The sequence below is a fragment of the Ambystoma mexicanum genome, chromosome 3p (genome assembly GCF_040938575.1).
Source record: "Ambystoma mexicanum isolate Mex_15411 chromosome 3p, UKY_AmexF1_1, whole genome shotgun sequence".
Classification (NCBI taxonomy): Eukaryota; Metazoa; Chordata; class Amphibia; order Caudata; family Ambystomatidae; genus Ambystoma; species Ambystoma mexicanum.
In genome coordinates this window covers 1,097,711,739-1,097,783,827 of record NC_090925.1, presented here as the reverse complement: position 1 = coordinate 1,097,783,827, position 72,089 = coordinate 1,097,711,739, and the positions used below count along the sequence as shown (strand labels likewise).

At 44.1% G+C, this 72,089-nt stretch overlaps 1 long non-coding RNA gene across 1 annotated transcript; it reads right to left on the bottom strand.

Moving 5' to 3' along the window:
- Positions 1–32,990: 32,990 nt before the first annotated feature.
- LOC138581264 (uncharacterized) lies at positions 32,991–64,612 on the bottom strand. Its single transcript, XR_011304487.1, has 2 exons — positions 64,549–64,612; positions 32,991–33,187 (listed from the first exon to the last, which is right to left on the bottom strand). It is a non-coding gene; the product is annotated as an uncharacterized lncRNA (long non-coding RNA).
- Positions 64,613–72,089: the final 7,477 nt, after the last annotated feature.

The window sequence follows — 72,089 nt, the reverse complement described above, 5'->3', positions numbered from 1 at the left end:
ATTTAACAATAGCTCCAAAAATAAACACATCGACCCCAATTGTCTCTAAGGGTCTCTATGCACATATCAAAACCTCTCCAAAGACTATTCAAGATAATATAGAGCATGACTCGTTCTTACCTCCTAAGATGTCTGAAGTAACAGACGACTTTCAAGACCAACCAAACAGACTACCTACGACGATGTTGGAGCTACAAAACTCGCTAGTCGCTGTACTTTCTGTAGCTATGATTCCTTTTTTAAAATTACAAGAAGCAATGGTAGATTCTACCAAAGATCAAGCCACTCTACTGGCAATGATTATGACTAAGCAAACGTATTTAGAAAGTTTTATTGGAACTATCCATGAACGTTTAAATCATGAGGCGGAAACATCGAGGATATGGCAAAGCCGACTCGCCGAAGTCGCAAGATCAGATCGTGCCGAGAAACAAAATTTAATGGAGACTGTTTCCTCCATCACAAAAAGAATGCTAGATGAAAAAATAAAGAAACAATCGCTAGTGCTGCCCTCTCCTGCAAGTCTAGCAAAACAATCTCAAACTATTGATAGCACTGTACAAACTGACGTTCCAAAAACAGAACAACGACACGATTTTGAAGTACAACCAATCAATAGCGGTACACTAGATCCAAATCATATGATGCCTACTCCTAACTCTGAACCGCCGGCATGTATTCCTTTTGACATCTTTGATTTGACTAAACGAGGCTCAGTGGGAATATCACCTCTTCCAAAAACAAACAAAAAGAAACTCACAAAAAAAATACAAACGGGGTCACGGGCCTTTTTAAGAAAAATGCAAATTGTACAAAAGTCCGTGCAAGAAAACACAATCAATACCGGAAGAGAAAAACAAAAAAAGTTTAAATCTAGCAGCCTGTCAGCTGTTGCTGCCTCTACGTCAAGTGATACTGGACCAACCTCATCCAATAAAGATGTGGACAAATTGCATTCGGAACCACTAGATGCACTACTGGCCGTTATAAATCAAGACGCCCCTAATAAAATCATTGCATCAGTAATCGATGGCGAGAATAACTCTGATGACGTTACAACTCTTGAAGTTGTGACACATAAGACATTCAGCTCTATAGATCCACAAGATGAGATCTTTCTTGTGCTGGACGAATGTAAAGAATCTTCCTTTGATTCTGTGGACTCGAGTTACACCTCTAGGCACTCCTCTATTATTTCTTTAGAATACTCAGAAGTGTCCGAGGATGACTCAGGGTCACAGTCAGAAGTGAACCAGAAATCAAGTGACAACATGTCTCGTTCAGCTCAACCGGACCCTCCACTGATTAGACCGACCTTTCTTAATTGGAAAACAAGGTCTCTTGCTTTCAGAATTTCTCTAGCTTCCTGCGCAGCAAGTAATGATGAGGCTGTAATATTGAATAGAGCAAATGTATTACGCCTCCTAAATGCTATTCCACAAACGGCGGATATTAAATCGCGAGATATAGAAGTAATTCTATTTCCTAATAAAAACAAAATGGATTCTGTACAGATAGATTTTTATTCCGAAAAACTTATGAATCGTGTATTGTCTACTACAAAACAATTGGAAATCCTGGGATTTGAAGCTAAAAAAATTACTGTATCAAGCCTTTTGGCTTTGAACAAATACACTCACAAACTTGCGATAATGGACTCCTATCGTTATAATAAAACAATTGTGTACAACAAAACCACAAAATATAATGAGGAAAATTCATTATTTGATCGAAATGAATTTACAAAGAAACGCGGGATAGGGAGAGATCTAGAACGGTCCCTTGACACAAATGTACTATATAACGATCATCGGTCCACGACCAAGAAAACATACTTATAACAATCAACAAGAAATCCAACACAACTGAGCGTGATTTCACTATGCTCGTGGAACACTCGAGGCCATAAACATCTTTTTAATGAAGGATCATCTGTGCTTTCTGAAACTGAGATAATATGTTTACAAGAAACCTGGCTGAAAGAGGAGGTAGTCTGCGAAGGGTTCATTACATTATCAAACCTTGCAATCTCCTCTCAACTTGGACGTCCAGCCTCAGGTATGATGATCCTAGTGAAAATCAATCCATTTTGGAAAATTATAATGAGAAAGAACATCCATCCTTGGGCTCAGTTTGTGACCATTCTTATTTCAACCTTATTTACAGACCAAGATCAATGTAAGGATAATAACTATATCACTATATTTAACATATACTGGAATCCGTCAGCAATGAACGACCATAAATTCCTGGAATCCATACTGGACGAAATTGATAATATTGTCTTACTCAACCATAGAACGGTCTTTTTAATTGTAGGGGATTTCAATTTCCACTTATTTGACAAACAAGGCCAAAAACTGGACAGAAATGCATTATCAGAGAGAGCAAAAAAATGGGTAAAAGAATTATCGATCCGTAACATCACATTAATCGACCCTGCTGTGGACAACAAAGGAATCCCGATTCCAACATGGTCCCGTAACAACACAAATTCTATTATTGATTACATTTTTTCATCAGAAGGTTTGAGAACTCTAATAACTTCGATTGAAAATCTTCCTCAACCTTCCAGCGATCACCAACAAATAAGAATCACTTGGGATTCAGCAACATTAAAATATCCACGAATAATTTTGCCACCTCTCGAGATTAATAATGCTCTTAATAGAATTCGTATTAAAAATCATCAAATACCTGAGTTACTGTCAACTTTTAAAGATTCTACACTTCATGATCATGCAAAACTTAACTATAGTTGGATTCTCGAGAAATACCATCATCCATCACATAAAAAAAACCATCCTATTGTCTGTCATAAGCATCAATTCAATCTTGAAATTGCCCAGAAGAAAAAGAAGCTTCAAAAACAAATTAGACAATTAAAAAAATTGAAAGAACCTGACTTTGAGACCAAAATAAAAAAAGAAAAACAAAAATATTCTAATTCAATTAAAACAATTAAAGCTCTAACTAAACAGAATGACGCTGAAGCAATTTTAGCGGCTCTAAAAGACAAAAACTCAAGGAACTTTTGGACTCTGCTGAATCCTGCTTCTAAAGTAACCGCTATGACCCAAGAAGTCGAAGCTCAAGAATGGATAAAGCATTTTACATCCTTGTATAACACCTATCCAAATGCGTCTCTAACTAATGAAATGCAAAACAAAGAACCTTGGAATCTCAACTGGGATGTGGAGGATATAAGAATTACCATCATGGAGTTGAATCCTTCCAGAGCACCGGGACCCGACGGTCTATCTAATGCTACCCTTAAAGCAAACCCGCATGAATGGGCATCCTTCTTTTTTCTTCTCCTCCAACTGATAGAAAAAACGAAACAAATTCCGCAAAGTTGGACTTTTGCCGTTTTGATTCCCATCTACAAAAATGGAGACCGCAAATCCCCTGCAAATTACAGACCCATAGCCCTGTTAGATCCCTTGGGCAAATTATTCGCAGGATACCTTGTTAACAAACTCACCAATTGGGCAATGGAAAATGACAAACGAGACCAAAGACAAACTGGCTTTATCAAGAAAGTTGGAACAAATGTGAACTTATTACTCCTGAACCTGATTAAACATGAGGCGATACAAAAAAAACATCAAATATATGTAATCTTCATAGATTTAAAAATGGCCTTTGATTCGGTGAACAGGTCAAAGCTATGGTCCAAACTGACAGCCTGGGGTTGCCCAGACTCTATCTTGCACCCCATCATGCAACTCTATTCAAATACTTCTGTTAGAGTTCGCTTAACGAACGACGGTACAGTTACTTCTCCTATTCAAACCTCCAATGGCCTGAAACAAGGATGCCCTTTGGCTGCCTGCTTGTATAATTTGTATACATTTGATTTTAGCAAACAAATCCAAAACTCGGTAGCAAATCCTCCTAAAATCAACAACGAAACTGTTCAGACTTTAATTTATGCTGATGACATCATCATTCTGGATAAGACTATAGCGGGCTTACAAAAATCTCTAGATAAAACCCAAGAATTCATGCAGGAGAACGATCTAGTGATTAATTGCAACAAAACAAGGACGATGAGACTCGCCCCGCAGAAAACCGATAAACCCAGCCTAAAAATATTCTTAGATGGGAATGAGATCGCCATGACAACCTCGATGAAATACTTGGGCGCGATGATCAACTCCTCTGCAAATGAACAGGAATGGAAAAATTACTTAGAGGACAAAGCCAGATCTCTGGCCAGACAAGGCTGCTTCTTCCATAGGAAGTACGGCACATATTCTTTTAAACCAATAATAGCCTTCTACAAACAAAAAGTAATTCCTGTTCTATCGTATGCTTCTGAATCCCTCATCAACTATGAATCCATTAATTGGACTAGATATGAAGCACTGTTTTGGAGAAAAACCTTATCCCTTCCAAGATCTTTTCCTATGGCTAGAATACGATTCGAACTAGCTCTCCAATCCATTCAATCCATCGTTCTATGGAAGCAAATGGACCTTCTTAGAAAAATAATCACAAAAGATAAGATCCCGTCATTGGAAATATTGAGAGAAAAAAAAACCGCTTTCCACATCACAGCACTTACAAAATGGAGCTCTAAAATTAAAATGGAAATGCAAGCTGGCGATATATCTGAGGAAATGTTAATTAATAGACCTCAATATGCCAAACGCAAAATTCAGACGAACGACTGGATCCAAACCATCGGTGATCAAGACCAATACAAAAGACATCTAAAATGCCAAATAGAATCAAGAGCCTTACACGAATTACCTGCTTATCTAAACATCTTTCCGGATTGCTATATCCGTGACCTGTTCTTCCGATTTAGGCTGAATATCCTACCAACACAAGAGTATCAAGCTATGATTGATAAAACAAACAGAATAACACCATACTGCCGTTTTTGCAAAATTGCAACCAACAAAGAAACTTTATTTCATTTGGTTATGGTCTGCACGGCCTTGATAGACCAAAGATCACTACACAGAGACTATTTTGGTATATCAAATAAACAACTAACAACCAGTGAAAGATGGGACAATCTGTTAAGAGGTCAAGATCAAAAGTTAATTTTAACAATTATTAAATTCTGGATAGCTATTAACAAATGACATTTGAAACGCACGAAGGAAGCAGAAACAAGGATTATATGAGATTCCTATTTTATAATGTCACTTTGTCTAGTTTCTTTTGTTGTATTTTATTTTTTATGAAGAAATGAAAAGTTTGTAAAATCAAACAAAACATTTTAATAAAAAAAAAAAAAAAAAGAACTTCTGACTATAGTCCATGAGGTTGTGAGCTCAAGGGAGCTATTGGAATTTAATTAATTATTTTTATTTTTTTATTTGATTTATATCATCTCACAATGGTTGTGAGGCTTTATATTCACTTGTGTAATGTCTTTGAAGTCATTTAAACAGTAAGTTTGCCATCAGCTAGTCCCACGATTGATGACATGCTGGGGCATGATAAGTGCTTAAACTATGCATTTGCTGAAAGTGTTTTAATATAAAACAATCCCACAATGATTGAGAAGGTATCTTTCACTTGTTGAATGTGTTTGAAATCCCTTACACTGTACATTTTACATCAGCCAGTCCAGAGATTGGTGGCATGCTGTGGCACGCTGTGGCATGTGCCACATGTCACATTCGGCTCCTACCCGTCCCCTTCTCCCAGAATGTGAACAGCAGTTGCGGTTCTAGGTGGCATGTTGGGCGTTCTCTGCCTCCAAGTGCATACGGGAACAGGAAGCTCTTCCTACTTCCTGGTTTCTGTTTGCATCCAGCGTGGCACCAGTGACAGATCCGAGAACCAGGTAAGAAAAACATTTGTAAGGTAAGAAAAACATTTGTAAGTGTGTGTGCACGTGCCCGCGAGGTTGCTGCATGTTTATGTATGTTAATGTTTATCTATGCGTGCGTGCATGCAAGGCTGTGCATGAATGAGAGTTAAGTGTGAATGGTGTGTCTGTGTGAGTCTCACTCTCTTTTTGTGTCCTCTTCCCTGAAGGAATAGGGTCACAAAACTATGTTATGGAGCCGAGGTGAGACGATCACTTTTGAAATAAAATACTAACAGTAAAAAGGGACCAAGGGGTTGCGGGACTCCCTTTTTTTTTTTTTTTTTTTTTAACTCCGAGAAGGTACACAGACGGCACGGGCAGTGCACTATGTCAAGTTTTGTGTAGTTGAAGAAAATCATCTGTTACATTAGGAATTATTAATTTTATGGCAAGTCGTGCATTGGTATAGTGCACAGGAGCCTATATGATGTAGAATTTAATCAGATGGCAGCACGGTTTCCACCTGGTAGAGCTGATTTTTTGTATCGTAATAGGCAGTGACGAAAGGGTGCACCTTAGAGGTTTTCATAGCACGCATCTGAGTCCTTGCTAATTTGATTGGATGAACATATTAGTACCAGGAAGTTTATATGTGCCCTACAATCGAGGGTAAGATGCATGTAGTATCATCCAAATGAGAGGTTCAAGCGCCAGGTATAAAGAGACCTCTCCAGAGGGCCCAGGGATGGTGAGGTTTATGCATCCATTGACTGGTTTGCTGCTGGTGATCTACAGGGTCTGCTTCTGGAATCCGTCAGAGTGTGTGCTGTCAATTTTTCTCTTTCTGTGGCACACAGCCCCATCAGGTCTCTCTGGTGGTTGCTGCCGAGCATCGCCTGATGCTCACGATGAATGCTTTATACCTGAGATAACTGAGTGTGTATTACTTAAAGGGTGCCTCTTCCACTAAGCCTCTTCCACTTGTCCAGCTGAGGATCACCTCCACGAATTGCTGTGTTTTGGTGATAATTTATTTCCTTATGCAAGCCCTGGCAGCTCTGCACAACTTTATGAGATTCAGGGTGGGAGCCCGCCACCACACATGAGAGAGAGAGAGGGAGAGAGAGAGAGAGAGAGAGAGAGAAAGAGAGAGAGAGGGGAAGAGAGAGAGAGAGAGAGAGAGAGAGAGAGAGGTTAGTGCTCCATGTGAATGGGAATGCAGTGTGAATGTTGTGCATGAAAGTGTTAATGTTTGCAAAAGATAAGCTGTAGGGGTGAGTTAATAGGCATGAATGTGTGCTTGCGAAGCTGGAGGGCCCAAGCAGAGGCCATTGGGGCACATAGATGTTTTCTCACATATTTTACTGGCATTTGTGGGCAAAGCCAACTTGATGGGCATTTCATGTAAAAAGATTTGGGGTGGAGGGTTAATAGCACAATGGCGGGTGGAGGCAGCCTGGATATTTTCTTTCCAGGGATGCTATTTTTTACTTACATTAAGGATTAGGCCATTACAGTGTGTGCTCGTACATTGGGAGGAGGGGGCATTTGTACAGCCAGTAAGGACTTGTTTCTTTATTGTGGCATTGTACTTATATTGGTGTTAAGGGTAATGTTCTTACATGGAGGCAGAGAAGTATATCTGTTCACATCATGAAGATGTTTTCTTACTGAGGTATGGATGTTTTACTGGTGTTAATGGCAAAGTCAACATCAGTGCTATTATATTGGGTGTGTTGGGCATTTATGCAGTCAGCAAGGTGATATTGATTATTATTGTATTGCATTATTTACTGGCATTAAGGGCAAAGCCATTGTGCAGCCAAGCAAGGACATTGTTCCTTACTGTGATATTGCATGTTTTACTGGACCTAAGGGCAAAATCAATGTGATGAATGGTCTTACATTGTGCTGGAGGAGTACTAAATCATTAACTCAAAGATTGCTTTGAAAAAACACTAGCACACACTTTGAGTGCAAAGTTTGATGGGAAGGCTTGATTAAAGCGACGTGAATGAGTTCCCATGAGGAGGTGTTTTAGGTGGGCAGAGGCAAGGACTGGGTTGGAATGGTCATCAGGTTGTGCTGGCAATGGGCAGTCAATGGGTGGGCAAATAACCAAACAATACCAACAGGCTGTGTGTCCCTCCTCATATAACATTCCTCCCTATCTTTACTCTAATGCAATAGTTTGGGCTTTTGTCACGAGCGACGACTAATAGCTCCTAAAAAGGACAAGAAGCGTCATGATTTTTGACAACTGAAGTTTGCATTTGTTTGATTTGCTAAATCGCATCACTACAAACATATTTACAATCGTAGCATCGTGAAGCTGCCTCCCTGCCTGACTTGCCCTCGGCTTCATCAGAATTATCTCGGCAACTTTCTCATCAGCGGGCTCGAGATTTGTGGACCAGCTGCACTTTCTGGAAATGGCTTTTAACTGTGTTTGTTAGGCACAGACGTAAGTTTGATAGGGAAATGTCACCCCGTGGTAGTTTTTCTTAGCACATGAATAGTCAATTCAGTTCTGAAAATCACTTTTACGAAAAAAGGTCCGTTGGATTTTCCAGATAAACAGCCACTCTTTTTTGCACTAAAAATGAAATTGCATGTAAAGAGCATATTGCATGCGATACATACATAAGCAATTATTTACACACACACGTACATGCTATTCTATTCATCACAACTTTAAATTCAGCAAAGGCCTCATATTTAGACAGGTGAAGGTCAAACAGGATCAGCATTACCTATTCTAAATGAGGCTTTTGAGGTCATTTGGTAGAAAATGCTAATTGTATGCAGTGGGTCGCTAACATTAATACTTACTTGCTGTTGGGTCTTCTGCACGCATCTTTAAACATCTACAAGGCAGAGTTCAAAGATGAAGAGTAAAAGTAGGCAAACTCTCCTTTACTCCTCTTACTCACAGTCTTGTAAAAGGAAATGCGACCTGCAATTTGCACTTTTCAGATGGCATTTACTAATGAATTCCTTTCAGCAGGTGCAAAACATAGGCGGATTCCATCGGAATCCATTCATTTTGTGTCTGTATGAAAATTAGATGCTGGCATAGAATGAGGTGCACATGCAAGATGGCGAATGAACGCGAGGAAGAGATGTTAACTCTGCATGTGCCCCATCTCTACCCCTTTTAAGAGTCACAGTTTTCATTAGTTAACCATATTTCCGGCTATTGCTTGTCATCAAATCTTCCATGTTGCCCATGAAAAAAAGGCAATCCAGGCCTGAACGATGGACCTCTCCTTATTGTCTTATTTATTCTACTGTTATCCCATGTACTGCACTGCCCACTCCTGTACCCCCCACACTTTTCCCCTTCCCCCTACCCCTGCACTTGCATGATCTCAATGTCACCTGGCCTAGTAGGATCGCTGTCTCTGCCCTCTGTTTCCCCTCACTTGCCTCGTATAGGCGCCTGATTAATGCCATATCATATCAACAGGGATGCAGCGCATCCATCTTAAATGACATGTTCATTACATTTCATAGGACATAAGTATGCCATATTACAGACATTTTGCACAAGTGCAAGTGCAATTAGCACTAGGGCAACATTTCTTTCAATGTATTTTTTTTTAGCAAGGGAAAAGGCCTTGGACCAGGGCAAATATTGCCCCGATTCAAAAATGCATTAAAAGAACATATATCTTTTTTTTTGTTGTTTTTTTTTAATTTTATTGTGCAATAGTTAGATTACAAAATTTTAGGACATACAGATAATATAACATAGAAAAAAGACTTTTCCTTTAAAAGCATAAAATATAGTGCAGCTATATTACAAAGATACGGAATTATAAAAGAATACATCAATTATTTATGATAACAAATAGTTCATCAATATAGTTAGAATCAATTGAACATAATCACAAGCATGATATGAGTTTAGAAAAACATTATGAAAGTATATCATATCAACAATCGAAATTGACATACACAGATGTAAACAATGTTTTTGAGCTTCATTTCATATTGAATAAGCCGATGAAGAAATGACAACAGACTCAGCCCCAACAATAGTCGACCAAAATTGGTCACTGCTGATGTCCTCTATGTGTGATACAAACTTGGAGTAACCTTTCACATAGTGTTTTCGTAGTATTATACAGTCGGTTAATAAATGACAACATGTCTCAATATTAAGAAGACAAACATCCTCTCTTTCTTCCATTTTTTTCCCATTTGGTAGTGTATTCCCTAGTGGGTAAAATGTTAATGCATAAATATAACAAAAAGCGTTTAAGATCAATAGAATACAGCCTTCCAAGATAGCTGCGGGGTACACTCATTTTAACAGACTGATGGGAAAACTCATATCTTTTTTTGGAATGCAATGCATCTATGTTGATTTCCATGTCCCTCTGTTTGGTCCTCTTCTTAATGATATTTTCATAATTAGACTCATTAATACAGATATCTTTGTCGAGGCCCAAAGACTCTATATGGGTTGAGGAAGAATGTTTTAGATTAGTAACACACCCATTTGTTTCCACTTTATCAATCTTCCAACCCAACAGTTTCAACAGAGGATTAGATGATTGGTTTGCCTGCATGAGTTTAGCATAAAGATTGCCTCTCCGAATCTGCCACATAGACAGAAGTGACATCTGACCGTATTCCAGTCTGAGGACCTCGACCGGAACATCTTGAGGGATATTTATGACTAATTGAAGAATCTTAGCTTCTAAACGGTTTGGCCATATCACCTGCTCAATAGGGAACACCACAATAGCATATAATATGCTGGGGATTATTGTCGGACAGTATATTTCCAACAGCCCTTGAATATTTTAACCTCCATAGTGGATTATATAGTGACGAGCAGCAAGCCATTTCTTTCACATCTTATTCACAATAAAATCCTCATAATAGGATGAAGATGGTCTAAATTTAATTGGAAAGCCCAAATAAATAAATTCACTTACATTTTCTAATGATTGCCCTTTCAGTTTCCAGACTCTCAAGCCCTTTGCACTTCCCTTGATCCTTGATCCCAAACTCATTGTTTTAGTTTTGTTTATATTAATTATCATCGAGTTTCTGTCCACATAGTCTACAGGGGCATTCAGGGAACTCTGAAGCCCAATGGGCGTTTGGCCAAACAATATAATATTATCGGCATATGCAAGACAAGGAACGGCGATGCCATTAATTTTAGGAGGGAAGTTATGGATATTAGTAAAAACATCATAGAGATCAGCAGTATATAGATTATAGAGGATGGAAGCCAGCCTACAACCCTGCTTGAAACCTCTATTACTGTGACAATATTTTGTAAGCATACCAGCAGAGTTTAGGCGAACTGAGTGTCATGATCTCTGCTTCCAAAAGATCAGGACTTGCCCGACTCCCTTGGAAGCAGACCCATAACCCCGGTTCCGAGGGCCAGCCAGTCCCAATTGGGACCTTTTGGACCCTGTCCTGGCGCCAGTGGCACCAGGCTCATAAAGATGCCCAGTCCCAGCGCTGGAAGCGCCGGGCTCATAATGCTTGGGTGGACTTACCTGCAGCAGACCATGCTGCTTACCTACCTGCCAGTTGAGCCCCTGATCCTCTTCTGTTTGGGACTACTTTTCCTGTTGGGTGGGGCAGGAGCCACTCCCTAGGTTCAGAACACTGGAACTCTTCTGGAAAGCAGGAACTCTTTTCTTACCTAGGCGAGGCTGTGGAAGGAGACACCTAAGCACTACAGGAGGCTATTTAAACCACACCCGATGGATGAATCTTGCTTTGCGTTATTCTGCATTCTCTGCAGCAGAACGCTCATCGTGTCTTCTGCTTCTGATCCTGGGCCTAAGGGAACAAAGGCTTACCATCCTGGAATCCAGTCTTCAGCAGCACCTGTAAAGACAAAGAAAGAACAGGTTAGCACTACGGTCTCCAGTGGCAGCGCATCTCTTACCTGGTCCATCGGCTGTCACCAACGCCTCGCGCTGCATTCCGGCATCTGAAAGACAAAGGCTTACCTACTTTTCGCATGCTCCGGAGGTCTTCGCACTGCATTCCGGCATCTGAAAGACAAAAGCTTACCAGCTCTTCGCACGCTCCGTAGGCCTTCGGCGCTGCATCCCGCATCTGAAAGACAAAAGAAGGTGCGTTTAAAGACATTGGGCAACTTTATTACTCACGTGCCATTACTTCTTCCCACGCCGAATCCAGTGGGTATTCCAGCACCCTTCAGCTTCTCTAAAGCTCCAAACTTGTACCTGCAAGACAAAAGGGACAGTTAGTGCGCATCGTGAAGCAGGCTACAAGCGCTTACTTACGTGCTTCCAGGCGCTTCTATTCCTCACGCGGGTTCGATCCTCAACTCTCATCAGCCTGCCATCCGCCATCGCCGGAACCCTGCAAAACCAGAGATATCATTACAAAAGACTTTTAAGACATTTGAAGTGCCCGGAACTTACCGTTCGTGCAGTTAACGACGGACAGCAGTCCTCTGAGGTCAAGAGGCCTGCACCCTTATCCAGTGAAGAAACTGGTTACGGCACCCTGCCCCGAGGCAGATGGAGAGCTCGGCGTTCACTTACCTAAGACATCTTACTCTTCGAGTCAGACATACAGTGCACAGAGGCCCAGCCCAAAGAGCCAACCGTGTGTTACACATCACCTTTGAAGATACGGCATTCACCCAGTCAAGACCGGCGCCTCTGCGGGAATCAGGTGAGCGTTACAGAACGCAAAGCCTACCGCAAAACTCCCACCCAGGCGCTATGGAAACCTCGGATACCGACCAGCTAGCCCAGTTATTTGGGGAACTAAGAGCAGAAGTGCATGCAGCCCGTCAGGAAACGAATGCTCTAAGAAGGGAACTGATTATTTCCAAGGAGCGAACAGACGATCTCGCTAGACAATTGCTACAGTCACAAGCCGGACAAACTCCGTTACCCGCATCAGGGGCAAATCTTCCTTCAACACCCTCTACGAACCCAGTGCAGATCAACCTACCTGGGAATGTACCTCTGGCTCCGCCCAAACGATTTTCTGGTGACCCAAAGAGGTTTGCAGTATTTATTAATCAGTGCCGGTTGCACTTCTTATGCCGGCCAGCAGCCTTTCCAACTGATCAAGCTAAGGCAGCTTTCGTGCTTTCGTACCTTAGTGGCAATGCGGCAGACTGGTCGATCCCTCTAGTTAATCAAGATGATCCGGTTCTCCATGATTTTCAAGCTTTTCAGCTCAGTATGGAAAAACTGTTTGCAAGACATTCACAGGGGCAGGCCTTGGACAATGAGCTCCTTTCATTGCGACAGGGTAATCAAGACCTTTTGGCTTATATTGCGTCTTTCAACAGACTAATAGTGGAAACTCGATGGCCTGAGGACAAAAGGATTACGCTGTTTTATAGAGGTCTACGTGGAGAGCTCAAAGATGTGTTAGCCCAAGTAGTGAATCCCCCGCAAGACTGTTCGGACTATATTGACTTAGTCGTTCAAATTGACCACAGACTGCAGAACAGGAAGGCCGATCGTTCCAAGTTTGATGCTCGAGTATTTTCCAAACCACCAACTCCTACCAAAGGAGTAGACTCCGGGGAACCCATGCAAATAGGGGGCCTGAAAGGACCACTAACACAAAAGGAGCGGGAAAGGAGAAAACAGCTGCAATTATGCCTCTATTGCGGAAACTCGGGGCACTTTCTTCGAGACTGTCCGGTTGAAACCAGCCAAGAAGGCAGTAGGAGCTGCAGTTACCAGGGTCACAAACTCTGAGCAGGGAAACGACCTCGCCCGACAAGAATAGAGGTCCTCTTGCCGAGCGTTAAAACCAGTTCCGTGACCTCGCATTTCGTGATACCTATGGTCTTCATTAGCCCTGAACATCCGGATCGATTACATGCGATTGAAGCTTACGTCGACAGCTGTGCCATCGGCAATTATGTGGATCATGAAATGGTTTTGAGGATGAATCTGACTCTTTGTCCAAAGGCTGTAAAGGACGTCATTACTACGGTGGATGGTACGGAGATAGCCTCCGGACCAGTAACGCATACCACCCAAGAAGTGACGCTAGTAAGTCAAGATGGACACCATGAGAAGATCGTGTTCGATGTGATCAAGGCCCCTCAGTTCCAGATTATTCTAGGAATTCCTTGGTTAGAGAAGCACAATCCTCAGATCGATTGGCGAGCAAGAACGGTTCAGTTTCCAGAATGTGTCTCTACTTGTCACCCTCGACCTGGTGTTGCACTGGCAGCAATTTCCTCGGAGGCTCCCCAGTTACCTCCTGAATACCTAGAATTCCAAGATGTTTTCCGGAAGGATCAGGCTAACTCCCTATCTCCTCATATGTCTTATGACTGCCAGATAGACCTGATACCTGGATCTACTCCTCCTTGTAGTAGAATTTATGCCCTCACCGAGCCTGAGAATCTTCACCTCCGACAATACCTGGATCAATACCTAGCGAATGGGTTTATTCGTCCTTCCAAGTCCCCTGCTTCCTCAGCTTTGTTCTTCGTTCCAAAAAAAGAAGGGGACCTTAGAACTTGTATAGATTATCGCGCCCTGAACCAGATCACCGTTAAGAATAGATATCCGTTACCTTTGATCCCTGAACTCCTGGACCAAGTCAGAAAAGCATGCATATATACAAAGCTGGATCTTAGAGGAGCCTACCACTTGGTACGAGTAAAAGAGGGCAATGAATGGAAGACGGCCTTCCGCACCAAGTATGGGCTATTTGAATATCAGGTCATGCCCTTCGGACTTTGCAATGCCCCGGCCGCCTTTCAATATTTTATGAACGATGTCCTCAGAGAGCTCATAGATGTGTGTGTTGTTGTTTACATTGACGACATCCTCGTTTATTCTTCATCGGAAACTGAACATCGGAAACACGTGAAAATGGTCCTCGAGAGATTGCGTCAACACAAACTTTTTGCTAAGTTGGAAAAATGTGTTTTCAACGTGACTGAAGTTGAATTCTTGGGATTCATATTATCACCTAGCGGAGTGCGTATGGATTCAAAGAAGGTCGATGCAATTCTCAAATGGCCATCGCCATCCTCCGTAAAAGGCGTTTAAAGCATGTTAGGCTTCGCTAACTTTTACCGCAGGTTTATCCCCGAATTCTCTCGAATAGTCCAGCCCATCACCGCCTTGTTAAAGAAAAACAAACGTTTTGAATGGTCTACCGAGGCGGAACAAGCTTTCCAGAATTTGAAGACTAGATTTATCTCTGCACCGATCTTAAAACATCCTCGCCCAGAACTCCCCTACATCGTTGAAACTGATGCTTCGAGCCTTGCCATGGGGGCAGTTCTATCACAAAAGGACCCAGTAACCAATCAGTTGCATCCCGTGGCATTTTGGTCCCGCAAATTCTCACCTCCTGAAATCAATTACACTATTACTGATAAGCAACTTCTAGCTATCAAGTCCGCCTTTAAGGCTTGGCGGCATTATCTTCTGGGGGCCCGACACACCGTTACTGTGATTACAGATCACCGAAACCTGCAATATTTGAAAACCGCAAAAGCTCAATCCTCTAGGCAACTCCGTTGGGCACTATTCTTTGCCGAGTTTGACTTCATAATTACCTATCGACCTGGTACAAAAAACGGTAAAGCTGATGCCCTTTCTCGGATGGGAGTGGAAGAACATTTGATCAATCCTAAACCTGTACCTATCATTCCCGAACAAAGAATTCTAGGTGTAATCGCCACACAATCCATAGAGGAAGTTAAGGATAAAGCCATGCTACTGGTAACTCCAGCAGACATACAGAATTGGCATCTGCAGGGAAAGGACTTTACGGTGAAGGACAACCTATTATATTTCCAAGAACGGTTATACCTGCCCAGCACAGATTTGCAGAAGAAGGTAATCTCTTGTTATCACGATTCTTTAATGGAAGGACATCCCGGTATGACCAAGACCTCGGAAAAGATCAAGCGCTACTTCTGGTGGCCGTCTTGGAAAAAAGATATCAGAGACTTTATAATGTCCTGTGGAGTATGCGCCCAAAACAAGAGTCAAAAGGAAAAACCAGCCGGCCTCTTACGCCCTATTGACATCCCACCTCGCCCTTGGCATACGCTTTCTATGGACTTCATCACCGATCTACCTCCATGCTCCGGATACAATACGATCCTAGTAATCGTGGACCTATTCTCCAAGACGGCGCATTTCATTCCACTCAAAGGCTTACCAACAGCAGCAACTCTGGCCCGAGAATTTCTCGAAAACATCATCCGACTGCACGGTTTTCCTTCAATTCTAATTTCGGATCGAGGTAGTCAATTTATTTCTCATTTTTGGCGAAGTTGCTGTCGGTCGGCTCAAATTGATGTGAGACTTTCGACCAGCCACCACCCTCAAACCGACGGACAAACCGAGAGGACCAATCAAACTCTGGAACAGTATTTGCGCAGCATGCTACAACAAACTGAAAAAACTTGGAAAGATATCCTTTGGATAGGCGAATATGCCTACAATAACTCTGTCCACTCGGGAACTGGGAAGACCCCGTTTTTTCTTTTATACGGTAGTCACCCTCGAACCTCGGAGTTGGATCCACTCCAAGATCTTGGAACACCAGCAGTAGACTACCTGCATTCTACAATCACCCAAGCCTTTAAGGAAGCCGTTTCTCACCTTCAAAGGGCTAAAGAACAATACAAGAAAGGAGCAGACCAACATCGGAAGGAAGCCCCCCAATATCAAGTAGGAGATCAAGTCTGTTTATCCACCAAATATCTACCCCTAAAAGGACCACGCACATTCAACCCAAGATACCTTGGTCCCTATTCCATCACTACCATAGTAAATCCAGTAGCGGTCAAGTTGGACTTGCCCCCTCACATGAAGATACATCCGGTCTTCCACGTCTCTCTATTAAAACCCGTGCAACCTCAAACCCGACTAACTAAATCTCCAAAACCTATTCTAGTTGATGGAGAACTCGAGTTTGAAGTCAAAAGCATCCTGGATTCCAAAATCTCCAAATCTAAACTATTTTACCTGATTGACTGGAAAGGCTACGGTCCCCAAGAAAGATCCTGGGAACCTGCAGAATATGTCCACGCGCCTCGGCTAATCAAAAGATTTCATCGAACATTTCCTAACAAGCCCAAACCCCCGGAGAAGCCCGGTTTGGGAGGGGCCTTGAGGGGGGGTGCTGTCATGATCTCTGCTTCCAAAAGATCAGGACTTGCCCGACTCCCTTGGAAGCAGACCCATAACCGCGGTTCCGAGTGCCAGCCAGTCCCAATTGGGACCTTTTGGACCCTGTCCTGGCGCCAGTGGCACCAGGCTCATAAAGATGCCCAGTCCCAGCGCTGGAAGCGCCGGGCTCATAATGCTTGGGTGGACTTACCTGCAGCAGACCATGCTGCTTACTTACCTGCCAGTTGAGCCCCTGATCCTCTTCTGTTTGGGACTACTTTTCCTGTTGGGTGGGGCAGGAGCCACTCCCTAGGTTCAGAACACTGGAACTGTTCTGGAAAGCAGGAACTCTTTTCTTACCAAGGCGAGGCTGTGGAAGGAGACACCTAAGCACTACAGGAGGCTATTTAAACCACACCCGATGGATGAATCTTGCTTTGCGGTATTCTGCATTCTCTGCATCAGAACGCTCATCGTGTCTTCTGCTTCTGATCCTGGGCCTAAGGGAACAAAGGCTTACCATCCTGGAATCCAGTCTTCAGCAGCACCTGTAAAGACAAAGAAAGAACAGGTTAGCACTACGGTCTCCAGTGGCAGCGCATCTCTTACCTGGTCCATCGGCTGTCACCAACGCCTCGCGCTGCATTCCGGCATCTGAAAGACAAAGGCTTACCTACTTTTCGCATGCTCCGGAGGTCTTCGCACTGCATTCCGGCATCTGAAAGACAAAAGCTTACCAGCTCTTCGCACGCTCCGTAGGCCTTCGGCGCTGCATCCCACATCTGAAAGACAAAAGAAGGTGCGTTTAAAGACATTGGGCAACTTTATTACTCACGTGCCATTACTCCTTCCCACGCCGAATCCAGTGGGTATTCCAGCACCCTTCAGCTTCTCTAAAGCTCCGAACTTGTACCTGCAAGACAAAAGGGACAGTTAGTGCGCATCGTGAAGCAGGCTACAAGCGCTTACTTACGTGCTTCCAGGCGCTTCTATTCCTCACGCGGGTTCGATCCTCAACTCTCATCAGCCCGCCATCCGCCATCGCCGGAACCCTGCAAAACAAGAGATATCATTACAAAAGACTTTTAAGACATTTGAAGTGCCCGGTACTTACCGTTCGTGCAGTTAACGACGGACAGCAGTCCTCTGAGGCCAAGAGGCCTGCACCCTTATCCAGTGAAGAAACTGGTTACGGCACCCTGCCCCGAGGCAGATGGAGAGCTCGGCGTTCACTTACCTAAGACATCTTACTCTTCGAGTCAGACATACAGTGCACAGAGGTCCAGCCCAAAGAGCCAACCGTGTGTTACACATCACCTTTGAAGATACGGCATTCACCCAGTCAAGACCAGCGCCTCTGCGGGAATCAGGTGAGCGTTACACTGAGATAGAGGTATTATTATAAAGTTGTTGAATGAACTAGAGTTATACACTATCTATGCCCCATTCGCCCAGTTCTTTCCAAAGTATTGGACGTTCCAAAGTATTGGACGGCAGATCAAGTCGAATGCTTTGATGAAATCAATAAATCAACAATAAAGGTTGGTATGAAATTTACCGTTAGGTTCAGCAATTAAGTATTGTAAGGCTGAGATATTAGTGGTAGTATTATAGGCCTTACGGAAACTGGCCTGAAAAGGACTGAGCAGTTTTTTACTATTAGCCCAAGATGAACGTTCTTTTAATAGGACAGTGGCAAAAACCTTTTGGCTACAGTCATTCATTGCCAGGATGCAATATTTATTATGGTCTATTTTATCTCAAATGTTGAAGATAGGTACTAGGACTGAGCTACACAAACTCAAAGGTATAAGGCCTGTTTTCAATATCTGAGTAAACAATTTATTAAGTATCATTTCCCAAACAGACGGTCTAGCTTTCATAACTATATTTGGAATACTGTCAGGTCCCGCAGCATGGGATGCTTTCTGGGAAGAGATGATGCAAGTTAGATTTTCAACCTCGAAATCAAGATTCAGGGCTTTGCTGTCAGGCAGAACTGAATTACAATCATCTACCACAATCTTAGGATCTAAATATAGATCAGCAATGTATGCACACCACGCATCATCAGAAATAGGGTTAATCTCCACATGGGAGAAACTCCTCTTGTGGGCATTAAGTTTAGACCAGAAATGTTTTGTTATTATTTGATGTTAGCCAGCCAAGGAGTAGTTTCCAATTAGCAGTCGAAACAGATCGTTTGTGCATCTTGATCCAATTTCTATAGGCAATAGATAATTTTTTAAGAATAGAGATTTTTTCAGATTGTCGCATATTAGGGTCTCTTTTTATGAGAATACGTTTCTTGCAATAGATTGATTTCTGAGTAGCAATCATAGGGTCAAACGGAGACTTATTTATCTATTTTATTACAAGGATTGATGCTCAGATTTTGTTTACGATATGTATTGCATGTTTTTAATTTTAGCATAAGCTCCACGTCCCAATTTGATGCCGTCATAGCAGAGTCGAGATCGTAAGAAGAGTGGTTAAATAAGTTGTTGATTATTTTGATATCACTCTCTGACCACTGCAGGCGATTTTGCTGTTGATTTAGGTTGATGTTAATATCATATACCCTGTTGGTAGAATGGATGTCACAATCTAAATCCCAGCTTAGTATGGTATGGTCTCTCAAATTAGTAAAGCAGGTTTTAATCAATGTACATCTGGAAGAGAGTATACTATCAGTCACAACATAGTCGATGTGGGATGTATGTAAACCATTTGACCATGTAAAATGAGAATTGTACTCAGGGCGTTTGTCAAAATGTAAGAGTGTAAGATCATAGGATGCCACAAAATGTGACCAGGAATGTTTAATAGTACTGCCAGAAGATGAAGGAGAGCTAATATTACCAGTGTTAAAATCACCAGCAATCATAATGGATCCATCAGCTGAATTCTAATGCCATTTAATAATAATGTCATCAATTACAGATATGATCCGTTTGGTGTGAAGCCCCCACCCCCGGTGGGTCATATACATTTATTAACATTGAAAGAATGTGAGAAAAGTTTGCACTACCGCTGATTGCACTGGTGCAAAGTTTACGTTGCGGTGGGCAGGACATCCCTACAGAGCAAGCCCGGGCCAAGGATCGTGCAGCTGTCCCTGCTTCTCCACAGTGCACAGATCAGGAATTTCATACTACATCTCTGCCATATGTTCATGATGTCTTTGCCCACAATAAGTATCACCTATGTCACTCTAAAACACTTTCTTGACACTAGTGCCCATAATATATGTCATCATTACCATTGTAAAAACACTTTAACGTTGCTGGTTCCCACCAAATATTTCGTCATTGCCACAGTAAAAGCCTTGCATGACACAAGTGCCCACTACACTTCCACCATCCTGGTGCCAGCAATATCTGTGTTGAATTGTAAGGGCATTTTTGAGAGTGTGCACACTGCACACTGCTTGTGCCAGGTACTGAAGTTTTTCAGTTGTGGGTTTCAATTCTCAAAAGAAAGAAAAGTGTGAGCATGTAAGGGATGTTGCATAGGCCACGCACCCAGGCTTACAAAGACATGCACATTTTTGTACCAGAAGGTCCCTTGCTAGCCACACACACAGTGGCTATTCAAGATTCCACCCACTGACTTAATCGCCAAACCTACCTTGCAAATAAGTCTGCCCCAACGCCTACTACGGGACCCAGAACTACCTGCTGCTCTTGTAGAAGCCCCTGCGAGGGTGATGTTACACTGCCATTGGATGTCCACGAAAACAAAAGTAATTCCCATTCATTTTAACTCATGGTCAGCCTCCTTACACCGGCAAGAATTTTACAAACCAACTCCGCTAGTCAAGTTTTCCAATTAAGCAGGGTAGTCCCTGCTCTTTGTAGATGTACATGTACGCTACCCCCAAAAACGTTCTCTGTGCCTGGTCCCTCTAAACCCTGATACATGCTGACTAACCAGCCTGTGACCCGCACTAACCCGGATCTGAAGTCATTTCACCACCATCAGGGAACAACTCACATTTTGTGTTTTCATGCTGTAGCCACTGCTTGTGGAAGTCCATGGCACCATACGATCTCTATACATCTCTCTAGGTTCACCTTCCCTGAAAGATTCAATCCTGTTTGCTAGCCTCCTCTCACCTGTGCCAGCCCGAGCCCAGTGACGTACTGGAGTTAAACTGCTTTACATTCAGGCCACAATTGGCCTCCAGTATTTCCAAAGAAGAGGGTGAAGACCCTATGACTTTGGACATTCATTTGCAGGGATGCTGGGCACAAGGGGTGTTTAAGATTTACCTGGTGCACCTCTCCAAGCGGGTATACTTGTTAGACATTAGTACCCCACTATGCTACGGAGCACCAACTACATTCCAATGTTCTACAGTGCAATTAAGTGTTGTAATCATTGAGCAATTCGTTTTTACTGCTTTTCTGTTGATACCAGCCCTGCTGGCTAAATGAACTGAGAGAGCCTTTGTTCCTCTTCTTGGTATTATTTTCTCCAAACCACTTCCCTCATAACCCTCCATGGAATACAGCTTTGGCCAACTCAATCAATGTTATCCCAAGAACCTACTGGGTCCCCCTAATCACTCCCCTAGCATGCATGGCTTTATCTTTGGCTATATCATTAAATGTTTATCAGAACCACTGGAAAAAAAGACCTGGTCACTCGCTTCGAGGTAACACGCCTCTTCAATTTGATTTAAGAGAAGGAACTCTAAACATTATACATGTTACTTATAATAAGTCAAATGAAGAACTTGTGGTGCTCAGTATAAATCATTTCTGTTTATGATTCCAGAACACAGTCACAAAACTACATAAAACAAAGTAAATCACAGAATCCCAGATCTGGTATCTTAATGTTCTCTTATATTATTTTGCACAGAAGAGTGTCTCTAGGTGGTGGTAGGCGTGCAATTTCCTCACACATTTTGTATCCTCGACACGCCCACGTTACGCCTTGTTCATCCTCATTCTGCATGGATTATGGGAATTACGCATATATCATGCATGTTCCCCCCGTTATTTAATTCTCTGTGCAGGCCCGTCCCACAATCTGCGAGGAGTCTTGAGCAAGGCGGCCGACTGCTCGCAGAGGTGTGTCGGCCATGCGCAAAGTCTATGGAAAGTCCAGAAAAGTCCTGCAAAGGCAGTTCCATGAATCGACAAAGAGGGGTTTGCGCACAGAATGTCTCGCAAAGTCTCGATTCTCCCCGGGAGAAAAAAAATACATGAACCAGGCTCTAAGTATTTATTGGGCTCTTCTCAAGCACAGGTATCCGATGTTCCCACTTGCGCAATGACTAACTTGACTGTGAGACTGTAAGATGGCTGTTCCAAATCCCTTGCCACATCAGAAACATGTATAGTTATTTGCCCTTGGATAGTGACTTCGTTGTTGGCTGGTAGCTCTAGTCACATGGATACTTTCTTGTTGGCTCAGTATGGGTGGATTTTGTATAACCCATTGTTGGCTGTCTCATGTAGTAATTTCCCTGCATTTTCCATGTCATTCTAAAAATTACCAAGCCTTGCCCTGGGTACCTCGTTTAGGCATTAAAATCCTAAAGGATGGACTTTTCGTTTGACACACAGGCTACATAAAATTCAACAGGTACTATATTAAGTTCCTCTGGCACTGCCATACACTTATTTAAAAATATTCTCTTTTCCTCCATTCCTTTTGCATTAAAATGAATCACCATCTAGATTTTTCCTACCTGACCGTGAGACATTATGGGGCTCTCCAAGTATCCAAGCATTGGCCTGTATATTAGGCGCAACACACCTTACACCAGATCCATATGCACTCAATCAATCCCACAGTAACAGTGGGAAGTTGTGGATGATGAGTAATGGGAACAAATACTGGAGTCTCCATCCTTCTAGCAAAATATGATTTTCTGTTATTTGTAAAAAAGTTGGAAACAAGACTGAACCCAGTTCTCGTTCGGAAGCACAAAGTTGTGGGCTCTCCTTGAGACGCCTTCTTGTTAGAATGAAGCAGGAATATCCTCTTATCTCATATGTCCTACAAGGATTTAAAAGCATTCACATCTGTTCATGTATAATAAAAGCTCCTGCCTGGTCTCACCATTTCCAGTCGCCAGACCATCCTGTTTTCATGAGACAACAATGATGTAACCATGTTACCAGGAATTATATCTTGTAAGAGAAGAAAGGTTCTCACACATCCCAGTCCATCTCTGAGCTTGAGCAGATGGCTTCAAGTGAGCGAGCATTTGTTCCACTGATATTATCCATAACCAATGTTACTCCACTTAATCTTAGTCCACACATCTGTGCCTTAGATTGTACAAATATGCCCAGGTTAAGGGCTGTAAAGCCTGCTCTTGTCTTGTCAATTATGTGCTTCATGTACATTACGAGGCATTGTGCAGGAATAGGCATCAGCACGGGAGGCCTGAAAGGAATTTTGCTGCTATTGCAGGTTTCAGATACAGATCTGAGAAGTCGCTATCACTTCAGAATAAAACCACCAAATAGCATCTATGTTGTATCCGTTACATTTTCTCTCCAGTGACAGACCCTTTCCTTCCATGGCAACACATTGTGACGTTTCCACTCAGGGGCGTAGGAGACACATACAATCTGGGGGCAGGAGGTAAGGGACACCTTGGGGACTTTGCTACAGACTCAAATTAACCCATATTCAAACCAACATAAGGCAAGGCCAGCTGAGTGCCGAATAGCTCTATAAAAAACAGGTCTCACTGTTGCCTAATTCACTGGTACTTAGTTCTGGCACTTTTTCATTATTTTTTTTCCATATACACACACTGGGCCTCATTACGAGGCTGGTGGCCGCAGAAAGAACGGTGCCGGTAAGCTACCGGCACCTTTCATTCCGGGCCACCACATTACGAGTTTGCTCGCGGGCAGACCACGACCCACGAGCAGACCAGGATGCTAACAACGGACCCGTCATTAACAGGTCCGTTGTTAGCATCCTCCCCATTCCCATTGAGCCCTATGGGGGCTCGAATGGGAATGGGGATGGTCCGGGTCCAGAGAAAAGGAATTACCGGGCCCGCAAAAGTCAGAATGGCCCGGTAATTCCCTTTTTTCGTGACCCAGACACGAGTTTGGAGGCAGCCATGCCGCTAAAAATGGCATGGCTACCACCAAACTCGTAATGAGGCCCACTGTGTAGGCACTACACAACCATACAATCTGCATGCACCATATACATGCCATATTTACGACTCTTCACACATTGTGCGTGCACCATTCCAAAATGTCTGCACACACAATGTGTGCACCATACCAACTCCTTTTCACACACATGTTCATAAAGCGTATCGCTCTGCACACACTGGTACAACATATCAAATGATTTACACCCCCACCCACCTTTATGCCCCACAACTACAGTTCTACACAAACTGGGCCTCATTACGGGTCTAGCGGTAACCCTTCCAGTGCTACTGGTGGGTTGCCACTGGACCCGTAAAAGGTTAGAGGCGCCTGACTTCCCAGTGCCACAGGGCTATTACCAGTCCGGCGGCCAGGAAGTCAGGGGCAGGTAATTTTGTTAATCCCTATTCCCATAGAGTCCCATAGGGACACGGAAGCACCGGCACCGTTGTTAACGGTGCTGATGCTTCCATGGCGGCTTTGCCTACCGTGACTGCTGTGCCCGGCAGGGTCAGACCTGTCAGCACAGTGGCTCCGGCAGGCAAACCTGTAGTTTGCCGGTCCGGAAACAAGGGTGGCGGTGAGCTTACAGAACCCTTGTTTGCATACTTGCAAACATGTAATGAAGCCTGCTGTATCATCTGCGCTATCTACATCGGGTGCACATACCTATTTCACAGCACAAACCATGTATGCATTATAACCACTGCTCTACAAACACCTTGTGCACGATTCCTGCTCCTTATTGCGAACAGTGCTCACCTCTGCCAGATCCTAAGTGATTGGTACATAGAGCTCTCTGAACAATCATCATGTGTAGCACACCAACTACTCTGCAAGCAGTGTGCATGCAACATACTCAGCTCTTTTCACATATAATGTGTAGCACATCAGCTGTTCTGCAATCAAAGTGTGAACCATGTCTACACCTTCCTGTTTACCTTATGTGCCTAATACCCAACTACCACTCTGCACACACAAAGTGCACCATATTGATATTTGTGCATTCGCCATGTGTGCATCATATCTACCATGATGCACAAATCAAATGCTCCATTGCTACTCTGCTGACAATAAAGATACATGTTTTTATTTATATTAGCGCTTTTGCCAAAGCGCTGCACATAGATCATTTACATGCAATTACTATCACCCAACCAAAGTTGGCACTCATCGATCCATCTCGGAAGGATGAAAGACTGAGTTGGGCTTGCAGGGATTCCAACACGGATTTCAGCAGCAAGTGTGCAACCCGATGAGCTATCTTACTGGCCACATACCTACATTTATGCAAACACCAAATATATATTGCAATACCGGCCACAATATACCTGAACCTTACCTACCATTCTATACAGAAATTATGCATCAGAACTACCTCTCTAGCTGTGTAGATGCCTTGTGTGCACCACCCATGCCGCCCTGCTGCTCTCACTGTGTGCATCATTCCCCATGATAAACAAAACGCGCACCACACACACACACCATGTGTGCACCCTCCCTACCACTTTGTACACCCCCTTGTGTGGACCAAAGATGCTACTTTACACAATATATAATATGTGTGCATCGTCCCTCAAATGTGAAGGCACGTGAGCCCAGGCAGATAAGAATGATGTGCTGTGCACCAGGCAGCCAGCTGCAGCCAGTAGGACGATGGGCGAAACACCCACGCTGGCCTGGATATTCGCTTACAGTCCAGCCCGGATTTTACTTAACGCTGCCCTGCTGCTTCATCACTTCACTAGGGAAAATAAAACCCCTGCTTTCCCTCACCTCGCTTCTGATTGTGGGCGTGGATAAATGGCATTATATTCTCCCTGCTTAAAATGGTGGGGGGGATTTGGCCCCCCTGTCCTCCTATTTCCTACGCCCATGTTTCCACTCTTCAATCATGAGCCTTTCAAACTTATGGTATGCAGTAATTTTAGTTTTCTTTCATGGAGATTGGCCTATCTGATACCTATTGTTTCTGCCAGGATTAACAATGTCTCTCATTTTAATCCCTATTGAATGTGTACGGTCTTCCTACTGGGCAAAGTGGTACCTAGGACATGCCGGTCTTTTGTCCCTGAAGTGCTTTCTAATCTTTATCTTAACAAGGACATAGATATGTCTGTCTTCTTTCCACATTTATATTCCTCAACCGGCAGAGGCTACATTAATAATGTTAGTAACTCAAGGTTAATTCTAAAAAGACCATTGCATTCAGGTATTCCATGCAAGGGGTACAACAACGTTCCTCTAAGGTATCAATTGTGAGTCGGATTGGCTCCTATATTCTCATTGATAGAGTCTCTTTAGCCCCCCCCCCTTAAAAAGATAAATTCACATTCTACGGGTACGAAAGGGGCCGGTGTGTCTTTGTCTAGAAGGTGCCTATCAGGAACCCCTATAAGGCAACAACGAGAGGGGAGAGTATATTCTGCTTCAGTTTCTCATCAAGTTGAGAACAACTTGATCATTTATCGAGTAAACTGATGGAAGCGGAAATGCATTCACGACTGGCAGAACCATGGAGGAGAAGTCAAAACTACGGAGAAAAGAGGAAATAAGTTACATGCTTCACCGACATGCTGAAAGAGCTGTAGACACACCAAACAATACTGCTGGGAAAGAGGTGAAAGGACTGAGTAGATCCAAACAGAGAGGCTGCAATGGCAGGATTCACAGAACAATGCATGGGTGATCCAGGTGCAAACCAGTGCAACCGTAACAAAGTCGGTGCATAGTAATGGGGGTTTTTGGGATTTCTGCAAGTGCCTATTCAAGAGGTATGCATAGGTAGAACTAACTGAATTTGGCAATTTTTCCAGAACTTGTATCTGGAAATACTGAACTCAAGTCACAGTTCGTGAGGTAGAGATGTTATTATGGCAATATCCTCTGGAAAGTCACTGATGTCTGTTCCACAGGAAGTTCTCTGGGGTACTATCACATATACTCAATGCTCTTTTCAGCACTTGTATTGCCCAAGGATGCCTGAATGAACTCTTGAGGGAGTACTTAATTAGTCTCATTGAGAAACCCGGATGCGAGCCAAAGGTCTGTGACAATTATAGACCAATTTTGCGTCTGAACCATGGTGTAAATATTCTGACTAATGTCTATGCACAGAGGTTGAGCTGCTGGATAGGCAAACTGACCCATTCCTCTCAATTGGGCTTCATGGAAATCAATACAGAGATTACATTGTTCACTCAGTTTTCCAGATTATTAATCCAGATTATTAATTTGCCATGTAAGAGATAAGAACCGTCTTTGAGGTATTCCTGGAACTGGGGGAAAGCCTTTGACTGGGTGAGCTGGTCTTATTTGATTAATACACTTGCAAAGGTTGGTGTTGGTGAAGGATTTCTAGGCATGTTTCACACCTTGCATAAGGTTGTACATCAAGAGTCTTAACAAATGATGTTGTCTTGGTAACATTTGACTTTGAAAAAAGGGAACCTGGCAGGGCTGCTCCTCTACCCTAATCTCTTTCAATTTAGATATTGATTACATAGTGCCTTTTCTCGAAGGCTCAGAGGCATATAGCATTTTGGGTAGGACCATAGCTCAGGGGCAAGGCATTAGTAAAGCACTGGTTCAATACCCTGTCCAGTGCTTAGAGGCAGGACTCTGGCATGAAGAGCACTATAGTAAAACGAATAAATTTTTGTTTTTATATGCAGACGATATGTTTGTATTTATGAATTATTCAGAAACCACAGGACTGGCACTATTTAAGCAATGAGCCCCGAGCAGCGGGGGCATCACTGTGCCAGGTAATTCCCCGGACCGCATAGTTATTCAAGGCCCCAGTGCATTACCTGATGCGGTGAGGGGCTTATTGCTATTAGTACCCCGGCCCCTTAGACCGGTGTACTAATAGTTACTTTTTAAAGTTGCATGATGCCTTCAACTGTACGTAGTCCCTTCTCCCTTTCCATGGCAGCCATTGAGAAAAGTAAACAAAAAAGATGGCCACCAGGAAACTGGGAGAAGGGACTAAATGTAGTCCCTTCTCCCTTTCCATGCTGGCCCTAGGACGTGGACGCGGCTGGCCGACAACGTCTCCTTTGGGCTGGTAATGACCCGGAGAGGGCCAATGAGCTTCCTTGTTACAAGCTCATTGACCCTCACCAGGTACTTATATATTAATTTGAAAAATTATCAGGACACAAAATAAATTGGGGTAAATCAAAATGTATGCCACTCTCTCCTGCTTTCCTTCACACCTTGAAAGTAGGGGAGTCAAATGAGCTATAGTGTGAGCAAAACATTTAGGCATCCTGATTGTGCCCGTTCCGAGAAAGTTGCTCTCATTGAATACTGAAGAGGGACTTCCTGAGATGGGAGAAACTGAATCCCTCAATCTGGTGTGAAGTTAACACTTTTAGCATGAGTATACTGCCTAAACTTTACTACCTGCTCCATAGGCTAACAATGAGATTACAAGTGAAAGAGCTATAATCTCTATACAAACTCATTAAAGATCTTGTGTTTCAGATTTCATGGTGCATTCTGGCCAGGGACATGAAATTAGGTGTGTTTGGCCTGCTGAAACTAGAAGATTATCAACATGCTTTCACCCTATGTCGAGTCTGACACCTTTTGTTTGGCGTAAATTGGGAGATCCCGATGTAGGCTCAAATAAGGAAACAGAACCTTTTCTGGATTAAATGTATATGATTCTCTCCTGAACCAGAAGGATAGTCTTGGTGGATTAGGGTTCAGCATGCTGCAACAAATGTAAAAATAAATAAATATATAAATATTCCACTGTTAATGAAGTTCACATTTGAAAGATTTGGGATGTAGTTGTTGGGAGCATATAAGACCCGATAAAAGCATGGGGAAGTCTCTTTGTCAAGTCAGGTTACCAAGCTCTTACACTTGAAAATCGTAGCCTTTGCTCCTGGGGGCAGAAATATCTCTCTTCAGGCAGGTGCAGGTCTGCTGTGAACATGCTTACATCAAGTGATTCAAGGATGTATTGTTAGGTTATTTTATGTTATGTTACACATCTTTCATAATGCGCCAATTAGCAATGTGGTGATCTCAGTGTGGCAAGGCTTGTCCGAGGGTTGGCACAGTGTGTTCCCACCAGGGTTTCCAGTTCGAGATGTGAGAGAAATCAGGATTTAGAGGATGGGGAGGCATAGGGGTTGGTAAAGTAATACAAACACATTCAAGATCTTTTGTGTCAGACTGCATGATGCATTCTGACCAGGTACATGAACTTAGGTGTGTGTGGCCTGCTGCAACTAGAATTAGAAGATGAGCAGCATGCTTTCACCCTGTGGTCGGGTTAAATCACCCGAATGGAATGTTTTTTTAAAACCGGTGCTAATCCTGTTATTTCCTGGCCCCATGTAAACATAACAAAAAAACTGTGAATAACAAGAAGACATGGCACGACGTACTTTCATCGCCTGTCATTTCAACGCCTTGCATTTAAACGTGTAAAGAATTACAAAATGGGTAAACGACATTTTTAGGGGGGGTGGGAAAGGGCATAAAATGGGTTGGGGTAGGGAATAGGTAAAAATACGTGGGGGGAGGGGATACTTGGGGACGGTAAACAACACCCCCCAAACATTTTTTTTAAAAATGCGATGAATATTTTTGTAATTATATACACGTTTAAATGCCTGGCGTTGAAATTACTGGCGATGATAGGGTTGTATACGAATTGTTGGAACTACAATTGTTCGAATTACAATTGACCTTTACACAATTGACCGAATTGTGAAGGTCAATTGTTACATATATGCGGGGGGAATCCCCCCTGCAACCCTCCATTATATATATAAAGATATATATATACATATATATATATATATATTACCAAACCAATATATATACATATATGCGGTCAATTGTGCAAAGGTCAATTCGGACCCTCGACTTTCGGTCAATTAGGTAATTCGAACAATTGTGTTCCAACAATTTGGGTAATACCGATGATAGAACATAGAATTGAAGGCCGATTATCATAACTTTTCCCTCCTGAGTGCTTAAGGTGTTTGCCTGTCACAAGATGTGCCCAAGTAGACAAAGGCACAAAGTATGATAAGGCTGCCCGCCCCCTGCAAATCCAAAGATAGTTTGGAGCTGAATATGAAATAATTAGGCCTCAACAGTTTCCTTTGGTGTGATCTTGTGTTACGATCAGTGGTTAAGGATTTGGGTGACGGGACTCTGGGAAAACATGACTTATAGTTGAGACTGATTCTTCAGTAGGTATTGTAGAAATCACACTTCTCATTTGAAGGAGCTACCCTATTTCATAAACTGTGGATCTGTCGCCTGAGGATAGAGAGGTCTTGGGTATGGTGGAGCGGTGCTTGTGTTTCAATTGCCTTGTGGGTTGGTAGGGGTGATTTTGCAGGTGGGGTTGAGGTGTGGAGTAGCGGATTGCAGCTCCGGCTTTGCGGGGGACAGCTACAAAACAAATTCTAAAAGTGTGGAATTTACACAAAATGTCATGTTTGCGTGACTAGGTGGAAGACTTGCAAGATATAAAAAGATTGTGTGGGAAAGATTTCAATGTGAGGACAAATATCTGAACTATGGGCTGCCTTCGCTGACTTCTGTTTTTAGAATCTGGAACGCCTTGTCGGCGTGGCATTGCCTGGACTCTTCTCCCTACTCCTTTTGTATGACCTATTTGTGTTGTGACGGGCCTGTGTCCCCTGTAGTGTTTTTCACGACCTCTGTTACAATATGTAACAATTTGACCAGCAAATGTTCTTTTTCTTGATGTTTATTTCACGTTGATGGCTTTTGCATTTCATTTTGTTTGCTTTTTCTCGGATCTATGCACATTCATGGCTAAATGATAAATGACCTTTCAGGGTTATTGAACCTCTGTGTGTTGGTAGAGAATGGGCCTCATTATGAGTGGTAGTAATACCATTACCGCACTGCCCAAATATGAGTTTGGGGGTAAGGTGAAGGAAAAACCTCCAGCAAGAAGTTGGAGGTAATTCTGCCACCTTACCACCCAAAATTTGTCAATTTGATGATCTTAAGGCCGGCGGAATTGCCGCCGGTGGGAATACCACCAAAATCTCCCAGGGAGTCCTACGGAATCCAATTAACAGGGACTAACATCACCTACCACCACTTGTAATTTGGCAGGAATGCCGCCGGACCAAGTGGTTTCAACGATAATACAGTTTGGTTTTACATCATCGGATTTGTCGCCGACATACCACCAACTTATAATGAGGCCCATTTGGGCCTGATTTACAAAGCATTTTCATATCGGACGTCCTCAATGAAAACACCTGTTTGTAAATCAGGCCCATTCTCTGTAAGTGATTCTCAGCAACATGTTTCCTTGTCTCCTTGTTAGGAAATCTGTCTGGGGACATGTCTTGGCTTGTGAATCTGGAACACATGCTGAGAATAAGAGACAACCAGGTTATTGGTGTAGAGTAAGTTTACCAGAATGGCATATCCACAACACTCCTTCCTAGGCTTTCTCCTATTAGCAAAAGCCACTGCCTTGAATCTCCTCTAATCAATGGCTATGTTTGTACAAACCAGTTGCTTTTGGAACGTGCACTGACATCGGTGTGCACCAGACTGTGCACAGAATTGTTTTTAACAGCGTGAGAATTCCTTTCTTACCTCAACCCATGGCTGTGGTATAGTCACATTTTGCTTATAGGCGAGAGTTATATTTTTTTAACGCGGTCCAACATGACTTTATGAGAATATTTAAAATGGTGTATCAGAATTTGAAGAAATACATTAGAGATTTAGGTGCAGGTTTATCCAGTAGGCATGGGGAACTGTGTGCCTGTGTTCAATGCATGTGACAATACCAGTTACCCTAAGCCTTGCAATGCATGCCTGCATGACCTTTACAGTAACAAGCCTGTAAACACATGTACTGTCAATGATGAGGTTCTGGGATTGGCCCTGGAGCTTCTAAACATCAGGCTGTGGTGAATGAATTACTCTCTGAAAACCTGTATTGATGCACTTAAAGACAGCCCTCCATGTAAGCCATGCACCTGTCTCTTTAACTCTCTGCAATTCTGCAAATATAGTCCAGTGATTGAGAAGAAGGTCGCTTTCCCCTGAGGCCGATTGCACTGCTCTGTCCATGTGTTCAGACTTGAGGCATCAGCAATGCATGATGCACAGCAACAACAACCACAAAGTCTACTAATCTGCTCTAGAGAGAGTTGTGAGATTTAAAAAAAATCATTTATAGTCATAACCGGGCAAAAAGAAAGTAGGTATTAAAACAAAAATAACTGTATCTTTGAAAGTGAAAATGTATTTATCTTATAGAAAAATACCCAGTTGACAATGATACCTATGTTTTAAGACCTATAAAACCCGGTTACTCCTAACTTCAGAAAAGTAAGGTATACAATACTTCTAGTGGAATATCATATCTGCAGCCCTGCATAGAATGGCCCCCTTCAATAAGTAACCTCACAGCACCTTTATCAGAGGCGTTGCTAGGGGGGGAGTTAAGGGGGCTATAGCCCCATGTCTTTTGGTTGTAGCCCCGGATAGAATCTCAGGAGCTACAATCAAAAGGCTAGCTAGCCCCCAGTCCCGACAGTTCCGACATCAGCTTAGCCCCGGGTCTTTTTCAGACCTAGCCACACCCCTGACCTTTTTGAATTTTCACAGCAGGTTAATTTTATTTCCAGGATCATGGTCGGCTTATATTGTCATCAGCAACTGAGCAAATATGTCAGCAATGTTTTTGCCCCCAAGAGTAGGCCCCTTGTGACAATGGATATGTGAAAAGGGCTCATTTGGCTGGACAACCAATCAGCCCTGGAGTAAAGAGGCTGGTTGTGCCATGAAGTACTGGATGTTATCTTAGCATGTGTATTCACATTTTACAAAGAATGGGTGAAAGTTAAAGTTTACTCTCGAATGTAGCCTGGGATTCCTCAGTAGAACAAACAAACCATGACATGTGATGCTTTTTCTACTTTATTGGAGAAGGCACACAAGGAATCGCAAAATCAAGAGAGGATGCTGCAGAACAACATTTTATGTGTCGGCAGAAATGGAAGCTGATTCTTTGTAGAGAACGGCAGAACATAAGACTGCACGGTGTGCAGCGGCCCCGAAGAATCCTTCATCCGGAAGAAGTCAGGGTGGCGGGTCACCTACAAGGGAGAAAAACAGAAAGTACTAAGCAGCTCCTCTTGACACAAAGTCCAACAGACCCTCCCCAATGGATCCTTTAAGGCATAAAGAAATGTTCCTCATGTTTGGGACCATGGTTGGCAGAAAGTCCCTTTGTCTTCTGACGAACAGGGAACCAGACAGACAATTCGACAACGTGCCTAGTTTGGCAGAAACAGACCAGGTTTTGCTCCCCTGCATATTTGTCAGATCAAATCACTCACAGTCTTTAGAAAAGCAGTAAACCGGATTTTATTTGGGTAATTTGCTTCCTTCCTAAAGAATATTGAAGACTGAGCTGATTTGGTTATCTCTCTTTGCCCATCTTTGCCATATAAATGCCAAAATCAAATCAGATCAAAATCGCATCTGTGTATCTCGGACTATCCTTTCTCCCTTTCTGCTGTCCGGCAGGTTATCCAGTAGCACTGTCCGAAACGCTTCCTTTGCTGCAGGTTTTATTCTGACTATGAACAACAATCCATTTGATTTATGATTAACAATGACTCGAAATATTGCGAAGGCCTACTATCTAGCAGATAACGAATAAGAGAATATAGCAGGCTGGCTCAGGATTTGACTTATGCTGTGAAATATGTGAATATTGATTTGAGAAATAATGTGACTTATGCTGTATAATATGGACACTGTTATTAGAGATGATGTCTGGAGTACAGACAAGATGGTAGATGATATTTTCTTTATAATAACAAACGTAACCAACACACGTCCAATGTGTGGTCCCAATCAAGCAACAGAATCATCAGTCATCCAGTTTCTTTATGCTTTGAGTATCACTAATTACTAGGCACACCCATGTACACATTTAACTAACAAACATGCAGAATGAAATAGGGAACGCATAAATAATACCGGGAGGTCGAGCTGTGACTTCATGCGCATGACACACGTGACGTCACACATGTACGGAACACGTAGAACAACAAACAAAATGGCACCAAGCACATATCGCAATCGCGGGAGCCCTGGGATAGATCCCAATACTGAAAGAAAACCGCTCACAAGGTAAGGATGATGTTTAGTACCTCTTTTTGACTGGGATTATATATAACTAATGGACCTTTGATAGGATATCTGGTGGTTCAGGGCACACCTATTGACAGTGTCTTGACTGGGAATAAGGACCCATGATAGTAAATCTAATGGTTTAGGATACACCAATAGCAATACAATGGTACCTTTGAGCAATATATACATTTTGGTGGTGGAGATTAACAACATACGCAAACCTTTTTTGCTGCGCTATAACTAACTTCTATTGGCATTTGGTTACACATATAATGATGAGACCAGTTAAGAGCAAAACGAGTTTATAGTTTTGGGCCACATCACTTTGCAGGGAACACCACAAGAAGACCTTTGGTGAGTGCCACTGCTATTTAATCTTCGTCGTCTTTTGCATGGACATATGGGGACTTAAACAGAGGTTTCACAAGGGGACGACATAATGGGTGGCACCCCCAATTCAGAAATGCAAGAACCCAAGTAGTAGAATGTTTGCGATTTAAGAATTCAAAGGTGTGAGCGGCACCTGCAAAAGCACAACAGATATAGATTAACCTCGCACGGGTTTTAGAGTACTTCACACACTTCTCAACCCCATTTATGTTAGTTTCTACATTAACTTTGCCAATTTGAATGCAATTAATATTGGATGGTCTTGTGTTTTTATTTGCTCTTCTCTCCTATGACGACCCATCATCTTGCTTCCTAATGATGGATTTGGTATCTGATTTTATGTTATTTTTACAATTTTTGTAAACAATCACGCAATGTGTATTTATTTTCCACGAAGCACGTGTCGGCTGAAGCAAGATAATAAATCCAATACAATACAAAGTGATGACTCTTAAGATTAATGTAGGGTACAACAGTCAACTAAGGAGCACTGCACACTTCAACTGATATAGGCATAGCACGAATTACCAGCACAACCAATTAATCTGTAGACAAAATAAGTGGTTCAGGGTAATACCTCTTTGTACTGGTGACACAGCTTGACCTAAAACTGAAGCTAATGATCAAGCGCACTCACATATGGTTTATCACCCCAAGCACCTTTATCCCTCAAGTCTGATCTACCGTCAGTCGTGCTAATGCTGAGACTCATGACATTACAAACTTCTTGGAACCTTACTTTCCTAAAGCCCAAAATGCTCCACAGTCGTTTCATTTAATTGCCATTTGAGGCCTGCCCGGGCCATTTCTTCCCCATATTTCTTTGTTTTCTTGCTTCTCTTCCCATATCCAAGACTGTGTACCGGTAACCAACCAAAGCCAGAGAGTAGGCTATAATGTTGCTACCCTGCGCTACCAGCAGGCATCCAGACATTGAATACATGGAGGACACCTTCCAATATTAAGTCTCTCATCTCAGCTTTTCGGGCTGGATCCTGGGACAGTGCAGGATTCATCAAAGGCCGTCCTCCTTGTGTATTCCTGTGATGTCCCTCTGCACGGGCACCCTCTGCACCTGTTCAAATTTGTATAGATGACTTTTTTTCCATCACATTTGGGCCATTGCCCCATCTCCGGTTTGTTCAACACACAATCCAAACAATCAAGAGGAAGAGCACACACACTCCTCCCTGTGAGCAGCAGTTTTATGCATGCTAAACACATACATGGCTTCAGCCCCCGCTCATTGTCCTGCTATAGTGCGTATGCTTAGAATGGTATTAATCTGGTATACCCTGACTGTTAAATTAACAGAACTCAATATTAGCCGTCTTCATTTTTTTTGGCTGCCTTTTGAGCAATGGCGTAACTGGAAGAAAGTGGGTGGCATATCCTACCTTTAATATTGGCTCAACAGCCCAGGTTTCCTGCATGACTATAAGGTGCCACAAAAATGTGCCAATTCTTATCACCCCACCTCGCAGTGAGCCACACAATATTTGAGCTAATTACTTGCAAGGAGTCCCGGGATAGAATTGTCACTTTCTGCTGCCCCTGTCATACCTGGGGTGTAAAATCATCTCTTTCCTTTGTATACGGTTGCATAACATTCATGCAATGTGACTCAAGCCTCCCCCCCAAATATTGTGTCATGATTTGTTTTATCTTGCCAGTATGTATTAGGTTTTTCTGGTGTTACTAATCCCTGAGTCGTGGCAAGTTTCTGGGTCTCTAGCATTGATTCATGCTCCAATAATGAGACTTAGATCTTGGGTCGCATCCCGAACTTATTTATCAGGTTTGTCCAGCCAAACAAAGCCCTCGCAGGATCATTCGTCAAGTTTGATCATGCATTCACAGACCTCCAATCTCATTCAGTAAGGTCAAAGCTCAATAAAAGGCACGGGTCACTTCCTGTTCCTTTTTGGTTTTTGCTAGGTCTGTGAGGGAAGGTAATATATAGGTTAGGCCCACAATTGCAGGGTGTTAGTTTTAGAAATAGTTTTTGGACTTAGTTTTTGTTTTTTATAGTGCTGCTTGCCTAGTTTATGTTGCCTATTTTGCTCCCCTTTGCCTGCTTAGTGCTGTTCAGTGTTTTGTTCGTTTCAAACTGGTACAGAGACAAAAGAAACCTCTGTCCTCTCCTCTTCTCCTATTTCCATTTTGTTTCCCCTAACAGCACTTAAAAAGCACACAAAAAACGTCCCTGTCTCCATTGTTTCCTCCCAAAAAAGAAGTAAAAGTTGTTATCTCTTTCCCAGTTTTTTGCTGCATGTTTGATCTGTCATTGCCTCTCAATCTATTTGTTGAGCTGGTTTGCCTTTCTTGTTGTACCTATTTCAAGAGTACTGTAGCTTTGTTTTGTGTTGCATCTTGCACCTTCAGCGCAGTTCTCTGGTTGTCTACTTTTCAATTTCTAGTTCTCTTAGGTGGAGAGTGGCATTCTTGCCTCATTGGCATGGGAAGGAGCTGGGCAGATAGAAGGGCAAGCTGGCTTTTACCTTACAGATGGCAAAGGATTCACCTATGATTGACTAGGTGTTTGGAAACCTTGTGCTATTTGTTGGCACTGGAATAAATAACATGAAGCATCACTGCGCCTCTTCTGAGTCAATGGGGGAGGCTGAGGCAATGGGGGGTGGCCTCAAGGTAAGGAGGAGTGGGAAAAGGAACAGGACCATCAGAGGTGGCCTGCATGAGGGAGGGGGGTATGTGCCCCCATTGGATGCATCCACTGATGCAGGGTGTCTGGTAGAGGCCAATACATAGGAGTGTATGTGTGGTGAAGCTGCAGGGCATGCAGGTGGTGCAGGAAGAAGAAATGGACATGTTCTTTCTGTGAAGCAGGGTGCACATGCTGCAGGTATCCTGGAGCAGTACAGTGAGACAGTTCATGACTCTTTGGGGGCCATTGTAAATAAGTGGTCTTCACCCAGCAGGGTGAGAGTGAAGAGGAGGGAAGATCCTTGAGGAAGAGCATCATGTTGGGGAGGTTGCTCAGGGGAAGTCATGGACGTGGTGGTGCCACAGCAGAATGTGGACCTATCTGAGCGGGCGAGTTGCAGGAAGTGATGGTGGAGGAGCGTCACCCTGTGTCTGCTATTGCAGACGATCCCAATGTGGGCACAGAGGTGCCATGGAGCAAAGACTGCTTCTCCTTGACTCAGCCCTCTTGGATGTGTCAGTACTTTGACTTGCCACCAGGAAGGTCTGTTAAGGGTGATAAGTGTGAGGTTTTCTGTATGATGGAGGGCTGTGGCAGTGAATTCAGTTGAGAAAGAGAAAGGCATTGGTCTAGCGGGGAAATGCATGCAAAAACACAACACATTCACCTGTGGTACTAAGAGATTTAGCAGTAAATGAGCTCCCCACCACTACTGATTCCACAGTTGATCAGACTGCCACCACAGTCGCCTCCAGTTTTCGTGATGATGCAAGCACTAGTTACTCCAAGAGCCAAAGTGCCGCATAACTTCATCGTAGAGCAAGCCGTGCAAAGCAGCAGGGAATCCATGGACCTTCTAAAGCCGCCAAATCAGTGCCATTGTCACCAGCAAATGCCCAGGTAGTAGCTGGCCCATTTTGCCCGTACATTTCCCAGTAAGTGGTTGGAGGTAGCACACCCTGGCAGTGTCCTCATTTAGGAAGAACTCACAGGACCGGGTGATAAGGCATACAGGCAGGCACTGCATGCATTGCCTAATACCTCTCAGCTGTGGAGAGCAAGGTTGTGGCACAATAGAACCTCAGAAGACTGCATGGGGCTGTCCTATATTGGGTTCCAGCGTAGTTTGCGTAAAACTCTTCATAATTATAGTAGGGAACAAAACCTTCCTGTGGTCTGATAAAAAAGCTATGTCCAAGTGATGACTAGTCTGATGTAAAGGGGCAAGAAAAGGGAGATTCTTCCCAAAAATCTTCAGATGAAAATAGCGTGTTCTTCAAATAGCTGGACCTGTGCCTGAAGGGAGTGTGGTCAAGATGGAAAAGTAAATGTTCGATTGGTTGCCCATCTATTGGTTCATTCCTGGCAAGCAGAAACTCCTGAAATGATCTGCTAATTACACCTTATCCGCCGCACTACAGAGGAAGATTTGGGAGTCAATGATGTAGGAGTAAAATAGAAGGCAGAGCAAGGATAGGAGGCTGGGGTAGGAATGGACATGCAAATCGAAAAGGATCAAGGCACAGTCTGTCGTCGTCCAGAGAAACGAGGTGATGGTTCAGCAGAGTAGTAACATATACTGACTGCCTAGCAGCAGGACATCCTCAACCTTATAACCAATGGTCTGAAACCCTGGAGAACTGGCAGGCACACCTTTATTAAATGAACATGAAGACTAGTGACACATTGCAGAATGAGTCACAATGAGTCAACATTCTCGCCCGGATTCCCGGCCATGACAGTTACTATAGTGAATATGAATTCTCACTGAAAGATCTCATTAAGGCACTGAACATAAAATCAGCCAAAAAGATTCCTATGAAAAATTCCTTACTAATGGGTCTCTGAAAATATTGTAATAGTTTTGGGATTCACTCCTCACAAAACTATTCAATGCAATTTGAACTCTCAGCTTTAGAGCTGTGTCCTGGCATTACGCAAATGATTGCCCATCTTTTGCTTTGGGTATTAGGTGGCGCTGTCATTAAAATAAGAGCTTTAACATAAGAGCTTCAAATAGGGGCTTTGAATGAGAGTCTCTAATGCTTTACAATGCAGATGTCATTTAAGGATGGATATGTGTTGTTTGGCTATGTGTCCCACCCACTTAACGCCCATTGCTAAATCAAATGGATATGATGTACACTCATCCCCACCCATCTCCACTTAAAACCACACCCCTTTGGCACTCTTTAACTGCATTTGTGTTATGTGCTAAATTTGTCAGCCACTTTCACTTCCAAAATGGAAGCCGCATATGTTAAGAAAATGTTATTTGACTTCATATATGCTTTACAAATATTTACTACAGCTTTGAAGTGACACTACACATTTTAATGTATTTTGTATTGAAAATAAACAAGTTACTGTAATAGTTACATTTTGGTCTAATGTGTCTCTGAAAATATTCATATACTGATTGTAGGGGTTGGTCTAGTGATTCTTATGTAAGCAGCAGCTGATTTGCTGTGAAGGTAGTGATGTCAGTATGATGTGATTCAGTCTACAGTCTCTGTTTGTTTACCCAGGGCAGCCTTTGTCTTTCAGCATTGGAATCGAGGTAAAGATGTTTATTTTGTTACATCGTGCATCCACTCACTCTGCCCTGCTGCGCACGAGGATGTACTTCTGAAGAAGAAAACTTTCCGATTTCCATGCCAGGAAAGATGCATTGCCACAAATCATGCACATCACTGAAAAAGATGTACAACATTAATTGGGAACTCTTACAAATAGTAAGGTTCAGCATAAAGCAATAGACTTGCCCTCTGTGCAAGGTCATTGTTTTCATAGTCCTGTCCGGTTAGTTGAGTTTCATTTCCCAGGGACTGCGGATGCAGGGATTAGTTTTCTGTTTCTGTTTGGAGCCATGGCTGAGTTTCATTTTATAGTTTCCATTCAATTCAGTGTGGCTCTCCCAAGTCACATGACACTGGAGACAGGCTTATCAAATTGGTTTCTGTAAGAGCCTGGGCACACAACCACCATAGCCTACTGGTAGCAGAGGAGGAGGCTGTCAATTAGATGCTGGGTGGATGAAAAGACAGGTAAACATGAGGTATTGCAAGATGCAAAAGGCTTTGCATGGAAACTTATGTTTTTTTTTCCATTTCGTTTTCTCAAAACAAAGCTCGATTGGTTCTGCCATACTAGAAGACAATAGGCCTCATTACGAATGTGGCGGTAAGGCAACAACGGCGCCGGTAGTGCTACCGGTTCCGTTGTTACCATGCCGCCAGATTATGAGTTCTGCTAGCGGGTGCTGCTCTGCACGCCTGGTCAGACCAGGCATGCAGATGGTGCCTGTGAGCAGAACTTGATGGTAGCAACCGTACTGCTGCTACCATCCTCCTCATTCCCATTGAGCCCTATGGGGGCTCAAATGGGAATACGGACGTACCGGCTCTGGCTCCCGCTCAAGAGGAATTACTGGGTCCGCCGAGGTCGGAATGGCCCGGTGTTTCCCCTTTCGCCGGAGCCAGAGCCGAATTTGGGGGTATCCATGCCGGTAACACCTCCAACCTCGTAAATAGGCCCAATGACATTGCATTACTTTAATTCACCAGTTTTTCAGATGCGGACAGGTGTTGAACGCTGCCCAATGTGTTTAGTTCCTGTTGAAAGCAGAAGTGTATTTATAGAGTATGCTGGTATGTGTTTAACCGTGGCTCGACTTCCAAAGCACGTATTCGGATCTGAAAGTCACGGCTATATAATTTCAGACTGTGGCTAATGCATGGCTGCGCTTGTACATGTCTTGTGGTCACGTGAGCCTGCTGTAACGATGTCCTATGGCTACACACAGTATATGCTTTTTGTTTCCCCCATGTGCGTAACAAAATTGAAATCATGACAAAGGCGGCCCGAAGCCCAAGCTAGTGGCCATTATTGTACATTTGAGATAAGTGTGTGGTGAAGCGTTTTGAACAGCCTAATTTCGGCTTTCTGAGGTGAGGAATGAATCACATTTCTGCTGTTAGTATCAGTCCATGTTGTGCTTTTAATTTCCTTAAGTTATGGTCAAATATGCATGCAGAGCTCAGTTTTCCGCTCCCTTGCGGAAGTGTCGATCCTATTTTTGTTAATTCAATTTGTAACCGAGGGTGTGAAATGAGTAACGCGATTGGTCATAATTCCTCATGGGAGCACGCTAAAAATGATTCAGCGTTTGGCTGACCAACTGCGCGGCCAGGAACTTGCAAGATAACAGTTTAAGGTTATTGATGGCGGTGGCTATCGGGGAAAATACTGCTTGACTGAACACATTGGAAGGAGAGTAATAATGGCATCCGCAATTTGTTTTGTTCAATGTAAGGCTAAAGTTGCACAGTCGAAACAATTATTTTTTAGCAAAATATTGCTGCCAATGAATTTGCTGCAATTCTAGGGGTTGATAGAAGTCTCCCTCGGGTTTTATGTCCCAGCAACTACCCATAACATGCAAGGCAATCCTGTAATGCACTTACCATGTGGCCCTCATGTTGTGTGTGATGCCACCAATAAGTCTTGTCATAGTAGACAACAGCGGATTTGTATGCTAGGATTTATAGATGTGATGTTTGTATGCATTTATGGGAGTGTGATAGACACCAAACCTAGTTAGAAATCAATGGGCTGCAGTACAAAAAGAGGGCACTACAGAGAGCAAACGGGTGAGCTGTGACCCTTCCCCCTGCAAAGTACCCCGAAGCTTGTGCTCTAGGTAGCAGCCGATATTAACAATTAAGCAAACGCATATCGCTGGCGCGCTATTCTGTTTGTGGCAGATTGTTGTGTTTGCGTGGCCTAAGTAAATGTACAGCACATTGTGTATACACGCCTCGGGTGTACAATAAAATATGGGTGTATCCGTATGCTGTTAGTGTTTAATGTGTGTGGCACTTTGTGCTTGTATTCTCGTCTTGTGTACAGTATGTTGTGTGCAGTGTGTCTAAGCATACTCTGTAATTGTAATTCAGTGGCCGTTGTGCGTTTGTATGGTGCTTTATGGGTGCTTGCTGTTTGTTGCACAATATACTGAGAGTGTATTCTGTGAATGTTGGTACATTATGTAGGAATGGTGCACTGGTGCAGTACACGACCTCAAAAACGTACAACTAAATTGAGTTGTATGTGCTAAATATACCAAAACACTATGGGCCTGATTTACCAAAGCGTTTTGCAATGGCGCAATCCCTTTTGAAAACGTGTTGTAAATCAGACGGTATGTTATAGTTGGGATCTTTGCATGTAAGGCTTATTTTGTTTGTTTGTTCTTAGCGATTTAAAGTATTTGATGCCTCCATGTTGCTTGTGTATGTATTCAGTATGTTTAAGTGTGTAGATTGCATCTTTGTATCGGTGGGTGTTTTGTTTGAGGTATATTTGTGCCCTCCATTATTTCATCCAATTTAGCGCCTCCAATGACTGCAGGCTCGAGAGATTCTGGGGTTATTATGTTTGCTGTTAGTGGAAAACCTTCTTTATTCCTTCAGTGTAATACCCTTTGCTGGTGAGCCGTAAACGTCCCTTTGAATCCTCTGCTGGTCACATCTATGTGCTAACCTCCTTCAATCAGAAATTGAAGCACACTGGCTTCACATATTAGTTGGGGGGTGGGAGGTTAGGGAAAGTGGGAGGTGTGCAGTGTCACAGCATGGAGTGTGGGTAGAGAGGTGCAAAGAGATACTATTATGGAAAAAAAAAACTGCAGAGATTACAATCCTTGTATATTACCCTGTCACTGCATGGAATAAATACCCGCAATTAGTTCCTGGTTCCACTGTTACAGCTCACTGTTTGGTCTTGGAAGCTGGAAAAAAAAAACACCAGAAACGTTACTGCAGCATGTCTCACTGTATCAATGCTCGGAATATAGGCCACTCCCAGCTAGAGATGTCATCCCGTATCTTTGAGACACTCAGGGAAGAAACATTCCCTGGCATTAGTCCCTTGTGATTTGACTGCATCATTGTGGCAGGGGATGAATAAAACCCTCATGTTTCTCTCCTGTATCACTGCACTGAATAACGCTCACCCACAGCTATGATCATTTAACGGTATGGACTGCATTAGCATTCTAACTTGGGAGGACGACAACACATCATCCCATATGCACTGCATATAATATAATTGTGTATCTTCCTCTACCCACAGCCACATACCGTAGCCCCACCCACCTACAATAACCCACCCACCCTGGCCCTGCTCCCTACCCCTGCTCACCTTACCCGGCTCTCTCTACCCTTACACACCCTACCCTATCTACCACCACCCACCCAATCCACACACCCTCTAACCCCACCCACCTTCCCCATTCACCTCACCCCCACTCTGTACCCTCTCTCGTCCTTCCTCTCCCACTCTTTTCTTTCTTACCCTATCATTCTCATTCTTTCTAACCCATATTTCCTCTTGCTCATCATCGATTGCACACTCTCCCAATCGGTTCCTCCTTGCTCTATTCTCCTTCCTTCTCATTCTCTTGCACACCTGTGCCCCTTATCGAACCTATAACTGTAAAATGCAGTAAACAGCACAACTATTGGCATTGGCACAGCTTGTTTTAGAAGGTTGATTGGAATTTTCTAAACTCACTGTGCCTAATCAACTTCCGGGGCACCAGTGGTCCAGGAATGAATATCGGTTTCTAAACCATCAATCAACCCCACACCTCCTGTACACCAGAAGGGATCCGAACAGATTGGAATACAAGTACATTATAAGACCTCCTTGTCCAATTTTGGTAGTGTGGACGGAAAGGCTGGGTTATCTCCGCAAGGTCGTGGATCGTTGGTTACTTGCAACACAGCGAAACATGATTATTACCCAATGATAAAAGGGACTGTCCAGTCAAGGTTGTATAACAATATCTACTTTATTATTACTACAACAGACAGTTCTAGCACACTAAAATTACAACCCACACTGTAAAGGAACACAGAGTACAGACAGTTTCACAAAGGAAAGGGATGCACTCTGGATACTGACAGGAGGGTAGTTGGTAAAGTAACCAGTCTTGTAGTTCAAGATTATTTGGTTTCAACACCAAAGGGGCAAAGGGTCGTAACTGTCTCCAGGGGCCTTCGGAGAAGGACCGGGGGGCAGAACCACAATGTACCTGGTGCTGAAGAAGTTCTTGGTGCTTGACAGCGTCAAGGTGGTTCCAGGGCACTTTGCAGCCCGTGAGACAGAGTTGGTGCCGGAAGACAGCAACGGGTAGAAGGCGGAAGGCAGTTCGGCAAGTGAGGCTGGACGGATGTCTGCAGGCTGTCCGGCGCGGCAGCTCAGGGCCAAGAATCATTGTCCCTGTGCTGGCTGGTGGATCTGGAATGCGATCGAGGCGTCTCGGCCGGCTCTGGTGACTACGGCGTGACAACAGTCAGCAGTGCAGCTGGATGCAGTTCGAGGACTCGACTATCGCGAAATTGTCCTTAAAAAGAGGGATGCTGGATGATGCTTAAGTGGCATTCCACATAGCTTCTTCGCAGGGCTTGTGTCCTTTCAAGGGGGACGGCCCAAAGCTCAGGAGGGTGTTCGCAGGCAACAGCCTTGTCCTTTGTCCAGAGACTCTCCGACACTTCCCACCTAGGAAGCTTGCTGTCAGAACATAGGGCACGCTGTGTGCTGGCTGGGTCCCGTTTCTGGAGCTGTTGGACGGGTCCTCTGAGTCTGGTATCTCCCTATGTTCCCTGGGAGATGTTTAGGGGAGGGATCTTGCTTCCATCTTGGAACTCCTAGCCTTCCTTCACTGTTGGAAGATGTAAGGTAGACTGTACCTTCAGTTCGGGTGCAAATGACTCCTTCTTCTTACTCCTTGTGAAGTCTTCAGATGATCTGATCAGTGAGGGGCCCAGCCCTCTTTTAAAGTCAAACAGATCCCAGTGTTTGGTGCAGGCTAAGCCCACCTTAATGAACCAGTCATGGGTCCCCACCAACAATCTTCAGTGGTCCTTCTGGTCAGAATCAGAGCACTTGGCAACAGACAGTGGAAGGATGACAACATATACTTCTAAGTCCCACGCATCTTCCTGTTTGCTTTACATCAAACTGTCCCCCTAATTAACTGAGCCCTATGGGGTGCTTGGGCACAACATGAGCCATCTTTGAAGTAGGAGGTTGCAGGCAGACTTTCATCTCCTACAATTCATATACTTCCCTACTCTGAAAGGCGTGGTGCCAGACAAACATTCACTGCCCTTTAATACCAAGGAGGGGTGTAAGTACCAAATCGACACAATGCATTACAAAAAGGTATTGGTATCTGGTCTCCATTGTCACTTCTTGCACCGAGGCCTCCTTGAGGCCTGCTAATTAACATTCTTCAGTATTCTTTGCCAACAGCAAGGTGTAACAATGGAGATGCTAATCCATGGAGCCTTGAAATGCTAATCAGGCTGCCCACAGCCAGAGGCTTTTGATGTAGCCACCAATGTCAGATATCAGCTACACATGACAGGGGAGAATGGCGCTTTAAGCTGTGTCCTCCCAGAGTATATGACTACTTTTCTGCTGTGTGGTGAGCGTGGAAAATATGTGCGAGAATGGCCCCACATATTTTCCAGAGGTTGATCTCCCATCGTTCGTTCTTTTAAATAAATCAAAAATCAAAAAGCCCAGGTGAATGCACTCTCCCTGTGTGGATGGTCGAATTCCTCAGTCACAGCATCTTATTTCCCTTTAAGATACTACATCTAAGCATTTTGGCAAACCCATTTATCGAAGACTAATTGATTGGGTTGTGGCCAACAATATTCTGGTGGAAACCAAAGAAACTTTCAAGGAAAGGTTGGGAACCATGGAACCGAAAATGAATTTGTCTCTCCTTATTCCCAAATATTTCTAATCACATAATCCCATCTTTTTTGGGCATCAATGAATTGACATGAGAGTATCAGAGGGTTAACTGAGAGAAACAATGGATTGCCCTGTAAAAAGTTAAAATTCCTTCTCAATTACTTTTTGCTATCAAACTTCAACGTTGTGAGTTTTTGGCTTCTGTAAGATTTGATTTAGAACTGTAATGACCTAAATAATTCCAGTTCACTAGGCAAGGGTATTAGAGCTGGGTGCTGTCAACCACGTTTACATCCCATGCATGAATTAATTCCAGGAAGGGCATGCTGATGGTGGGTTGGATGTGCTGGCATTTGCTCTAGGTTCTGCTTTTTCATTAAACATTTCCGTTCTACAGCAGTCTGGGTGCTGTGAGGTTGGCATCGTGGAAGGAGACACATGCAACAGATTCAACATATAGCAAAAGGTTTTATGACAGGAAATGTCAGGATGATGTAAGGCCTAGCAAGTAAGGAAAGTCTGTGTCAGTTAGTTCAATTGAAAAGTCTGTCTGTGGCCAAAACCTTGCTAGTTTCATTAGGATCCGTATTCAATAAGTGCAACTTTGCATGTTTCATTAAGTTCCGAATTCAATGAATGCATCTTTGCTTACTTCCATGGACTGCTACTCCATTGATGGTCTCTTTGAGCTTCCGGGTAGCTCCATTATCCCCGACACTCACCGGACTTGGCAGCCCTTCTTGGCGACTTCTCCCCGAGCGGGGAAGCCTTTCGCCGGGTGCCTCATTCATCACTCGTCGGTTCTCGTGCTTAGTTGTGCCTCTGACCCACGATAGTGCCTGTTGCCCATCTTCCCTTCCGAGGATGCTTCGTCCTGCAGAGTCCCACAAGCAGGACTCCTGGGATATTGCTGGGCATCTTGACTTCTCACACTCCTGCATGGCTCCTTGCCTGGCTGCTTCCTCTCCAGCAGCTTTCTCGGCTGGGGCTTCTTCCACTGCTACCTCCCTTTGCATCTGCAGTCCACCTCTTATACAACTGTGGTCCTTCATTGGACTACAGGTGTATTCCATTAATTAAGGTTGCCTGTCTTTGATTATAAGGACATGCCTGATCTTTATAAATCTTCTTCGTCCCAGTGCCAAAGTGGTGAGAGTAAGTGGTGTCTACTACGAGTTGCTTCTTCCTCATCTCAGTACTAGAGTGGGGAAAGTGTGTAATGTTCATAACTCTCAGTTGTTTCTTCCTCGTCTCAGTACTGTTAGGTACTCCAAGAGGGGAAGACAGAGGATCTACTCTATAATGACCCATAAAGGTCAGGGGAGGGTTAGATTGGTTGTCAGGTATATAAGGGGGATACTGTGTTTTGTCCCAAGGTCCCTCACCCCCAATCCTTCTCTTCCTCTTTCTAACCGATCTGGGATGATAATATCCCCTGCCCCTCTCAGAGATACAGGAACATGGTGAATAATATTCCATAACTACTTCTGGGACAGGGGTTCCCTCCTGAAAGGAGGATGTGGAATACTGTGTCTTACCTAAGGGCACCCCCCCCTTACATCCCCAAGGACCCTCCCTTGCTTGTCCACCCTCAGGGACAAGATCCAAAAGCAATGGCCTTTCCCTGGCCACCTGCATAGAGGATCCAAGGGCAGTCGATGTGAGAACATTCTCAGGTATCTCACAGTACAGAATGACATCACTGAAGAAATTTGCTTTACAATTAACTAACATCAAAGTAGTAGTGTGGGAGACACTGCTGCTGTTTGGAATAAGTGTTTTATTTCCCCCAATGTATTCCTGGTCTATGATCTGCATAGGAACCAGCAATGCCATCTTGCATTTTCTTGTGATGTTTCTTTTTCTTGCCTACACCCTTCCCTTCCACAGTTCGGCCTTTGCATTTGACTAACTAACTTGCAACATCAAAATGTTGCATCTCTTTGATCCATAAAGATATCCTCTAGAGTTTTGAATGTAGCTTTGATGTAGATGAAAGAGCTTAGACAGTGTGCTAAGGGGGGGCGAAACCACTGACACCCAACAAAACAAAAATTATTATGTAAGAGAAAAGATATCACACACGGCCAGAAATCCCAGGAATATGTCCCGACCTTGCTGCTAAGGGACTGTCTCATTCAAATGGACTTTCTCATTAAAAAACAAAACAATAAAAATGAAGAGGCAGTCAAAATACATGGAAATGTCAATTATATGGTCTAAGCTCGTAAACCCTACTTGGAAGACAGGTGGGTTTGAGCAGGGATTCAGTTGGGTGGCATACAATTGGTTCTTACTAATGTGTATGGGCCTAGCATATGACCCCCAATATTAGAAACCCCAATCAGCTGAAGTAATACTTTCTGGGGGCTCAGTCGTCACTGGAGAGAATGTAAACTTAACGCAGGGCTTGGACTGCATTTTGGATAGAAAGGACACTGAGTACCCTATTTGATATGCATAGATTGAAATATCCTACCTACAAACAGCATACTTTCCTTTAAATGATATGCCAATATATGTCTGTCTCTCTATCACTCTCTCTCTAACTTACTGTATTTATGTCTATCTCTGCATTTGTCTGTGCATCGTTGAAACACCATCAGTAAGCTTCCCCTGCCCCCTTTCCCCTAATGTACCCTGGGATGCAAGGGATGGATGTGCTGAGTAGGGGACGGGGGTCTGCAGTGCTTCAATAGTTGTTTGGGGTGTGGAATGAGAGGTAAGGAGCCTCTCTGACCTTTGGAAAGGAGGGACTGAGAGGAGGAGCCAGGGCTGTCTATGAAGTGTGAACAGATTAAAAAAAAATAAAGGTAGGACTACATCATTTGACTGTGACTGACTGAGGACTACAATACAATACCGCTGGGGTGGGGGGCAATGTCTGACATAGGATGTTCCTTCATTTGTCATAACTTTGGAAGCAAACGCATAACATGAAATTCTAATCAAGGCCATCTAAATTAGGAAAAAAAACTATTTGGCCAACTGTAAGTCATGCCAATAACGTGTTATTCAATTTAAATGAATTTAAAATGTGCAGGTGCCTGATTCAATAACCATCAGGGAGATGTGCAAGAAGAGGGCCACTATGAACAGTAATCAGGGCTCCATGTGGGGAGTGATGGGGGTTTCTGCAGACCCATTGCACCCCGGCCTCCCCTCCTCAGTACCCTTAACACATCACTTTCTTACTGTGTGTTGAAGTTACGCTGCCATTGCTGACAGCAATATAATCTTGAAGGAAGAGGCAGGGGGCAATTGTGTTTTTACCGGTAAGGATAGCATAGAAGGAGCAGTGACAGATGCATCCACCGGGTGGCTATGGGCAGTGGCGTAACACAAAATGTGGGGGCCCCCCTGCGAGCCATGCTGAGGGGGCCCCCCAACTCGGCAACAAATCACGGGTTGCGCCACACTCTGGGCCGGCCTAGACTGTCACGCTTGCACAATACGCGTGAACGTGCTGCTGAAGGGGTATGCCGCACACTGCACTAGGTAAAAGATATAAATATGTGTTTTAATGCAATATACAGCACACTTTCTGAGATAAATTGGCTATAAAGCCAGAGTGTTTGCAATTGTTTTGTAGGGTAACACAATCCAATACATGCAAGTCACCAACAGTGCACAGGAACATTAATGCTTCCAACTGGCTGCACAATGTAGACCAGTGTAAACACGTAATGACATTATAGTACAGAATGCCAGGCCACATTTAGACATACCTAGACTGTTTTCAGCAAAATGCCAGTCAAAGCAATAACACTCATCAAGAAGAGAGCACACAATAAAGCATGTGTCTCCATGGCCTCGAACAACACGGCCAAACTCTTTAAAATCTGCAAGGAACTGGTCAATCCTGTTGTGGTCTATACCTCTTCTGTTCCCTCACATGTCCTCTGTACAGCTCTGGCCTCTCATTTCTCTGCTAAATCTCAGGACATCCTGTCCTCTATGTCCTCTTCCTCTCTCGGCCCATTTTGGTCATCTCTTCTCTCCTCCTCCTTTTTCCTCTTTCTCTCTGACAACACCTGACGAGGTTTCTAGACAAGTCCAATCTATGAAAGTGTCGTCCAAACAGGTGCTCCGCTGCTCCTCCAGAACCATCAAAGCCCATATTGACACCCTCGCTCCAGCCTTGGCCGATTTCTGTAATCACTCTTTCGCCACTGCAATGTTCCCCTCTCCCTTTGAGCACTCCCTTGTGCACTCACTCCTCAAGAAGCAGTCTGCTGATCCTACCTGCTGGAAAACTATCGCTCAATCTCCACCTTTCCTGAGCAAACTCTTGGAAAAGCTTGCCATCTCCCAGCTTACTCTCCACACTGAATCTGTTGGTTGTCTCCATGACCATCAGTCTGGCTTCAGAGCTGCCAGAGGCATGGAAACTGCTCTCCTTAACACCTGTGCTGCTCTCTAACCTTGATTCCAGCATTCCTTCTATTCTCATCCTTCATCTTTCCTCTGCTTTCGACAGGGTCAACATCACCATCCTGATCAATCGCAATCGACTCTGTGAGAACCTGGGCATCACAGATCAGACCCTAGAGTGACTGACCTACTTCCACTTGGACCGCCACTCCGCTCCCAGGTCGATCGTGGTCCCATTCTCTCCGCCACCTCTCTCTACCTGTGGCATTCCCCAGGGCTCTATCCTCTCACGCTGGTTTTTCAACCTCTACTTGGCCACTTTGGCCTCCCTGATCTCTACCTTATCCTCTAACTTTCAGTGTTGTGCGGATGACTCAGCTTTCCGTCAGGCTCCCCTCATCCTCCTCTCCTCTCTTGCTCATTCCTGAGTGTCTATCTACGATTCAGGATTGGTGCGCCTCCAACAATCTCTGCCTTAATGCCAGTAAGACAGAGATCCTTCTCATTGGGACCCTTGCCACTGTGTTTCCTCTCTCACTATAGCAGACCACGTTGGGCCCTCTTCCTTTGCCTTCCTGCGAGGCAAAAAACCTTGGTGTCATCTTCAACGCCACACTCTCTTTCTCTCCTAACATCTCGGACATCACCAAGAAGTCCCACTACCAGCTGCTCCTACTCAAAGGGACTCTTCTCTTTCTCACTCTCCACCAGAAGCTCACTGTCTCTAAACTGGACTACTGCAACAGCCACTTTCTCAATCTGTCTTCCTCTAGTCTCCTTCATCTGCAAATAATCCAGAATAGGACTGCAAGACTTAGCCTTGGCCTCAAGCCCTGGGATTGTATTTCTCCAGCCCTGAAATCTCTCCACTGGCTGCAAGGATCAGGTTCAAGAACCTTTGCATTGCCCACAAGGCTTTCTGGGGCCAGTGCCAACACTAAATCCAATGCTCTCTTCCAAAATACCTTCTTTCTCTAACCCTTCACTCAGCTACCTCCAACTCTCTAAGGCTTAGACATTTCTCCAGGCAGAGAGTGGGGGTAGACCTCTCTCCTCTGCTGGTGCCTCCAACTGGAATGGCCTCCCTGCCCCTTTCAAACTTGAGGCGGACAACCTGAAGTTTCGGAAGCAGATAAAAGCTTTCCTCTTCTCTGCTGCTTTCGCTCTCTCTCCCCCCCTGCTGACCTACCTGACCTACATGTCTGCTGTACTGACTGGCTGCTTGGCTACCCTCAGAGTCTCTCTGAGTCCAGGCTCTTTCTTGATTGGTCACCCTTGCACTGCCTCTGGGCCTACCATGCACTTAGGGGCTGTAACTGTAACCCTGCAGTCCATTGTTCTCCCTGCACAACCAATAGCTGCTCTGCCCTGGCTGCACTTACTGAGAGCATTGCTGCCCTGTTTTCCCCTCCCCTCTCACTTGCACTTCCCTGCTCCCTTTTCCCTTGCACTTCTCGTTCTCACAATGACACAAGGCCTAGTGAGATTGTTTGTCTTGTCCTCCCTCTATCATCCCTCCCTTGTGTACACTTGTGTACAGGCGCATTATAAATGACTTGAATCACATCATATCATTTTATCACAGATGCCCAGAAAAATATACAATGCCGCAGTAAGAAATGGCTAGACTGGCAGCACCCAAATGCCAATCTAGCCAGGTAATTAAAGTTAGCAGGACTACTTTATCAGAAATGTCCAGTTAAAAGAAAGTCATACCAAACTGAGGAATGACTAGACTGGCTAAATCAAAATGCCTCTCTAGCCACTAATACCACATATCATGCCTGCTTAGCCTGGACATGGACAACCATTATGATTTATCACACAATCCTGTCCCCCCACACATCCACTCTCCCTCCCACCCACCACCCCAACCTCCACAATTAGCTCCTTGGCCCAGAATTACCTCTGCGTCCCTCTTCCTTGTCCCAGAGCTTTCGTATGAGGCTCCTTGCCTCATAGGTAAGTACTGGGATGAGGAACAGTGGGACTAGGAGTGATGAAGATTACAGGTAGCTAAATCAGGCATTACCTCCATGTACCTCTACCTCTTCCCAGTACTTTTGTATGAGGCAGAGTGCCTCAAACACACGTACTGCCTCGTATATAAGTACTGGGACGAGGAAGAATAGGGCTAGGAGTAAGCAAGGCATTAAACACAAGTAGTAGCGCAACACCATTGAGTTGACTGGGCTTCAGCACTACCCCCCCGACATTTTGGCCTATATTGACTCAACTTGGCTAACCTTTAGAGCAGTTGCCAGACCGAACAGGACACAGATTTTAAACGGCACCTGGTTTTTGCTGTTAACAAGAACCCAGCAATTACCAACGTAAAGCATTTCACTGTTAGTACCTGCATTCAAATTCCACATTGTTTAGGCGATTGAAATCGTGATGTGGGTTTAGTACTTGCATGCCAGGGGAGTGATTGGAAGGGTAGAGAGGGAACAGGAGACTTATAGGAGAGAGTTAACTGCTTGTAACATTGAATCTGCACTAGAATAGTCTCATTAAAATGCGTAAATAATTTGGATGCGCCCCTCCCCACCGCATGTGAAGTTAGCGCCTCTCCCAACATTTGAAGGGTTAGCCCCCCCGAAATGAAGGTTTTCTTGTGCCCCTGTACACAAGCACACACACCATTCACCTTATACACACCCAGTCATCCACACATTTAAGTGTGCACCCTTTCACCATACACTCACACAGGTAGCCACCTATACATTTATGTGTGCACCCTTTCACCATGCAGGCACACCCCCACAGCCACCCATACATTTAAGTGTGCACCCTTTCACCATACACATACAGGCAGCCCGCTATACATTTGAGTGTGCACCCTTTCACCATAGACTCATACACGCACACCTCATGGAGTTGAGGGGGGGGCCCTATTACTTAAAAAAGAAATTGGGGCTCATTACGGGTCCAGTGGTAACCGTGCCGGTGCTACCGGCGGGTTGCCGCCAGACCCATAAAAAATTACTATGGCCTGACTTCCCGGTGCCACCGTGCTATTTCATATTTCAAGTCCGGCGGCTGGGAAATCAGGTGCCGGTAATTTCGTTAAACCCCAGACTCCACGGGAATGGGGACACAGAAGCACCTGCACCATTGTTAACGGTGCCGGTGCTTCCATGACAGGTCTGCCTACCGTGGCTGCTGTGCCTGGCAGGGTCAGACCTGTCGGGCACGGCAGCCCCACCAGGCAGACCTGTAATATGCCGGTCCGGAAACAACAGTGCCTGTAAGCTTACCAGCACCGTTGTTTCCGGACCGGCATGGTCAGAATGAGCCCCATTGTTTCTTTTTTAAGTCACTATAACTTCATTAAGAAATTATTTCAGTTAAGGATCGAATCATAATCAAAATAATTTCTTTATGATGGCTGAGTGGCTTCAAAAACAAACAATTTCTTTTTGAAGGCATAGGGTCCCCCCCCCCAATGACATGGAGGCCTCCAGCCTAGGGTCTTCCATGTCATGGGGTACGGGGGCCCTCAGACTTCAAAAAGAAAGTTTCTTTTTGTAGTCACTCTGCCTTCATAAAGAAATTATTTCTGCTACAGAAATGTTCTTTATGAATGCAGAGTGAATTTCAAAAGAAACTTTTTTTTTTTTTAGAAATTTTTTTTTTTTTTTTTTTTTTTTTTTTTTTTACTGGGGCCCCCTCCCAGCCATGTGCTGGTGGGGCCCCCCACACCGCGGGCCTCCCCGCACCGCGGGGGCTGCGGGGGCCCCTGTTACGCCAGTGGCTATGGGGCTGTGGCTTGGACACATTGCATGGTGAATGTCCTGCCTGAATGTTGCCATCACTATGAAGGTGTATTGTCCATACACGGGGAGGTGAGGGCATGTAGGTATACTCTGCGGGATACATAGGTTCTGACAAACCATATCCGGTTCAAGAGGACCAGTCTGCATGGTCTCCACTGTGTTCATTTTATCTACATTTGGTAATGATTAGTTATGCACATATTGGGACAAATGCAGGTTTTCAGAAGTATTACCAACCAATCAGAGACCAGCAGGCACCGTTACACATTGGTTTGGTGCTCACAGAAGCAACAGATCATTGATTTCAATATGCGTGCAACCTTTTCCAAGATGAAATGACCTTTTGAGAGACCAAATGGTGTGTATTCTCAGCAAAAGAGGCTATTTAATTGTACTAAAATCGTAAACTGGACCTTTAAAAATGTTGCACCATTCATTTCTAATGATCACTTCGAATATATATTGTAGACATAATAAAAATGTAACATTTGTCTTACTCAGCTAAGCGTATTATCAGAATCTAGAATATGTATAACAATGATTTAGTATTGTACTCTTTAGAAATGTCCCTATTAGAATGGAGAAGAGGACAAATGTCACCAATGAGGATTCCTGGATGCTTTGCGTAAAATAAGAGACAATTTTGGGACAATAACATTGAATACAGATCTTATATCTGCAATAAGAGTTCTCTGCTTGAATTGCTAAGTATGTAAGGCACACTGGGCCTACTGCTCATTTCTTTTTCACAACTCAGACTAACATTAAAGTGTTTGAAACCATACATTATGTATACTCATTCAACAGTTTCAGAATACAGATGTGGTGATAACATACCTGTGACATCTCCCTTGAGCCTCCCAGAGTTTTAGCAGAGGAGAGGCAGAGCGGGTAAGACATGTTTTATGGACAAGATTGTTGTGCTGACCATGCACTGTCCCCAATGCACCTACATGCTTATAGAAGTTTATGTATATAGAGTGGTGAAATTACCTGCGAGGCTCCCTGAAATTACTGGACAAAATGTCCGAGCCAATAGTCAAGTAGATAGATTGCAAATCATGCCCGGATCAACATGCCGCTTACTATTGCCAAGATAAACAATTCCTGCCGGAGGAGGAACACGAATGCTGAGTCTGTCACCAATATGATACAGTGCTAAAACAGACCACTTTTTCACGTGCATCCTTGCAGAAAAGGAACCAGGTAACACCTCATTCAGAAGAAATTGGAAAGCCTTTGAAGCGGCTCTTTGAGGTTTCTAATCTCAACTATGGAACATCAGAACTGGAAGTAGAACCTGGACATATAAAAGCTGGACAAATGTCTGAGAATGTTAGACAAAAAGTGTCTTCTGTTCATAAACATGCTTGGAGAGCAAAAAAAAAGACAAGTTATGAATACAATACAATATTAAGTAAAAGGGTTGAATATGCTCATATGAATGAGAATGAAAATAAGCATTCTGCGAACTCAAATAAGATGTAGAGAATGACGAAAATATATGAAAAAGCGATACACGATCATGTTAAAAATCCCTATTTTTCATACTTATGATGCGAGCTGATGATACTGACTACTGCAGCACTTAAATATTTTCTGAAGTTCTATGTGTCCTTAAAGTATGACATCAGCTGTCTTATTGAGAGAAGCGTGCTGAATATTTGGTCTGCTTAAAACTCTCCAAGCTGTCTATCAAGTCCAGAACAACATTGGAGCCACCAACTTAATTAGAAGTGTTTAAAACTAGATAAATGTCCACTCTGTGCAAACTGGAAAAGGCTGTAAATCAGGTGCATTCTGAACAATAGGTTTAAAGTTCATGTTCAACAAGTAGCCTTGTATTAAAAGAAGAAATTAACCATTTTGTTTCACAGTTATTGTTGAAAGATCATTTAAAGAGACTCCTATTTTAGCTATCCATAATCTATTGAAATATCACAACTGTGTGACACATTTATGGCCACTGCAACCAATTAATCACTACTGCAAAATGTATGCTTGACTTTTAGCTAATTGACTTGCTGTGATGGTTGTAGTCTACACACCATCCTGATCAAGCACGTTTCCTAATGGGAAGACCGGAAGACAACAATGGACCTGGGGCCTTTAGCCCGCTTGTGGTAGCTTCTGTGGAGGCTCCGGGAAAGAACTATACGGCCTATGATTCTTGGAAAAATGCATAATTGTGTTTCCCTGTAGGATGCTTGGCATGGACTATGGGTATCACCCATTTATTATGTACTGATCAAAAGAAGGCACTCAAAAACACAGGTTAGTCCTCAGTTGTTCATGTTTCATGTACCGATTACTTCTCTTTTGTACTGTTATGTCCTGGACCTGGCCTTCATCTCCTGCATTTGCTCTGTATCACCAACTTGTTTGTTGCCTCTGCTCTCAGTTATGTCTGATTCCGCCACCTACAGACTGTTGCAAGTCTGGCTTGTCTGTTAGCGCTAGTGGGCTTCCGCTCTTTCAATCAAATATGTATTGGACTTCCTTAGGCTGCTCTCTTGGTCTTGTTGGAATTTTTCTCTTTCTCCTATTCACCCTCAGGCCTGCCTCAGTCCTCCTTCTGTACTATTCTTCACTGTTGTTTCCTCCTAGTCCACTCCAACACACATTCTGTTTGCTGTTGATTTCTCCTAGGATATTGTTGCACAGTGAAATTAAATGGTCTGATACTCAGGTAAGGGAAGTGAACTTCTTCACTAAGTTCAGGCTTCTCAAGGGTAGCACCACAACATCTGAAATATCTCCAAGTCTCCCTCCAATGAGCAGATGCCTCCTCTGATGCCGAGCAGCATGCAGGGCACAGATCGGAACGCTTGCAACAGTACCTTTTCGTTTGATGACTGTGAGCGCTCACTGTCTCACCATTGTCTATGCCCACCTCCTGAACAGCATACTTGATAAGGCCATGGTGCTGTAAGGTGGCCCCTCTGGTGCCTGATCCTCTAACTACTTAATCTATCCCATGCTGCATCTGTGCCAGTGATCAGGTGTGCTGCTCCAGTGGCCAAAAATAATTTCAAAGTGGCAACACTGGGAAATGCTGCTACAACAGCTACTACCACATGTTAACTCCAGTGGCCAGAAACTGCAAGGTGGCCCAGCTGGAAAATCTGCTCCAGTGGCCAAAATCTGTAAGGTGGCCCGCTGTGAACCACTGACCAATTCTTCACGGTGCCCTGCTGGGAACTTCTACAAATCTTTGTAACTCCTTTTCCAGTGACCACAATACTTAAAGCTGTTGTTCACTTCTATTTCAGTGGCCAAGACGCTTAAAGTGGCTACAATCTGTCTGTACGGTGGCCCCACTGGGAAATGCTGCTCCAGTGTCCAGTTAACTGTAAGGTGGCCCTGCTGGGAAATGCTGCTCCAGTGGCCAAATAACTGTAAGGCAGCCTCACTGGGATGTGCTGCTCCAGTTGCCAGAACTGCAAGGTAGCCCCACTGGGAAGTGTTGCTTCAGGGGCCAGAGACTGTAAGGTGGCCCAACTGGTACTCCAACTGCTACTACAGTTAACACCCGCCCCCAGCTTCCTCCTTCCTGCCATGCAACTACTGTTGGGCTATGCGACAGGGTTCAGCTCACCTTTGGGGGTCGGTGGGCCGGTGAATGACCCCTGCCCTTGTCTCACTGCTTCTTTTATTCCTTCAGGCACTGCTTACTCTGGACAACTGTACGTTCCTGGCCCTTCCCTCAAGTCAGCTCATCACCAGTGTTGCGGGGTGAAATTAAATGGTCTGATATTCAGGTAAGGGAAGGAAGTGAACTTCTTTATTACGTTCCAATGACAAGGTATATACATCAGGTAAGTCCAAGGGTAAGTAAGTAGGAAGGTAGACAGGAGACATCCACTGGCCTCCTCTCTCAGGGGCTGCTTTTCTTCAACTGACCTTCATGGAGCTTACAGGGGCACTCACAACACAACATTCCATATGCATAACATTCCATCAGGCATTCTCTCAGGCAAGCATTCATGCAGGACCAAAGCAGGGAACAACAGATATCTCTGCACTCGCTGGCAAGCATCACACTCTTTTACCTAAAGATGTGGGTTCCACTACTAGCATTTGACCTGATCTTTACATTCTCCTTACTTCTGTTTATTGGATTCTGGAAATCGAACTTGGCTACCCATGAATTGTTTCCTTGTGTAGTAGTTTGAACCCTTGTGTCATCTGGGTATGGCCTCTCTGGATTCTTCTTTTTTGTCTCTTCCTCGTGCCACTGGGCAGTTTTATGATCTAGGGACATTATCCTCTGTACTCAACCTTCTCCAGACTTCTTCTACTAGGGGATACAGTCACCAGGTATTAAGGGTGCATTTTGGGGTATTGATGGAGTTTCAAGTTGTGTATTAAGTACCTAATTCTGCTTTGCCCTTGACTTGCAGCAATGAGATTTCACGGTGGTGGCCTTATAGGCCTTCCGTGTCAGAGTAGTCCTTCCATAAGTTGGCCTCTTAGTTGGAGGATTAGTTGGGTTGGGCCAGATGGCTATCTTCAGAGACATGACACTTCTGGCAACCCTAACAACAAGATCTGATCTGAGGCCACAGCATCAGATCCTGCTCAGGGACTTTAAGCAGGTCAATCTGATAGGTCATTTGAAAGGGTGACTTGACAATGAGGATTTATTGACACAGTTGTCAGAATGACAGAAACACTCTCTAGAGTGCCTGTCGGGATGAATACTGCCCAAGGTCTCCTTCCTCAAACCTTTTCCTTGTAGATGTGTGCATGGGGGCAGTATCAAATTTGGCTGATGCTTGTTCTCATTGTTCTTGAGCCTCTTCTAATAGTTTCTTGGAAAAAAAGAGGAATTCTAATGAAGGAGAAGAAATCAAATACTCTACATGCACCAATGACATCATGCTCTATATGAATTCCTTGTCTAGATCTATTTGTCGATATTAAACATTATAGAAGGTTGTTCTAAACATCTTGGGATCTCCTGAACAGAGGAAACTCCAAATGGTTTGCCCTCAGCCTGATATTCGACCCAGAAATGCTAGGAAATCCTAGAAATGATGTGGGTGGCTTGATTGTTATTAGGGGTTATTTTGCCAATGATGCAGTACAGGTCACTAATACAAATGCTTGTAAAATCATTCCTTCTAAAGTTGGCTTGAAAATGTTCATCTTGCTGGAGATATGAGCACCCAAACCTTTTCTTTTCTTGGACCGACTCGCTACTAACACATTTTGTGCAGGAGGGAAAAGGGCTCATATCTCCAAAGCCAAAGTTAAGAATATCTAAGGACAGAGAAGGATTGGAAAGGATGGACTTCAGGTTATTTCACTATGCCTTTATAAAGCGATCCATAGAGCATCTACCGCCTACACAATATTTGAGACAATTCCTGCTCAGATGGTTATAAATACACTCCTCTCACTTGCTCATCCCTAGATGGGTAGAAAGTGAATGGACAATGTTAAAACTCACCCCTCTGACAGGCTACTTATCCACAGACAAGCCCCCCCTTATTTTCACATCCCAGGTGATCTGAGCGACTATAAGGAATACCAAATTAAAACTGGATCTACGTGCTCTGGAGGACATGGACATTGTGGAGACACCAATGTCATGCAAATATAAAACCACAATCCACAGTGTTCCAATTATTTGGAGGAATTGTACCTGGAAGGGTAGAAACACAAGGTATAGCGTCCTTTCATCAGTAAATGATTGGGGGACGGTGGGGGAACCCCCCAAAAATAATTTTAAAAACATTTCAAAAAGTTTTTCTGGCAAAACACCGTCTTAAAAACGGTGTTGATTAAATGACATAGAAACAAACATACAGGATCATTGGTAGGGGACTCAGTGTCCCAAGGTCTGTCTCGTCAGGAAATATTTGGTCCAAATGCAAATTAGTTGCACCGACTTCACCGGAGAAAAGTGGCCATGAAAAGATTCACCACCACTATCACACTTAAAATTCTCTCCCAATTTGAAACAAAATTCACATGTTCTGGACTCCATTGGGCAAAGAGCATCCACAGTTCACATGTTACTTGGAGACAATCCCTGCCAAGAAAATTATAAATAATCAAGGAAAACTTGTTTTCATTGTATTTTTCTCACCTTGTGTGATCTGGGGATGTCAAATGAACAGAAATGTGTGATAATGCGTTTCAAGCAACAAACAGTGTTCATCGTGTTGCGTGAATTAGTTATATGCACAAGTGGGAGGTGTTGTTGGGCAGAACAGTATGCCTACAGTCACAGATTGCAAAGTTCTCTGGTGGGGAAACTCTGTTGGTGGAGGAATTAGCACACAGCACCTGGAACGAATTGTTTGAACATTTCGAAAGCAAAATGCCATAAAATGTGCATTTGGCATGAAAAAAAATACAGAATCACATTATATCGAGTAAAAACAAAGAGGTGATGGCCGGAAGGTTTAGGATGAATCTTAACCACTGGCATTGCTCTGACAACCCTCCAGACTATTGTTCTTCGCCTGCCAAGCCATTACAGAAGGGGAAAGACCATATGCAAATCAGGTGGCTTTGCCCCACCCTAAAAGGGGCAGTACATCCCGAACTGCTAGGTTACTTTCGAACCAGGGGTATGGGGGTGTCCCTTGCTCCCTATGTTCATTATAACGAGATTCGGGGGCTGCAGGGTTGTCCCCCGCTTAATAGGGAAAGAGTGCACTGAGGAAAAATAACGTTTTTAAAAAAAGAAAAGGACCCTGCGGCGGCAGTCACTACCCATTTTAGGGGTCATGGCGCGATAGGAGGATGGGACGGGAGAGAAGGTAAGTGACAACAAGCAAGGTATCTAGGGAGCAGGGGGTCACGCATAGGGGGAAAGCAGGATTCGAAATTCTCGTTATTCAAAGTTTTACACGTCGCACATTTGTGCTGTATTCTTTTCCACCACGACTATATCACATAGATCCACCTGGAATAGGGCAGGTTAGTAAGGGTATGTTTTCACGAGGGCATACCTCTTTCACATCAAGGGCTTTGCCTAGTTTCCGCCAGTGATGTGACATTGTTGTTACAAAGCGGCAAAGACTCCAGCAAAATCACTCAGAATGCCACTGTTTTGCTGGCCTTATTATGGGGCGATTCTATGGGCAGGAGGTGGCTAGTCTCCTCAATACCCATTTTAGTGGAACCCATTTCTGCTTCTCTGGGGTATGATGGAACTTCCATCTCCCATGAGACATGCTAGTTCGTAGTGCAAAACATTGAGCATATTTTACCAGGGCCACAAACGGATGAAGGTTTAGTGTGTTGAAATTATGGAGAAATGACTGCCACAAGAGCGCAAGAAATAAAAAATGACCTGATGATTTGTCGGAAAGCATTTCACCTGCAATAATGCTGCAGATGTGGGTCACCACATTACATAAGAATTCATGTTAGTTTCAAACCATAGAGCCGCCGTATGCATACCTAAACTTCTGAACTTCGGCAGAGCAGTCTCACTCTTGGTAGGTGCAAAATGAGGATCGCAGATGGCAGCAGGCCTTATTAAAGGATTGCAACACTTATCTGTGGATCCAGCGATGAGACAGGGAGTCGGTAGAGAACCAGATAAATTCATCTAATCTGAGAGTATGAGCGCGAGAGGAGGTGTAGTAGGAGGACAGAGGCTGGAGAGAGGTAGTTTGAAGGTGGGACATGATGACTGAGGTGGAGAATAAGAAGGAGGTAGTAAACAGAAGCAATAGAACAGATCCAGAAAGAGAAAGATCTAAGCGGGGAAAAGAGGACACATCCAATGGAGGGGTAACTTAAAGAGAGGACTGGAACTGACATCAGGGGAAGGAAGTAAAGAGCACTGAGGAGGATACCAAGAAGGGGCCTGAAGACAAAAGTGTCACTTCTCTGCTTCTTGGTGGTGCTGTCTGCAGACCCGCGAGGCATTGTCACCTGTCACCAGAGATGATCCTGAATCACTATTTAATCTTTCCTTGAATAAACCTGTATTTCCAGAAACATGGACTACCCTTCCAATAAAGCACCTACAAGATATCTGAAAAGCCCTTTCCAGAAAATCGTATGGACTCATGGATGCACACTGGTCTTATTGTGATTGGTAGGAGACAGGAACATTTCAATGGACTGCAACACTCAAAGCTCCACCACGATTACTGTGCTTTTGTTTCTCTACAAACAAGTCTGGAATTTGTCAGCACTGTATCCTCTCCAAAAGTCCATGCAAGGAATTTCCATTAACCATAACTGAGTCTGCTTGTGTGCAGCCCAATCATACAGCCCCACCCTAACTTTCCTCCTTGCTAGCACTGCTTGTAAGCTGCCCACCCTTAAGCTCCCTGTTTGTGCGCTGCACTCAGCTCTTCATGTAGAGGAAACCCATTTAGAATCTCTCTGTGCTTTGCTGACCACTCTGCCATATGCCTTGCCTATGATTGATCCCTCCTCCTGTGTTGCCTTGCTCCCTGCTGGCTCAGTCCTCCCCTCTCTGTCTGCTGCCAGTGTGTTTTCTTCTCCCCATTGTGCTATGTCCCTGCAGCCATTTACTCCTGTTTCTTGTGCTGGATCCCTGCATCTCCCTGCCCCTGCTTATGTCTCTGCAGATTTCATGTCCATTTAGTCTCAAGCTTTAGCCCACTTAGGCAGACTCTCTTTCACTTGCTTCTGTTTGTACTTTTCTCTTAGTAGTTCCACAGCCTTGCATGGTTTGTGTGTTTCCAGTTGAGTTTTCAAGCCTGCATTAGTTACCAAGATTGTGTAACCTTGTAGCAGTATATTGTCCCTGTTACCTTGTACCGGTTCCTTGCCTCTTTCAGCTTGTACTGGTTCCTTGCTACAGTTTTCTGCATTCCTAGTTCCTGCTTTCCTGTTCTTAATGTTTGCTTTCCTTTTGGGAATCTTAGTTTCTGGTAAGTGTTTTATGCATTTGTACAGATATTTTCTCCTTTACCCTAGGATCCAATCTCTGCCCTTTCCTTTGTCTTTTCCTATCCGTAGTCTACAGTGTATTTCATGTAACATTGAGTGGCTTTCTGTTCCCACAGAAGTCATCCATTGCATGTTTTTCGTCAGGACCCACACAGGCTTGTCTCGTGTAAGTACACTCCTTGTTTGTGCCTTATGGTCCAAATACTGAAGTTATTGTTACTGCCCTATTTTACTGCTCCCTTCAATGGGCTCGCATTGTGTGATGCCTGTAAGAATAACTTGTACAGAGGCATTGAGCTTCCCTTATTTTTCTGGGTAGTCTCAAGTTCGACCTGTTATTGTTTGTCCAGTAAATGGTCCCCATCCCTTCTTCATCATCGCAATCTGTCTTTTCTGCCTGTTCCATTGTTTTTATTTAACTTGTCTCCTCTTCCTTATTGCTTACCCTCCTGCTTGCCCTTTTGTATCAGCATAGCAGCCCCCAACCCTACCTAGGATGCTCTGTACACCTGACAAAAAAAGATGAAGAGAAGAGGGTGGGGGAGCTAGAGGAGACGATATATGAAGAGGAGACTGGAGGAGTTGAGGAAAAGGAGCAGGCATTTTATCGCCCTGAACGATTACAGTTAAGGAGGGGTGGAAGTACAAACCGGAGATGAAGCAGCATAGGAGTTACAGGAGGAAATGATGAAGAGATGCAGTGAAGAGAAGAGAATAGGAGCTGAAAGAGAGAATCCTTAAGGTATGAGACTCTTAAAACCTGTCAAGGAAGTTGATAAGGAGGGAGTGTTGTGGACTAGAGATAGGACTGTGAGCCATGGAAAGGGAAGGAACCAATGAACCATGACTTCAGAACAGCTTAGAAGACCAGCCATCATATGCAGGTTTTTAGACTAATTCATTTGCAACCAACCCTGACTTCTGCCATTATTCTGGCCGAGCACATGTGGGACGCTGAGGCACAGGAGCGTTGTCTTCCCCAGTAGTCGAGGTTGCAAAAGACAGAAACTGAGACATCAAAAGGAATAGTTGAGAAAGAATTTGGGGGAGGGACTTAAACTCCCAAGACTGAAGAGTGAGTAAATGCATCAGGAAACACTCGTGTATAGGCGCGTTACAAATGCCATATTATATCATATCATATCAGGGAAGGGACACAGAACCAAGATTTGGAAACCTTTAGACTGTTCTTCGTTTTGATCCTCAAGGGGAAGATACCCCTATAGTTAAGTTCTTTATTTATCTAAAAAATGTACAATTTGTATAACCATCCCTAATAAATGTGTATATTTAATCCCAAACCTCTGTGTTGCAGTTATATTAATCTTACTCGTGTTGTTGATAACAGCTTAACCTGGAATAGAATTCTGGGACATTATTTATTAAATGTTCCTTATAGGAAACACACATGTCTGAAATAAGAAGCAGCCTTTACCGTCACTTGCTGGGAAATGACCATTATGTCATTATCTGGAACCCACGAGGTTCAAAACTTAATTGTGAGAAAAAGAACAGCGAGTTTAGAGACCATAAAATACATCATGTTTAAACCAAGATTCAGTCTAAAACACACACTCTCAGTCAACCATATATGATGTGCATATTAAAGGACATGAACCACGCAATCGTACTATATGTCCAAAATGCTCAGTGTATAAGGCAATTTTGAGTGAAATCTTAAAGACATCATATGTATGGACCGGTTTATAGTCAAAATCTCGAAAACAAAATCTCGAAAAAAAAATCTCGAATACAAAAGGCCGAAAAAAAAATATCGAATTTTTTTTTCAATGTGTTTTTTTCCAAAATGGGGGGGTTCCCCCAACCCCCCTTTTTTCATTTTTTTTTAATTTTACCCCTTTTTTTTACTTACCTGACCCCAAAAACATATATAAATAAATAAATAAAAAATTCGATATTTTTTTTTTCGGCCTTTTGTATTCGAGATTTTTTTTTTCGATATTTGGTTTTCGAGATTTTGACTGACCACCGTATGGACCAGTGGCATCATTACATAATTTGTTAGACCTGTGCAAATGACACATTTTGCTACTTTTCTTGCAGGAGGCTTATCTTAGTATTACGAATGGGCTATCGTGGAACATTTGCAAATTATTTTAATACATTGTGATCAAAATGTGTCTACTGCTGGTGTTGGTGGTCTACTGTCCTTCAAATAAAGGGCACTCTTCTGAAAAAACGCAGCTCTTCCAGCACCTGCTTTCATTGTTTTAAATAATACTCCCTGTAGCAGACCTGTACATCTGGGTTGATGACCCCTCAATGGCAACAGAAATCGAATGACAGAAAGTAAAAAAAAACAGTGGCAAAAATAAAAAATCCCCATTGCCCATAGAGACTGACGAACACATTTCTGGGGCTGTAAATAAGCCCCTCATCCCAAATAGAATTGTGAGGGACTTCTGGAAATTCAAAAAACCTCAAATATTTTCAAGCCCATGGGACTCGGAAATCCCACCACACACTCATGATGAGATTTGGAAGCTTTTCAGGAGCCCGATTAGTCTCGAGGAAGCTGTACAGAAATTCTATAACTAACAAGAATTGGGTGAAATGGCTTAGGAAAAAAAACATGCAACGCTGCACAGTGGGGTCCTGCCAAGCCCCTGAAGACAACTACCCACGTTTTTACTTCCATAAAAAATACTTCACAGCATGTGCTAGACATAGAAACTATTTCTTTTGCTGTGAAGTGCCTTCTACAAAATGTAAAAATGTTCCATTGCCATGAATGGTTGGCAGGGCCCTCTGTTGTACCTTCAAATCGGAGCGAATAATGTGACAAGAGGATAAATGAAGACACAGAGCCAGATGATGTGACTTCTAATCTGTTTACTAATTAGGCGCGAACTGGCGCGTAGACGGAAACCCTGCCTACATCAACACGTGAGTTTCAGCCCACAAGCATGACACCAGAAAGGAGACACGGCTCCTTTTATTATCAATGGAGTTAGGAAATTACATCTCTCCCTTGCTTAACACGAAAACTGGAGTTTGTTAGTTCATTTCTTCTAGCCACCTTGAGGGTTTGCGTACCACTCTTCACAAAGGGCTGCGTGTGGGTGGAATGTTATTTACAGTGCAGTCACTGGTGCTATCATCAGCGTCCCTGTCCTCTTTTCTATAATCAGAGTCTAAGTCAGAAGAGCCTTCTTCCCTGATGAGGTAGTTGCTTTCCTGAGCTCTGTCAATTTAGAAAGTTTCGAAGAAAGATGAGTTCCTTGTGATGGTGCCCTGAGGGCTGGCTGCCGTTACCATGGACCCTTGTATGTGTGTCACGGTCAGGGGCTCGGGTTTAAACGCAGGCACGTCTGTACCGTCTTGGGTCTGCCTTACCAGCGCTTGGTCTCCTATCTGGATGTGACAGCATTTTGCCTTTCTCTTTACATCAGCATATTCCTTCATCTTTGATTTGCTCTCCTTGCCCTTTGCTCTTACAGTGGCGACATACGTACTGGGGAGTGAGGCCTTTGGATTGTGCTGCAGTGTGGTTTCTATCACTCGTCCAAACCTTAGTGACGAGGGACACTCTCCTGTAGAGCTGTGTGGAGTATTCCTGTAGTCCCTTAACAAAGTACATATTGCCTGCATGAACAATCTATTGGTAATTGAGCAGACTTGAAAGCATGTTTTAGATTTCCCATAAATCTCTCCACTGTTCCACTGTCCTGTGGCCACAGTGGCGTAATCCTGCGATGTTGAAAACCAAGATGCTCTGCGAACATGGCGAAATCATGTCCGATGAATGGTCGGCGATTGTCTGATTTTTATTAAGGACGGAATCCTGTAGTCTGCAAAAGTCTTGTCTAGAGCCGGTATTACTGCTTGGGCACTGGTGGAGTGGATGAGGTGCACCTCCGGAAACCTGGACATTTCGTCGATGATCACCAGCACGTACTTACCACTGGCCAGCGGGCTGAACATCTCAATGGCAAACTCTTCCCATTCCTGCAGCGCCATCAATGACATTTTAAGAGGCTCTGGAAAAGTGTGTGGGGCGACTGCCTTGCACGCGATGCACTTGACAAGCAGCTGTTCTACTTTCTCGTCCATCTGGGGAAACCACACTTTGGTCCTAAGTTGTCGTTTTGTCGATACAATTTCCCGTTGTCCCGAATGTGCTAGTGCAAGCATTTGCTCTTGCAGGCTTGCAGGGATGACAACTCTGTTTTCTTTCAGCAACGTCCTTCTGGAGACATGGACAGCGTGTGTCGGATGAGTTTGAAAGTGTGGAAATGCCTTTCATCGGTCAGCGACAGGGGATGTTTCTGATCTGTTTGGACGTGCCACTGATTTTTTGATGTAGTTGATCTTCTTTCAGAGCCTCCAGCACTTGACCACTTGTGATGGACTTGGGGAGTGCACTATTTATTAGATAGTGTATGTATTGGTTTGCCTTGATGGACTGGCGCTCATCGTGAGCTGGAAGCAGGTACCTGGACAGGAAATCCGCTTTGTTGTTGTCCTTCCCCGGCTTGTGTATGATTTTGAAGGAACATTCATGCAACCTGAAGCGCCACCTGGCGATGCGTTTTGGCATCTTGGCTGTTGGCTTGCCGTATATTGTGGTGAGGGCCTGGTGGTCAGTGATGATGGTGAACGGACGTCCATATAGGAATAGTTGGTAGTGTTCACATGCCCACACAACTGCTAAGCTTTGCTTCTTTTTGCAGATACGCACATTCGGCTGCTGAAAGGCTGCAGCTTGCGTATGCTACGATGCACCTCATGGAGTCGGGCAACGCTCCGGTCCTTGATTGTGCTAGTATCGCCCCTAACCTGACAGGGCTGGCATCAGCAGTCAATTCTGTGTTGAGGTCTGGGTCATAGTACACCATGCAGGATGCTGACGTGATGTGCTTCTTGGTCTCCTGGACTTCACAGTCGTTGCACCAGTAGAATTCCTGATGTTTCCCTGTGAGTAGTCGGAGGGGCGTACTCACTGATGTGAAGTCTTGAATGTACCACATATAATAACTCACCATTCCTAAGAATGATCGTATTGCGGACACTGAGGTGGGTGTGGGTGCCTCCACTGGAGCCTGCACCTTTTCCGGATCCGGTTGTAACCCGTTGCTTGAGAATATATGTCCGAACATTTTTAGAGTTGATTTGCTGAGCTCACATTTGTCAGGGTTGAGCGTGAGGTGAGCATCCTCAAGGGCCATGCACACTCTCCTTAGTGTGTCATCATGTATTTCTTGCACGGTGGCGAAGATTAGAATGTCATCGCTATAATTCAAGCAATTTGGGATATGCTTGATGACCCGCCCGATTAATTTTATTTTGGAATATGTTGGCCGCTGAGGACACTCCGAAGCTGACCCTTTTATACCTGAACAGTCCCAGATGTGTTGAGAATGTGGTTATGTATCTGGAGGCTGGCTGCAGTTTGAGCTGATGGTAGCTCTTATTTAAGTCCAATTTTGAGAATACCTTTGCCCCATGTAGTAGATGCATCATGTCCGTCATCCTGGGCGCAACATGATGTTCCCTTTCTATTGTGACATTGAGGGCCCTCATGTCTACACTGATACGGATGCTAGTGTTGCTCTCCTTTTTGGGCACAGGCATAATGGGGGACAAACACGGTGTGGGTCCAGACGCGGGTTCAATTATGTCTTGGTCTAACAGGGATTGTAATTCATCTTTAATTGATTTCTGGATGTTGAGGGGACTGCCCCTGTAGTGTTGTGTGGTCAGTTGTATCTGTGTATTTATGTGTAATTTGATCTGCTTGTCTTTGAGCTTCCCAGACCTTTAAATAGCATTGGGAACATTTTCAGGATAATTTCCTTTGGGCTGGTTGTATATGAAGACATAATCTGGTACATTATATGTATGAGACCCATCTGAATGGCTTACGGGAAGCCAGGTATGCTTCCCCCTGGTACTTCCTCCTTTTATGACGTATATCTTGACCTTTAGACTTTTGTCCTTGTATTGACATGTGGTAGTGAAATGCCTCAGTAGTTAAGGGGTTTGTTAGACCCATATGGGTAAATATGAGTGTCTGATTTGCTTAATTCTTTCTTTTTGGCTAGGGACTCATATGTGTACCCATTGATCACGTTTACTGTGGCTCTGGTGTCGATTAGAAATTCACGGTCAGCAATAACGTCAGACTGGTATCTGGCAGCAAATGCTGTTGCCGATGGCATGGACATATCCTCTCTTGCGAACTCCCCTGGAAGATGAGGAGTGGGAATCTCGTCGGCGTTGTGGGGATTCTTCCAAGTATCGCACCTTCTGTCGTAAGGGCCGTCTTCCCGAGTCTTGCCTGCTCCTTTAGCGACTAGAGTGATCTCTTTGCTCTTCCCACCATCTGCCCCTCTGTGTTGACTCATGTGAATCACTGTGGGAACTGTGCCTGCTGGTGGTGGGAGACCGCTGCATGTTGGGTCATGGGCTTTCCCGCCTTGATCGATGGCCATCTTGTCTCCTGAAATGTCTGCTGGTTTCTGCGGTTCGAAGAATTTAATGTTTTTGCAGACGGATTGAAAATGGTTCTCGCCTTTGCATTTGTCGTAGTGATGACCTATTGCCGGGCATGGACCGATGTGTGGGAATTTATATCCGCATCCGTAGAACTTTTTCTGTTCCACTGTCTCTCCTGGTGTGCGGATGGGGCACACTGTTGCTGATGCTGTGGATTGTGTAATCTTAATGTTACTCAGTGACTCTGTTTGCAAGGATAGCACTCAGTCTGCTCTCGCTAGCTGTAAAATGTCACCCAACAATCTGCTTTTCTGGAGCAATTTCCTTCGGAACTCAGGAGACTCACACCCTACTATTGCCTGTGACTTGAGTGCTTTTTCTGTTGAGTATCGGTCAAAATCACAATATTTTGCTTGTTTTCTCAATCTCATCACAAAGTTATCCATGTGTTCGCCCTTCTCCTGGGTGGTGGTATGGAAAGTATGTCTTTCATAATCTCCGTTTCTCAATGGCGCAAAATAGGTGTTCAGGGAGTCAATAACACCTTGAAATGTGTCAGTGTTGTTTTCCGGCATCTCAAATATAATGGGCCTCATTCAGAGTTTGGAGGTAAGGGAAAAACAATCCCGGTAAAGGATTACCAGCATCGCTTACTGCTATTCTGACCAACCAGACAGTTATTAACGGCACCGTAAAGTACGATGCCGTTAATAGCGGGCTGGGCCGATGCACGCGACCCACCATGCTGGCATTAGCGGCATGCCGTAAACTGGAGTAGATCACAAGTGTGAGGCGGACATGCAAATAACGGCCTCATGAAGGCGGAAAAAGTGCCTACCGGCATGCCGTAAATACCGGCATCGCAGACCTGCCGTAAAGAGTCCTGAGCAGTGTTTCCAACTGCCACAGGTGCACACAATCAGCACAGGTGGAGGCAATGGAGTCAGGCCTAGTACAGAAGGAGCATACCCACACACCACACCCCTCCAACACCAAGATGATTCCAATAGTAGTAGCATTACTGGAGCTGGAGGACCTGCTTGCATTGCTTCAACATCAACAACAACAGCCGTCACCACAGAGGAGACGCAGGAGGTGAAGGAGGGTGAGACAGGCCCAGCATGCCCCACCAGTGCAGCCACCGTTACCACGACGGCAGCCCCCAATCCCTCGCATCAGAGCGACTCCCTTCAACCTAACCCCTGAGCAGATCCACACCCTGTACCGTCTGGACCGGGACACCATCACCACCATAGTGGAACTGATACACGACGACATAGTGAGCCTCATTGAAATACGCACCGCCATCCCCCCTCTACTGAAGGTATTGTCTGTGCTCCACTTCCTTGTCACAGGCACCTACCAGCACACAGTGGGGCACATGCATGGCACATCACAACCCTTATTTTCCTGGATCCTGAACCAAGTGCTGGATGCCCTCCTCAAGCACACAAGGGACTACATATCCCTACCACCGACTCCCCAGGAGATATTTGATACAAAAGTTGCCTTCCATGCACTGGCAGGCATGCCAAATTGTGTAGGTGCCCTCGACTGCATCCATGTGGAGTTGGTGGTCCCGCATGCAATGGAGGTGGTGTACCACAACCGCAAGCAATACCACTCCATCAATGTGCAGATGGTATGCGACGCTAGCAAGATCGTCACACATTGTTGTGCCCGATATCCTGGATCTACTTATGACTCTTTGGTCCTGCGGAACTCCACGCTAGCACCGTTCATGGAGCGACATGCTGGACAACGTGCCTGGCTGCTTGGTAAGTAGCACGACTGGCACATGGCATTGAAAAGGGGGGTGAGATGCACAAACCACCATGCTGCTGATGTTGATAAGACTGCATGATGTGCACATCACCAAACATTGTGCCCCAAACCAGCACATACCGTACAAGACACACAAATCCAATATGAATGAGGTAAGGTCCACACCTATCACAACATAACTAACAGGAAACCTCCACACATCCCACGACACGTGAACCACCCATCAGCGACCCTCACCCTCTGTAACGCCATCCTGCACCATGCAGTGCATACGCACCATGTTGATGTCTCCAGCATATCACCACGCAGGACAAGCATCCCTGGGAGTGCATCATACTGAGCCTACAGGGGAATCCACAGTCCGGCACAGGGCTTGCACAATCACAGGAGTGCTGCATTTCACCATGGGAATGCCAATGCTGATTGCCCAATATTGCACTGACTATTGCCAAATCTCACAGGACACAACACCTCACTATTTTGACACTTACACAGCTGTATGCATACACCATGCATGTGCAACTAGACGTCAGTGCACACCATCATCTTGAAGATGAAACCGACACCATTAGACCATGGCACAGGACACATGGAGGGACAGTAAATGGCGGCAATGCATCCAGGGACATGTGCATATAGGCAACCATAACCTGCAGGCATGTGTGACTAGTACAGCTGTCCATCATGATTCCCCTGACATTTACCTTCATTTTTCTCTCATACAGGGATAGT